This window comes from Chiloscyllium plagiosum, unplaced genomic scaffold (assembly GCF_037043375.1).
Source record: "Chiloscyllium plagiosum isolate Xiang-an unplaced genomic scaffold, Cpla_swu_hap1 HiC_scaffold_44, whole genome shotgun sequence".
Lineage (NCBI taxonomy): Eukaryota > Metazoa > Chordata > Chondrichthyes > Orectolobiformes > Hemiscylliidae > Chiloscyllium > Chiloscyllium plagiosum.
In genome coordinates this window covers 3,602,246-3,663,193 of record NW_028270182.1, presented here as the reverse complement: position 1 = coordinate 3,663,193, position 60,948 = coordinate 3,602,246, and the positions used below count along the sequence as shown (strand labels likewise).

The 60,948-nt window shown below is 46.3% G+C and overlaps 1 protein-coding gene and 1 long non-coding RNA gene across 4 annotated transcripts; one reads left to right on the top strand and one right to left on the bottom strand.

The window, feature by feature from the left end:
* Window positions 1–4,161: 4,161 nt before the first annotated feature.
* Window positions 4,162–33,058, bottom strand: LOC148136861 (uncharacterized). The gene is made up of 3 exons (XR_015754334.1): window positions 32,909–33,058; window positions 31,275–31,336; window positions 4,162–5,276 (listed from the first exon to the last, which is right to left on the bottom strand). It is a non-coding gene; the product is annotated as an uncharacterized LOC148136861 (long non-coding RNA).
* A 1,857-nt stretch (window positions 33,059–34,915) lies between these two features.
* aunip (aurora kinase A and ninein interacting protein) lies at window positions 34,916–42,571 on the top strand. 3 transcript variants are annotated; one of them, XM_043683353.2, is made up of 4 exons: window positions 34,916–35,089; window positions 35,946–36,069; window positions 39,164–39,308; window positions 41,295–42,571. In XM_043683353.2, exons 2-4 carry the CDS (start codon window positions 35,980–35,982, stop codon window positions 42,461–42,463), a joined length of 1,404 nt encoding a protein of 467 aa, XP_043539288.1. In that variant the 5' UTR covers window positions 34,916–35,089; window positions 35,946–35,979; the 3' UTR covers window positions 42,464–42,571. The 3 variants fall into 3 exon arrangements, with proteins under 3 accessions (XP_043539288.1, XP_043539285.1, XP_043539287.1); XM_043683350.2 differs by having other exon boundaries at window positions 35,946–36,084; XM_043683352.2 differs by lacking the exon at window positions 34,916–35,089 and adding an exon at window positions 35,165–35,597 and having other exon boundaries at window positions 35,946–36,084.
* The last annotated feature ends 18,377 nt before the right edge of the window (window positions 42,572–60,948 follow it).

The following is a 60,948-nucleotide window of genomic DNA, read 5'->3' as shown; positions in this document are numbered from 1 at the left end:
GTCTTACTTAGGGATACGAGATTGGAACTGTGCATAATGCTCCGAGTGTGGGTCTTACTGAGGGATATGAGATTGGAAATGTGCATAATGTTCAGAGTGTGGGTCTTACTGAGGGATATGAGATTGGAACTGTGCATAATGTTCAGAGTGTGGGTCTTACTGAGGGATATGAGATTGGAACTGTGCATAATGCTCCGAGTGTGGGTCTTACTGAAAGATACGAGATTGGAACTGTGCATAATGCTCCGAGTGTGGGTCTTACTGAGGGATATGAGATTGGAACTGTGCATAATGTTCAGAGTGTGGGTCTTACTGAGGGATATGAGATTGGAACTGTGCATAATGCTCCGAGTGTGGGTCTTACTGAAAGATATGAGATTGGAACTGTGCATAATGCTCAGAGTGTGGGTCTTACTGAGGGATATGAGATTGGAACTGTGCATAATGCTCAGAGTGTGGGTCTAACTGAGGGATACGAGATTGGAACTGTGCATAATGCTCAGAGTGTGGGTCTAACTGAGGGATACGAGATTGGAACTGTGCATAATGCTCCGAGTGTGGGTCTTACTGAGGGATACGAGATTGGAACTGTGCATAATGCTCAGAGTGTAGGTCTTACTGAGAGATACGAGATTGGAACTGTGCATTATGCTCAGAGTGTGGGTCGTACTGAGGGATACGAGATTGGAACTGTGCATAATGCTCCGAGTGTGGGTCTTACTGAAAGATACGAGATTGGAACTGTGCATAATGCTCAGAGTGTGGGTCTAACTGAGGGATACGAGATTGGAACTGTGCATAATGCTCAGAGTGTGGGTCTTACTGAGGGTTACGAGATTGGAACTGTGCATAATGCTCAGACTGTGGGTCTTACTGAGGGATACGAGATTGGAACTGTGCATAATGTTCAGAGTGTGGGTCTTACTGAGGGATATGAGATTGGAACTGTGCATAATGTTCAGAGTGTGGGTCTTACTGAGGGATACGAGATTGGAACTGTGCATAATGCTCCGAGTGTGGGTCTTACTGAGGGATACGAGATTGGAACTGTGCATAATGCTCCGAGTGTGGGTCTTACTGAGGGATACGAGATTGGAACTGTGCATAATGCTCCGAGTGTGGGTCTTACTGAGGGATACGAGATTGGAACTGTGCATAATGCTCCGAGTGTGGGTCTTACTGAAAGATACGAGATTGGAACTGTGCATAATGCTCAGAGTGTGGGTCTAACTGAGGGATACGAGATTGGAACTGTGCATAATGCTCAGAGTGTGGGTCTTACTGAGGGTTACGAGATTGGAACTGTGCATAATGCTCAGACTGTGGGTCTTACTGAGGGATACGAGATTGGAACTGTGCATAATGTTCAGAGTGTGGGTCTTACTGAGGGATATGAGATTGGAACTGTGCATAATGTTCAGAGTGTGGGTCTTACTGAGGGATACGAGATTGGAACTGTGCATAATGCTCCGAGTGTGGGTCTTACTGAGGGATACGAGATTGGAACTGTGCATAATGCTCCGAGTGTGGGTCTTACTGAGGGATACGAGATTGGAACTGTGCATAATGCTCCGAGTGTGGGTCTTACTGAGGGATACGAGATTGGAACTGTGCATAATGTTCAGAGTGTGGGTCTTACTGAGGGATACGAGATTGGAACTGTGCATAATGTTCAGAGTGTGGGTCTTACTGAGGGATATGAGATTGGAACTGTGCATAATGCTCCGAGTGTGGGTCTTACTGAGGGATACGAGATTGGAACTGTGCATAATGTTCAGAGTGTGGGTCTTACTGGGGGATATGAGATTGGAACTGTGCATAATGCTCAGAGTGTGGGTCTTACTGAGGGATACGAGATTGGAACTGTGCATAATGCTCCGAGTGTGGGTCTTACTGAGGGATACGAGATTGGAACTGTGCATAATGCTCAGAGTGTGGGTCTTACTGAGGGATATGAGATTGGAACTGTGCATAATGCTCAGAGTGTGGGTCTTACTGAGGGATATGAGATTGGAACTGTGCATAATGCTCAGAGTGTGGGTCTTACTGAGAGATACGAGATTGGAACTGTGCATAATGCTCAGAGTGTGGGTCTTACTGAGGGATATGAGATTGGAACTGTGCATAATGCTCAGAGTGTGGGTCGTACTGAGGGATATGAGATTGGAACTGTGCATAATGCTCAGAGTGTGGGTCTTACTGAAAGATACGAGATTGGAACTGTGCATAATGCTCAGAGTGTGGGTCGTACTGAGGGATATGAGATTGGAACTGTGCATAATGCTCAGAGTGTGGGTCTTACTGAAAGATACGAGATTAGAACTGTGCATAATGCTCAGAGTGTGGGTCTTACTGAGGGATATGAGATTGGAACTGTGCATAATGCTCCGAGTGTGGGTCGTACTGAGGGATATGAGATTGGAACTGTGCATAATGCTCAGAGTGTGGGTCTTACTGAGAGATACGAGATTGGAACTGTGCATAATGCTCAGAGTGTGGGTCTTACTGAGAGATACGAGATTGGAACTGTGCATAATGCTCAGAGTGTGGGTCTTACTGAGGGATACGAGATTGGAACTGTGCATAATGTTCAGAGTGTGGGTCTAACTGAGGGATATGAAACTGGAACTGTGCATAATGCTCAGTGTGATCTAACTGTGGGTTTTTGGAGATGGGAATGGTGCACAGTGCTCAGACTGTGAATCTAACTGAGGGACATGGAGACAGTAACAATGCATAATACTCCGAGTATGATTAACTAAGGGATATCGAGACCACAACTGTGCACCGTGCTCCAAGAGTGAGTCTATCTGCAGGATGGAGACTCTGGAACTGTGCGTGTTTTGGTCTCCTTATTATCTGAGGAAGGAGGTTATGACTATTGAGGGATTGCAGCAAAGGGTTGACAAGACTGGAATGGTGGGGCTGATGAATGAAGAGAGACTGGATCAGTTAGGTATGTATTTCCTGGAGTTTAGAAGAGGGGTGAATCTCATAGAAACATATAAAATTTGAAGAGGCCTAAACAGGATAAGGGCAGGAAGGACATGCCTAATAACCAGGTGTCCACAGTCTAAAGATACAGGGAGGTCATTTAGGATTGTGAAGAGGAGAAATGTCTTCACCCAGAGAGTGGGGAGCTTGTTGAATTCTCTGTCACAGAAAGCATTTGAAGCCTAAACTTTGAGTGTTTTCAAGGAGTTAGATATAGCTCTTAAGGCTAAAGGGATCAAAGGCTATGGGGTGAGGAAGGAGGAACAGGGGACTGAGTTGGATGATTGGCTGCTGTTTTGGACCAGGCCAGACCACTCAAAACATTCTTAAACAGGCAGCTTAGACATAACTTTGCAATTTGTTTTGGTAAGTGTACAGTAAAAATTACCTGAAGTAAGTTAGCGAGGTTGACTATCAGGTTTTAAAACAGACAAAAATTTATTCACAAAATTACACAATGAAACACGAAGAACAGAATAAAGAACCCCTACAGAACCCAAACTTGACTTAATTATGCTGCTGCAAATATACACAAGTCTCAATAAACAAAGCCCCTTAAAACACTAAAAAAAATGGAACAGATACTTACAGGTTGAAATCAGAAGGGCAGAGAGAGACAAAGAGAGCCTATTTCCACACTGCTGAACTCCCAACTAGAGAGCTGATCACTCCCCTTTCATTATACAAGTCACTTCTAAAACATGACCATTTTGGCCTGAGGTCTCATCTGTTTACGTATAAACAAAAAGACCTTGCAATACCCTTTAATCTCTGTACCAAACCAGTCTAATCAGAACCAGGAGAGTCTTATCATAGCTCTGAAAAAACAATCAAGGGGACAGTGTCCTTGAGAAAGGAACAGCTTTTAGAAAAAAGGGAACAGCTTTGTGACCCCTTCCCCCTTTAAAACAATGAACCATCAATACCAAAAAATGGCTTCATTTTTAAAACCCTTCAAACCTGGTGAGTACTCTAAACATACACATATAACATACAAACTGTACACATACAAACATGCACAACCACATGCGAATTCAGGCCGTGGCACACCTGCCACTGAGCACCTCTGTATCTCATTCAAGCCTCGATAACACATCGGCAATCATATTTTCGCGACCTGCCACATGCACAATTGTCAAAGTGAATGGCTGCAACAACAAACTCAACCTAAACAGACTGGCATTTTTGTCCTGAAATTTTTCCACAAATGTCAATGGGTTATGATCAGTGTATACGATTGTCTCAGACGCATTGCTGGTAATATGAACACTGTAATGTTGTAATGCCAACACCAAGCTTAAAGTCTCTTTCTCCACCGTTAAATATTTCTGTTGGAGAACATACAACTTTCTGGGAAAATACTCGATGAGTCTTTCTCTTCCCTCGTCATCCTCCTGCTGGAGTACCGCACCAACACCCACATCGCTGGCATCAATAGCCACTTTGAAAGGCTTTGTATAATCCGGGGTGGCTAATACTGGGGCAGTGGTTAACACAGTTTTTAGGCTGTCAAATGCCTTTTGACTGTGCACTGAAACTTCTTGCCTTTTTTTAACAATTCGGTGAGTGGAGCAGCCACACTGCTAAAGTTCAGCACAAACCTTCAGTAAAATCCACTCAATCCCAGGAACTGTGTTTCTGCTTTTCTCGTTGACGGTGTGGGAAGTTCCCCAATTACTTTTGTTTTTGCATTCTGTGGGGCCATTTGACCATGTCCAATAACATGGCCCAGGAAGGTGACTTGGGCTTTGGCAAATTCACTTTTAGCCAGGTTTACCACCAAGCCTGCCTTCCAAAGTCGATCGAACAAGTCCGATAAATACTGTAAATGTTCCTTCCATGAGTGACTACAAATCACCAGGTCATCAATATACACCACACAGTTGGGTAATCTGGCAATGACCTTATTAGTTAGTCTGTGAAATGTGCCTGGAGCGTTTTTCATACCAAATGGCATGACTTTGAATGTATATAGTCCATTTGGTGTTACAAAAGCTAAAATTGCCTTTACTCTCTCTGACAGGGGTACTTGCCAGTGGCCTCTGAGCAAGTCCAACTTATAAATGTAAGCTGCTTGTCCCACTTTTTCAACAATCCTCCTAACGTGCAATTAGATATGCATCAGTCTTTGTAACGGTGTTGACTTTGCGATAGTCCACACATAACCGTTGGGTACCATCTGGCTTTGACACCATGACTGTAGATGAGCTTCAGTCACTGTAACTCACTTCGATTATGCCATCTTGGAGCATGCGCTCTATCTCCTTCTGAACCTGTGCCAACTTTAGAGGGTTATGACTATAAGAATGTTGCTTAATTGGAACAGCATCTCCTATCTCTACATCATGCACAATCAGGTTATTACTTCCCAGTATATTTCCGCATATCTCCCCATGTGATAGCAATAACTCTTTCAGGTCATTTTGATTTCCTTGTGGAAGGTAACTCAATAATTTATCCCAATTTTTGACAACTTCCTCATTGTCCAATTTGATTTGAGGAATGTCCAATTCAGAATCCTCTGAACCTGGTTCTTCCTTCTGTGCTGTAATCATTAACACCTTCTCTTCTTGCTTTCCTTCCCTCTCAAAATACCTTTTGAGCATATTCACATGACACACTCTATGAGAATCCTTCCCATCTGGAGACCTTATCAAGTAGCTCACCTCACTCAATTTCCTCTTGATTTGATAAGGTCCACTCAACCTTGTTTTTCAGGCTCACCTGTCACTGGAAGTAACACCAATACCTTATCCCCAATTGCAAAATTGTGAATTTGTGATTTCTTATCCGCTTCCTGTTTCTTGTATGCTGTAATACTTTTAAATGCTGTCTAGCTAAATCTCCAGGTCTACTTAATCATTCTCTAAAACTTGACACATACTCCAAATGGTGGTCTCTGAATTCTGACTTATTAATTTCTCCTTAATCAATTTTAACGGCCTTCTTACAACATGCCCCAAAATTAATTCAAATGGACTCAATTTGGTCGATTCATTTGGTGTGTCTCTGATCGCAAAAAGTACAAATGGAGCTCTGTAATTCCAACCATCTGGATAATCCTAACCATAAGCCCTCAACATGCTCTTTAATGTATGATGCCATCTCTGTCGTGCTCCCTGTGATTCAGGATAGTATGAAGTAGACTTGAATTGCTTTATTCCCAGGTTATCCATAACCACCTTGAATAGTTTGGATGTGAAGATTGATCCTTGATTTGACTTGAACTCTCTTGGTAGTCCGTATCTAGTCAAAACTTTAGGTGATTCTTCTACAGCCCTTATAGCTGTGATGTTGCGTAATGGGGATTGCCTCTGGAAATCTAGTCAGCACATCCATTATTGTTAATAAATACTTATTGCCACTTTTTATTTGAGGTAGGGGACGTAAGCAATCAATCAAGTATCTGGTAAAAGGTTCCTCGAATGCTGGAATAGGTATTAAATGTGCAGGTTTTATTACTGCCTGTGGTTTTCCATTAGCTGACATGTATGACACGTCTGACAAAATTCAACTACATCCTTGTGTAGTCCAGGCCTGTAAAAATGTTTTTGTACTTTAGCCTGTGTTTTCCTCACCTCTAAATGACCTCCATGTGGTAGCTCATGTGCCGCTCGCAGCACATCCTTTCTGTACCCAACTGGCAAAACAATTTGATGAATCTCTGCCCATTTCTCATCTGCTTAAATGTGTGATGGTCTCCATTTTCTCATTAAGATATCATTTGTTAAGTAACAACACACAGGGATGCATTCACTCTCCTTCCCTGTATATGCTTTTTGACACAATTGTTTTAAGTTCTTATCTTTCTGGTGTAACTCAATCAGCTTAGCAGGGCTAAAGATACTTGCCTGTTTATCTACTTGATCCTGCTCTGCCCCACTTAATCTGATCAAAAAGGTATCAGATAAAGCTATGTCAGCTTCCTTATCTGTGCCGTTTGATCTCTCCTGCTTCAACTTGTGCCTCTGTGATCACACAATTTGGGAAAATTCCTGGATAAGCACCCTTCATTTCTTCAGTTGTCTGCGTCTCCACTGGCTTTTCAACTAGAGTAGGCAGCACACCTACTGGTGAATCAGCTTTATCATTTGCAAGGACAAACTGTATTCCTGGAGCTGAGACTTTGTCCAGTGCACCTACCACAAATTCTTCACTCTTCTCTGGACTCTCTAACCTTCCTTTACATAATTGAGCATTCTTTTCTCACCATGAATTCCTGTTACCAGTACCTTTTCTGGCAATAGTCCCTGAGGAGTACATATCTCCTCATCCTTCAGCATCTCAGACTGAGAGGATCCTGTGTCCTTTCATATTGTAACCTATTTACCTGCTACTCCTGGCCTATGTGATTTGTCCTCGGCTGCTTTGAGAAATGAGAAATGCAATTGCTTCGCTACTTGCCAAGATCTTTGCATCCTCGCTCTCCACTAGAGTCGTACCTGAGGACTGGAGAGAGGCAAATGTAATTCCGCTCTTCAAGAAAGGAAATAGGGAAATCCCTGGCAATTACAGACCAGTAAGTCTCATGTCTGTCGTCTGCAAGGCGTTAGAAAGGATTCTGAGGGATAGGATTTATGACCATCTGGAAGAGCATGGCTTGATTAAATGCAGTCAGCACGGCTTTGTGAGGGGCAGGTCATGCCTCACAAACCATATCGAGTTCTTTGAGGATGTGACTAGAAAAGTTGATGAGGGTCGAGCTGTGGATGTGGTGTATATAGACTTCAGCAAGGCATTTGATAAGGTTCCCCATGGTAAGATCATTCAGAAGGTCAGGAGGAATGGGATACAGGGGAACTTAGCTGTCTGAATACAGAATTGGCTGGCCAACAGAAGACAGCGAGTGGTAGTAGAAGGAAAATATTCTGCCTGGAAGTCAGTGGTGAGTGGTGTTCCACAGGGCTCTGTCCTTGGGCTTCTACTGTTTGTAATTTTTATTAAAGACTTGGATGAGGGGATTGAAGGATGGGTCAGCAAGTTTGCAGACGACACAAAGGTTGGAGGTGTCGTTGACAGTATAGAGGGCTGTTGTAGGCTGCAGCTGGACATTGACAGGATGCAGAGATGGGCTGAGAGGTGGCAGATGGAGTTCAACCTGGATAAATGCGAGGTGATACATTTGGAAGGTCGAATTTGAAAGCTGAGTACAGGATTAAGGATAGGATTCTTGGCAGTGTGGAGGAACAGAGGGATCTTGGTGTGCAGGTACATAGATCCCTTAAAATGGCCACCCAAGTGGACAGGGTTGTTAAGAAAGAATGGTGTTCTGGCTTTCATTAACAGGGGGATTGAGTTTAAGAGTCGTGAGATCTTGTTGCAGCTCTATAAAACTTTGGTTAGACCGCACTTGGAATACTGCGTCCAGTTCTGGTCACCCTATTATAGGAAAGATGTGGATGCTTTGGAGAGGGTTCAGAGGAGGTTTACCAGGATGCTGTCTGGATTGGAGGGCTTATCTTATGAAGAGAGGTTGACTGAGCTCGGACTTTTTTCATTGGAGAAAAGGAGGAGGAGAGGGGACCTAATTGAGGTATACAAGATAATGAGAGGCATAGATAGAGTCGATAGCCAGAGACTATTTCTCAGGGCAGAAATGACTAGCACGAGGGGTCATAGTTTTAAGCTGGTTGGAGGAAAGTATGGAGGGGATGTCAGAGGCGGGTTCTTTACACAGAGAGTTGTGAGAGCATGGAATGCGCTGCCAGCAGCAGTTGTGGAAGCAAGGTCATTGGGGACATTTAAGAGACTGCTGGATATGCATATGGTCACAGAACTTTGAGGGTGCATACATGAGGATCAGTGGTCGGCAAAACATCATGGGCTGAAGGGCCTGTTCTGTGCTGTACTGTTCTATGTTCTAAACTTTACCCTTGCATGTATATTTTGTACGCAGATCTGGCACTTCCTCCTTAACCAACCTCTGATCAACTTGTACACTCTGAGGCAGTTATCTAACTTCCCTTGTGCTTTTTGTTACTAGTCCAACAAAACTCCCAGGAATAAAAGAATGACTAGGGTAGGAATAGGTCCAGTCAAGGATAGTAGTGGGAAGTTGCGTGTGGAGGCTGAAGAGATTCGGGAGACACTGAATGAATACTTTTCGTCAGTATTCAATCAGGAACAGGACATTGTTGTCAATGTGAATACTGAGTCACAATTAAGTAGAATGGATGGCTTTGAGGTATGTAGAGAAGAGGTGTTGGAAATTCTGGAAAGGGTGAAAATAGATAAGTCCCCTGGGCCTGATGGCATTTATCCTAGGATTCTCTGGGAAGCAAGGGAGGAGATTGCAGAGCCATTGGCCTTGATTTTTATGTCCTCGTTGTCTACAGGAGTAGTGCCAGAAGATTGGAGGCTAGCAAATGTGGTTCCCTTGTTCAAGAAGGGGAGTAGGGATAACCCTAGTAACTATAGGCCGGTGAGTCTCACTCCTGTTGTGGGCAAAATCTTAGAGAGAATTGTAAGGGATAGGATTTATGAACATCTGGATAGGAATAATGTGATCAAGGATAGTCAGCATGGTTTTGTGAAGGGCAGGTCGTGCCTCACAAACCTTATTGAATTCTTTGAGAAGGTGACTAAGGAGGTGGACGAGGGGAAAGCGGTAGATGTGGTGTATATGGATTTTAGTAAGACGTTTGATAAGGTTCCCCATGGTAGACTACTGCAAAAAATACGGAGGTATGGCATTGAGGGTGAGTTGGAGGTTTGGATTAGGAGTTGGCTGGCCGGAAGAAGACAGAGGGTAGTAGTTGATGGCAAAGGTTCATCTTGGAGTGCTGTCACTAGCGGTGTTCCGCAAGGATCTGTTTTGGGACCATTGCTGTTTGTCATTTTTATAAATGACCTGGAGGAGGGGTTAGAAGGTTGGGTGAGCAAGTTTGCGGATGATACGAAAGTCGGAAGAGTTGTAGACAGTGAGGAAGGATGTGGCAGGTTACAGCGGGATATAGATAAGCTGCAGAACTGGGCAGAAAGGTGGCAAATGGAGTTCAATGTAGCTAAGTGTGAGGTGATTCACTTTGGTAAGAGTAACAAAAAGATGGGGTACTGGGCTAATGGTCGGATACTTGGTAGTGTGGATGAGCAGAGGGATCTTGGTGTCCATGTACACAGATCTTTGAAAGTTGCCACCCAGGTAAATAGTGCGGTAAAGAAGGCATATGGCGTACTGGCTTTTATTGGTAGAGGAATTGAGTTCCGGAGTACTGAGGTCATGTTGCAGTTGTATAAGACTCTGGTGCGGCCGCATCTGGAGTATTGTGTGCAGTTTTGGTCGCCATACTATAGGAAGTATGACTGCAGATGTGGAGGCACTGGAACGGGTGCAGAGGAGGTTTACCAGGATGTTGCCTGGTATGGTAGAAAGATCGTATGAGGAAAGGCTGAGGCACTTGGGGTTGTTTTCATTGGAGAAAAGAAGGTTTGGGGTGACTTGATAGAGGTGTACAAGATGATTAGGGGTTTAGATAGGGTCGACAGTGAGAATCTTTTTCCACGTATGGAGTCAGCTATTACAAGGGGGCATAGCTTTAAATTAAGGGGGGGGGGTAGGTATAGGACAGATGTTAGGGGTAGGTTCTTTACTCAGCGAGTCGTGAGTTCATGGAATGCCCTGCCAGTAGCAGTGGTGGACTCTCCCTCATTATGGGCATTTAAGCGGGCATTGGATAGGCATATGGAGGATAGTGGGCTAGTGTAGGTTAGGTGGGCTTGGATCGGCGCAACATCGAGGGCCGAAGGGCCTGTACTGCGCTGTATTCTTCTATGTTCTATGTTGTCCGGTTTTCCTGCATCTGGCTTTGTCCTAGCCCACCAACACTGTGACTCTGTGTGGCCCACTTTATTACAATGAAAACACTAGAGCTTTGACCCCCTCAAGGGTTTCTGTTTTACTCTGTGGTAAGTTATCCTTATGACCTTCACTGAGATTCACCTTTCCCTTTCCATGTGAGGATTTCTCTTTGCCCCAATTTCTATCCCTCATGGACTGAAATTGATTCTGGAAGCCAAACCGTGTTTTATGGACCAGCTCATGATCATCAGCCCCTTCAGCTGCCAACCTTGCTGTTTTAACTCTCTGCTCTTCCACATGAGTTTGCACTTCATCAGGCAGTGGCCACTGGCCACTGCATTTGTTTAGCCACCTGTTCAAATGAGATGAAAAAAACGCTTCCACATTCTTCTCATCAAACTTAGACAATGCTTGAACATACTTAGACAGTTTTCATCAGGCTTTCGCCCACCATGGGTTTGCTCATCCCCACGCTCTTCCTTACTAGACTTGCTTTCAGCCTTCGTCTCCATTCTTTTAAACTGACTTTCCTTTTTAAGTGGAGAAAGTGAGGACTGCAGATGCTGGAGATCAGAGCTGAAAATGTGTTGCTGGAAAAGCGCAGCAGGTCAGGCAGCATCCAAGGAGCAGGAGAATTGACGTTTCATTCCTGAAGAAGGGCTCATGCCCAAAACGTTGATTCTCCTGTTCCTTGGATGCTGCCTGACCTGCTGCGCTTTTCCAGCAACACATTTTCAGCTCTTTCCTTTTTAAGTGTCAGTTTCCAAAATTTAAAAGCTCTCTTTTTCTTTCTCTTCTGCTGAAGCCCTTGGTTTTTTTGCTTTCTCTTCTGCTTTTAACCGTAACTCAAACTGTTTCATGTTTGCTGCCCTTTGTTTGAGGCAGGGGACCTACGCAATCAATCAATACTCTTGTGAAAAGTTCCTTGAATGCTGGAAGAGGTATTAAAGGTGCAGGTTTTATTACTGCCTGGGGTTTTCCCATTAGCTGACATGTATGACACATCTGGCAAAACCCCACTACATCTTTGTGTAGTCCAGGCCAGTAAAAATGTCTTTGCATTTTAGCCTGTGTTTTCCTTACCCCTAAATGACCTCCAAGTGGTAGCTCATGTGCCACTCATAGCCCCTCCTTTCTATAACCCACTGGCAAAACAATTTGATGAATCTCTGCCCATTTCTCATCTGTTTGAATGTGTGATGGTCTCCATTTCCTCATTAAGATATCGTTTGTTAAGTGATAACACACAGGGATGCATTCACTCTCCTTCTCTGTATATGCCTTTTGATGCAACTGTTGTAAGTTCTAATTTTTCAGCTGTAACTCAATCAGCTTAGCAGGGCTAAAAGATACTTGTATGTTTACCTGTTTGCTTCTGTTCTGTCACACTTATCTGATCAAAAAAAGTCTCTCGCCTCTCACTCAAGCTGCTTTATTTGCAATTGAATTTTTGCCATCTCTACAGATTCTGATGGTTTCTCCAGCAAGTTTAAATGCTGAGCTACTGCTGTAATTATCTCTCCTTTCCTCACATGAGCAGGCAGGTCCAATCCCAGCTTGTCTGCTAATTCCTGCAGCTAAGTCTTAATCACCTTTTGCAAAACTTCCAAAGTCACCGCATTCACTTCCAGAAAACTTTTGGCGACTGAAAGAGCCATTACTATCCCAACCAAACCAACACCCGAAATAAAGACACTAGCACCTACCACTGCTTAAAATCCTGCAAAGAGCCCCCAATCTGTTATGGACTAAGCCAGACCACTCAAAACATTCTTATGCAGGCAGTTCAGACCATAAATTTGCAATTTGTTTCGGTAAATCTACAGTGAAAATTACCCGGAGTAATTTAGCGAGGTTGACTACTAGGTTTTAAAACAGACAAAAATTTATTCACAAAATTACACAATGAAACACGTAGAACAGAATAAAGAACCCCTACAGAACTCCGTCTACCCAAACTATAGACTTAATTATGCTGTTCCAAATATACACAACAGTCCCACTAAGCAAACTCCCTTAAAGCACAATTTAAGAAAAAAGGAACAGGTGCTTACAGGTTGAAATTAGAAGGGCAGACAGAGAGTCTGTTCACACAGTCCACTGCTGAACTCCCATGTAGTTCTGGGCTGAACTGCTCAGTTAGAGAGCTGACCACTCCCCTTTCATTATACAGGTCACTTCGAAAACATGACCACTTTGGCCTGAAGTCTCATCTGTTTACATATAAACAGAAGGCCTCTCAAAATCCTTTACACTTCTGCACAAAACTAGTCTTATTGGGGCCTGGCCCGTTTATGACCCCTCTGAAAAAAAGTCAAGGACACTGTGTCCTTGAGAAAAGGTACAGCTTTTGGAAAAAAGGGACCAACTTTGTGACACAGTGATCATATTCAATGGCAGATCAGGCTTAAAGGGCCAAATGGCCTGCTGCTGCCCCTATATTCTATCTTCCTGTCTGCCAAGGTGTGTGATTGCCTGTGCGTGCACGTTCATATATTTATTGGTGTTTGTGTCTGTGTTGAGGCGATTGTGTGTCCAGGGGTGTGTCTGTTTGTGTGCATGTCTTGGGGAGTGTCTGTGTGCGTGTCTAGGGGAGTATCTATCTTTGCGCGTGTGTCTAGGGGAGTTTCTGTCTTTGTGCATTTGTCTAGAAGGGTGTCTGTTGTGTGCATGTCTAGAGGTGTGTCGGCGTGCATGTGTCTAGGGGAGTGTCTGTCTATGTGCGTGTGTCGAGGGGAGTGTCTGTCGATGTACATGTGTCTAGGGGTGTGTCTGTGTGCATGTGTCTAGGGGTGTGTCTGTGTGCACGTCTAGAGGTGCGTCTGTGTGCGTGTTTAGGGGAGTGTCTGCCTGCACGTGTCTAGGGGAGTGGCTGTCTGCGTGCATGTGTCTCGGGGAGCGCGTGCCTACATGTGTCTAGGGCAGTAACTTTCTGTGTGCTTGTGTCTATGGGAGTGGCTGTCCGTTCATGTGTCTAGGTGAGTATCTGTTTGTGTGCATATGTTTAGGGGAATTACTGTGTGTGTGTGTGTATGCACGCACATGCAGTATCAGAGAGTGGCTAGCATGTTCAGCGACTTGAGGCCATACAGAAACGCCTCAATATTTTAATTCACATGCATGCTTCCAAATGTCTCCACAACCCTTGCCCCCTCCCTATCTCTTTGTGTTCAAGGCTCAGAGACAGTGCACCCCATGGTTTTTTTTAAATTTCAAAAATATACTTTATTCATAAAATATTTTGATGGTCTGTACAGTTGGTCATGCCATACATATGTAAACATTCCATTTCTTTGCATACAGAGATCAGAATTTATCATTTGTATATACAGGTCTGTATGTTTATCAATCATATATCCATATGTTTAGCTGAGGCGTCAGCGGAGCCCAAATGACTGCGTGGGCCCCCTGTTCTTCTTAGGCAGGCAGATGTTACGCGGTGGTCTTTCCCCACTGTGCCTTGGCGGCAGCTGCCCCAAGCTTCAGTGCGTCCCTCAACACGTAGTCCTGGACCTTGGAATGTGCCAGTCTGCAACACTCAGTCAGGGTCAACTCCTTCAGCTGGAAGCTTAACAGGTTTCGGACCGACCAGAGAGTGTCCTTCACCGAGTTGATGATCCTCCAGGCACAGTTGATGTTCGTCTCGGTGTGCGTCCCGGGGAACAGACCGTAGAGCACGGAGTCCCGCGTCACGGCGCTGCTCGGGACGAACCTCAACAAACACCATTGCATTCCTCTCCAGACTTCTTCTGCATAGGCACATTTCAGAAGGAGGTCCAGCCATGGTGCCTGTTTGCAGAGCCGGAAGGAGTTGGTGTGAGGTTAGCTGAGGCTTTGGGGTGCTGGAACAGTAACTACCATAGAGGCATTGTGGCTCACACACGGGACCCAGACAGTTGGTGCATGGACTGGGGGATTCGGTTATACCCAAGCCCCCTCTGAATGCCATGCCTTAACTGTTACTAACACTCCATTGTAGAATTGTCGCTGCACATCTCCTGGGTGCTGATAATCCAACAGAACCACAGGAATGTTAATATCACGGGCACTGCTTTCAGGGAATAAAGCAAGAATAACTGGGCAAGTAACTGAAAAAATAAACAACCACCATTGGATTCCAGGAGGATGTAGGAAGTGGGTTGAGTAAGATGGAGATCACAGGCTATCACAACCCAGTGTATTTGATTACAGGGAGGATTAGAGACACGGTCACTCAGTATTTAGGGTAAGATACTTAGGAGATAAAAATAGACTCACCATCTGATTCAGCTGTAGCCCAGCTCAGGGAACGTGATCGTTTTATAACAGTGTTACATTTTGATAGTGTCTTTCTTTTCCTCTGCAGATTACCATACATCTAAACACAGAACTTACTGCCCCTGCTCTAATGCTTGTGCTGATCCACAGCTCTTCCACAAATAGCGGTGACAGGATGGCATAAATTAAGAACACTCCTAATGACCCTCCGACAGTGCGGCAGTCCCTCAGCACTGACCCTCTGACAGTGCTGCACGTCCTCAGCACTGACCCTCTGACAGTGCCCACTCCCTCAGCATTGACCCTCCAACAGTGCCCACTCCCTCAGCACTGACCCTCTGATAGTGCGGCAGTCCCTCAGCACTGACCCTCTGACAGTGCTGCATGTCCTCAGCACTGACCCTCTGACAGTGCTGCACGTCCTCAGCACTGACCCTCTGACAGTGCTGCATGTCCTCAGCACTGACCCTCTGACAGTGCGGCAGTCCCTCAGCACTGACCCTCTGACAGTGCTGCATGTCCTCAGCACTGACCCTCTGACAGTGCTGCATGTCCTCAGCACTGACCCTCTGACAGTGCTGCATGTCCTCAGCACTGACCCTCTGACAGTGCTGCATGCCCTCAGCACTGACCCTCTGACAGTGCGGCAGTCCCTCAGCACTTACCACCAACAGTGCAGTGCCCCTTCAACACTGACACTCTGACAGTGCGACGCTTCCTCAGCACTGACCCTCTGACAGTGCGGCGCTCCCTCAGCGCTGACCTTCCGACAGTGCGGTGCTCCTTCAGCACTGACCCTCCGACAGTGCGGTGCTCCCTCAGCACTGACCCGCCGATAATGCAGTGTTCCCTCAGCACTGACCCTCCGACAATGCAGTGCTCCCTCAGCACTGACCCTCTGACACTGCTGCACACCCTCAGCACTGACCCTCCGACTGTGCCCCCTCCCTCAGCATTGACCGCCTGACAGTGCAGCACTCCCTCAGCATTGACTGTCTGACAGTACGGCACTCCCTCAGCACTGACCCTTCGACAATGCAGCACTCCCTCAGCACTGACCATCCGACAGTGCAGCGCTCCCTCAGCGCTGACCCTCCGACAGTGCGGCGCTCCCTCAGCGCTGACCCTCCGACAGTGCAGTGCTCCCTCAGCGCTGATCCTCTGACAGTGCTGCACGCCCTCAGCACTGACCCTCCGACAATGCGGTGCTCCGGAGGCATTCCCTCAGCATTTGATCAGAGCTCAGACCCTGGACCCCTGATTTTGTGGCTTCAGCCTTTAGACTGATATCCACAATCCCTCTGGTTGTCCCAATATTGATGCCTCAACCAACATCGAGTGATGAGAAAGTCCAATCATGACCAGTTCTGGGATCTTGCTGTTTCCAAGTTCTCTGACCAGATGTCTGCACTACTACAGTTGCTGCAGTTCAATTGATGTTTCTTACTGGCTTTTGGTCACTTTGGAAAGTGCAGAGGAACATTACAGAAAGACAAGTTCTTGATTTGACATCCTTTAGGTTAGGAAATCAGCCACCCTTAGCCGTTCTGACCTACATGAGACTCTTGGCCACAAACTACATGGTTGACTCTTACCTGCCCTGTGAAATGGCAGAGAACCACTCAATTCAGGGGCAGTTAGGGATGGATAACTCATGCTTGCTCTGCCCACGTCAATAAATGAAGAACTAAGTAGCTTCCACCATTCTTTCATGGAGTATGTTCCTGATCAGAACAATTTGATGTGTTAAAGAAAACATTGAACAGAGTAGCATCCCCACAGCGTGGAAACAGGCCGTTTGGCCCAATGAGCCCACACCAATACTCCAAAAAGCATCCCACCCACAGCCATCCCCTTACCCTACCCTGGAACCCAGCACTCCCCATGGCTAATATACCTAAACTACATATCCATGAACACTATGGGTAATTTAGCATGGCCAATCCATCCTAACCTGCACATCTTTGAACTGTGGGAGGAAACCAAAGCACCCGGAGGAAACCCACGTAGACACGGGGAGAATGTGCAAACTCCACACAGACAGTTGCTCAGGTGCCTGGTGCTATGAGGCAGCAATGCTAACCACTGAGCTATCATGCTGTCTATCATTCTCCTTCTCCTCTCCTCAATCGGTGTCCCTCTGGTTCCTCATCCTCCTGCCACTAGGAACGGTTTCCCCTTATTTGCTGAATGATTCTGAATCTTCTCTGTTCTAAAGGGAAGACTCCCACATATTCTGAGGATTCAGAAACAGTGGGACCAATTTCAGAATTGTATTCTGGAGTAGTGGTGTTCTGTTGCTGTGGGAAGTTGGATACCAAGATATCAAAGCCTGACTGAGCTGAAAATGTGTTGCTGGAAAAGCACAGCAGGTCAGGCAGCATCCAAGGAACAGGAGAATCGATGTTTCGGGTATGAGCCCTTCTTCAGGAATGAGGAAAGTGTGTCCAGCAGGCTAAGATAAAAGGTAGGGAGGAGGGACTTGGGGGAGGGGCGTTGGAAATGCGATAGGTGGAAGGAGGTCGAGGTGAGGGTGATAGGCCGGAGTGGGGTGGGGGCGGAGAGGTCAGGAAGAAGATTGCAGGTTAGGAAGGCGGTGCTGAGTTCGAGGGATTTGACTGAGACAAGGTGGGGGGAGGGGAAATGAGGAAACTGGAGAAATCTGAGTTCATCCCTTGTGGTTGGAGGGTTCCTAGGCGGAAGATGAGGCGCTCTTCCTCCAACCGTTGTGTTGCTATGGTCTGGCGATGGAGGAGTCCAAGGACCTGCATGTCCTTGGTGGAGTGGGAGGGGGAGTTGAAGTGTTGAGCCACGGGGTGGTTGGGTTGGTTTGTCTATCAAACCTATCAAAACCTGACCCCAGATAATCCAGTGCTGATAGCCTCTTGCTATTCAAGTAAAATAGTACAGAATTACACAATATTTTACAGCACGGAAGCAGGTCATTTGGCCCATCTGCCCTGCATTCTGTCCCACCCATCTCCTCTTCTGCTCACACTATCAGCCTCTCCTTCTGTTCCTTGCTCCATTATGTTTATCCAGAATCTCCCCTGCCATGTATCAGCAGCATCCCCTCAACCACTCCCTGTAGGAGCGTCTCTCGGGACAGGGGGTAAGAGGCTTCTCCTTAATTTCCCATTGGATTTATCAGGCATTGTCTCAGAGTTCTAGCCTCCTCCAGAAGTGCATACATTCTTTTCACAGCACGTGGACCCATCACTGGCTGAGCCAGCATGTAATGTCCATCCCTAACTGGCTGCTGAGGTGGTGGTGGTGGTGGTTGCTAGGTTATTGCATGGACCTCAAGAGTTAAGGAAATGTAGGTGCAGCCACAATGCTATTTGAGGGAATTCCAGGACTTTGACCCAGTGACATTGAAGGAACGGTGGTGTATTTCCAAGTCAGGATGGTGAGTGGCTCCGAAGGGAACTTGAAGGCGCTGGTGTTCCCCTGTATATGCTGCACTTGTCCTTCTAGATGGAAGTGATCATGGGTTTGGAAGGTGATGGCTGAATATCTTTGGTGAATTTGTGTAGTGCACTTTGTAGATGGTACATACTATTGATACTGAGTGTCAGTGGTGTAGGGAGTAGATGTTTGTGGATGTGGTGCCAATCAAGCGGGTGCTGCTTTGTCCTGGATGGTGCTGAGTTTCTTGAGTATTGTTAGAGCTAACCCCATCCAGGGGCAAGTGGGGAGTATTCCCTCACACTCCTGACTTGTGCCTTGTAGATGGTGGACAGGCTTTGGAGAGACAGGAGGTGAGTTACTTTATGCAGGATTCCAGCCTTTGACCTGCTCCTGTAGCTACAGCTTCTGCACAAAATGCTTTTACAATCTTAATGGAAATCAGGTCTGATCGAGGGAGATGAGGCGCACTGATTTTAATCACATACCAGAGGAGAATGAGAACTTTTAAGCCCTGTGTTGTCATTGAGCTAGAACACAGAGTCTCACAGGAGTCAAACATTTAGATGAGCTGCTTTGATTAAATTTGGTAATTTTCAAACATATCAGCAGCTTAGAAATGAAAACAGAAATTAAGCACCTTGTGATCTGACCCATGAGAAAACGCAAGCTGAAAGTAAACTGAAAGAAACACATCCGCTCTCACTCACACACGATTCCTGAATATTGATAGTGGTAACTATAGGAACTGAATCTGCTGTGCAGTTGTGTAGCTGTCAATTCCTGCTTTATCTCAAACTGCACAAGAACACTTTCAGCTTCCATTTTCACTCTGCTATTTTCTGTCTGAAATGTGAGGTTTCTGAGGTGCAGAGAAAACCCCATCAAACACATTCAGGACGGGGATAGCACGGGGTTAGATACAAACTAAAGCTCCCTCTACACTGTCCCCCATCAAATACTCCCAGGACAGGGACAGCACAGAATTAAATACAGAGTAAAGCTTCCTCTACACTGACCCCCGTCAAATGCTCCTAGGACAGGGGCAGCACGGGGTTAGATACAGAGTAAAGCTCCCTCTACATTGTGCCCATCAAACACTGCCAGGACAGGGACAGTATGGGGTTAGATACTGACTAAGGCTCCCTCTGCACTGTCCGCTTCAAGCATGGTAAGGTGTATGTGTTTGTTGTGCACCTCTCTCTGGTCCTGCCCTGAGGACTGAACTTTCTCTGGTCATGAATGGATCAGTTCAGAGGCTGTGTTAAAATGATTACGCTTGAATGATCAAAGAGAGACGAAGGCTGCAGCTGGGGTGAATTATATGGTATGTGGTTTGTGGGGGGGGTGGGGTGGAGAGAGAGAGAGTCTGATTGTTATAACTGAAGTTGTACAATGGCCCTTTCTGCTGAATAGAGCAGAAATGCAGGTCTATTCAGAACAAGGCATTTCAAGATGAGGGTCTCTCTAGCAATCTGTTCAGAAACAGACTCTTCTAGGAGATCTTTCTAAATCAATAAAATCAACACTGTTGGAGTGAAGGGATGGGGAGATGGAGGGGATGAGTGACAGATGGAGGAAGAGAGCAAGAGATGGAGGGGCAGATGGAGTGAAAGGTACAGATGAAGGGAGAAAAAGATGGAAAGAGAGTTGGTGTTGGAGGGAGAGAGAGATGGAGGGGGAATTGAGTTCTGTTAAAAATCTGTTGGTCCATGCAAAGGGGGTGGGCTGCATGCAGAGGCGAACTGTGATAGCATATCTGAGACTAACTGTCCCAGGCCAGGGAAAGGGGCCTCAGTCACAAACGACTTCTCTCAACTGAATCAAGCAGGGTAGTGAGGGCAAGAAAGAGCTTGGCAGGAATCATGTGAATTTCTCCAATATCTACCTGTACCTGATAGTGTTGTCAGATAAAAGCTGACTTCGAGCCACAGGAGATATTAGCGATTTAAAGCGAAGTCAAAAAGGTTGGCTTTAAGGACCGTCTTCAAAGGACGAGAGAGAGAGTGTGAGAGAGAGAGATAGAGAGAAGGAAAGAGAGGGGTAGAGAGAGAGAGAGAAAAAGAGAGGCAGAGAGAAAGAGGGGGTGAGAGTGCAAGAGAGAAAGGGGGGCTAGAGAGAAAGAGAGAGAACGGGAGAGAGACAGATTGATAGAAAGAATGAGAGCAAAAGGAGAGAGAGTGAGAGAAAGAGAGACAGAGATACACAGAGAGATAGAGAAAGTGAAAGATACTGAGATAGAGTGAGAGAGGAGAGGGAGAGAGAAAGCGAGTGAGATACAGATAGAGATAGAGAAAGGAAGCTTGAGAGTAAGAGAGGAGAGAGAGGGAGGAGGAGAGGTTTAGGGAGGGAATTCCAGTGCTCAGGGCTCAGGCAGCTGAAGGCATGGCTGCCACTAGTGATGTGATGGGAATCCGAGGATTGTCAAGAGGTTGGAATTCGAGGAGATCTCGGAGAGTTGTAGACTGGAGAGATAAGGACGAGACCATAAAAAGACTCGAAACAAAGGACACCGAGTTTTAAAAGTGAGGTCCTGCCAGACTGGACTTATTGGGAAACCAAGGGTTAATTCCCTTGTTGCCTTTGGGGACAGACTTATTCAGAGTCTTTGTACCGTCACACAAAGCATGACCATGCCTCCCTGCCTCACCCTACCAGGACTTTATCACATACAACACGTGAAGGTCACACTCAATAATTCATCACATCAGACAATGGGAGGGAATTAAACTGCTGACAGCATACCCAAATCTATTTGAGCGTCTCATTGTGACAAAAACACTCCCATTGGAAAATGTGACCAGACACTACCAATCATTGTAAACTGTTGGAGAAACTTGTTCCGACACCAAAATATCAGTTTGTCCATTTCTTACGGGCTCCTCCAAAACATATGATACAGGGAGAGGTCACAGACACGTCATGGCTAATTGTAATTTTGGTTGTGGATGTTGGGTAGTGCCCCACCTCTGTGTCCACAGCTCACAACTATACAACTATAGCGCTCCACTATCAGAGGGTCAGCGCCAAGACAGCGCCGCACTGTCGGAGGGTCAGCAGTGAAAAAGCGCCACACTGTTGGGAGAGTCAGCACTGAGAGAGAGTGCCGCATTTTCGGGGGGGGGATCAGTGCTGAGGGACCACTGCACTATCAGAGGACACTGTCAGGGGTCAGTGCTGTCAGGGAGAAAGAGAGCTCTGTCGGGGAGGGTCAGAGCTGAGGGCGTGCTGCACTGTCGGAGGGTCAGCACTGAAAGAGCACCGCGCTGTCGGAGGGTCAGTGCTGAGGGAGTGCCGCACTGTTCGGAGGGTCAGTGCTGAAGAAGAGCCGCACAGTTGGAGGGTCAGTGCTGAGGGAGTGCCACAGTGTCGGAGGGTCAGTGCTAAAGGAGTGGGCACTGTCGGAGGGTCAGTGCTGAGGGAGCGCCGCACTGTCGGAGGGTCAGTGCTGAGGGAGCGCCGTACTGTCGGAGGGTCAGTGCTGAGGGAGGGCTGCACTGTCGGAGGGTCAGTGCTGAGGGAGCGCCGTACTGTCGGAGGGTCAGTACTGAGGGAGCGTCGCACTGTCGGAGGGTCAGTACTGAGGGAGCGTCGCACTGTCATAGGCTCAGTGCTGAGGGAGCGTCGCACTGTCGAAGGGTCAGTGCTGAGGGAGCACCACACTGTCGGAGGGTCAGTGCTGAGGGAGTGGGCACTGTCGGAGGGTCAGCGCTGAGGGAGCGCTGCACTGTCGGAGGGTCAGTGCTGAGGGAGTGGGCACTGTCAGAGGGTCAGTGCTGAGGCCGAGCCGCACTGTCAGAGGTTCAGCGCTGAGGTAGTACCGTACTGTCGGAGGGTCAGCACTGAGGGAGTGCCATGTTGTTGGAGATGATTTTTTAAAGATGAGAATTCAAACTGACGCACTGTCTGCACTGATATGTGGACACAAGATGTTGTAGAGCGATTCCTCAAAGAGCTGGGCAAGTTCCCCCTTCTACTTTTTGACCAATATTTATCCATCAACAGGAAAAAGGTAGAACCTGGGTAAGCTTAGGCAAAGTTACTGCCACATCTTGTACATTACAGCAGTGTGTTACTACACTTCAAAAGGAGAGCTTCATCTGGAAGAACCTAGGTCATTCTTTCGGAACTTTGAGCATCCAGAGCATCGAGTGAAAGAAAATTAAATAAAGCAAGCACAGTTATGTAAGAGGCATTCTGAAATCCTAAAAAAAGCCTTTTCACGGGACCAGGGTGGGCAAGAACTGACAAGTTGGGACTTAATGAAACGTGTGAGGTCACACAACCATATTTCCAACAATAGCTCTTATTCACAAGCACTGAAATCAAGGCAGCAGATTATAAGAGGTGACCTGTTTAATTAAACTGCTCGTTCCTACAGAACCTGTGTGCCAACTCTTCATCCGCAAAAGCGTCTCCTTCCTTTTGTCCGAGTCCTGGTCCTCTGCTCTCAGCCAAGTAACATGGCTTCCTAGGCTTGTAGGGTACAATAAAAATTCGTTTACCAGATACAGCCCAGGGAGAGGGATCGTTGTCTTCCAGGCCAGTAGCTAGCAGCTTCAGCTCTGAGACGCCCCCACTTCAGGAGGGACCCCCCTTTTGTACCGGGACAATTCAGGAGAGATTTGCTTGACTGATTCCTGGGATGACGGCCTTTCCTACAGCAGATCAGTTGAACAGGTTGGGCCTCACTAGAGTTTGAAAGAATTGAGGATGTGGTGGTGTGTCAGCAACATGACTGGTCCAGCACCCTGAAGTCCTGGGTCATTTGGGTTTGAATCTCACCATGGCTGATGGTGAAATTTAAATCCAATTAAATCTGGAGTTGAAAGCTAATTTAATGGTGACTGTGACCATGTTGGTTGCTGTAAAATCTCATCTGGTTCATTATGTCCTTCTGGAGAGGGGAAATCTGCCATTTTTATCCAGTCTGACCTACATGGGTCGCTAGACCAGCATTATGGTTGACACCCTGTGGAATGGGCAGGCAAGACACACATTTCAAGGGGCAACTAGGGATAGGCAACAAATGCTGGACTCGCCAATGATGCCCAAGAAAGAATGCGAGGTGATCTTTTTCAAACAAATATAAGACCCTGATGAGATTTGACAGGTGGACTCTGAGAGGATGTTTGCTCTCAGGATGGACACCGAGGAAGAGGGAGCACATCTTGAAAATTAGGGATGTCCCTTTTAAGAGATGGGAAACAGAAACTGCTGGAAAAGCTCAGCAGATCTGTCTGCATCTTGGAGAGAAAACAGAGATGACATTTTGGGTCCAGCCAGCATTCTTCACAACTGGGTCACTGGACCCAAAATGGAGAAAATGAGGACTGCTGTTGCTGAAGATCAGAGTCAAAGAGTGTGGTGCTGGGAAAGCAGAGCAGGTCAGGCAGCATCTCAGGAGCAGGAGGATCAAATTTCGAGCATAAGGAATCCTGATGAAGAGCTTATGCTTGAAATGTTGACCCTCCTGCTCCTCGGATGCTGCCTGATCGGCTGTGCTTTTCCAGCACCACCCCATCTTTGACACTGGATTCAAAATCTTAACTTTGCTTTCTCTCTCAGCAGATGCTGCCTGACCTGCTGGGTTTCCCCAGCAATTTCTGCTTTTGTTTCTGATTTCCAGCATCCACAGCTCTTTTGGTTCCCATTTAAGAAATGATTTAGGAAATGACAAAGAATTTGGGGGGAGGCGATAGCCTCATGGCAATTTTGCAAACCTATTAATCTGAGGACCCAGGTTCGAATCCCACGATGACAGATGTTGGAATTCGAATTCAATAAAACTAAATCTGGAATCTAGAGTCTAATGTCAACCAAAATAACCATTGTTCACTGATGAACTGTAGGCAAAGTAACTGCAGTCCTTACCTGTTCTGGCCTACAGGTAGCTCCAGACCCAGAGAAATATGGTTGACTCTTAAACTGTCCTCTGGACAATTAGAAATGGGCAACAAACGCTGGCCTAGCCAGTGTCACCCTTATCTGGTGAATATGATACGATATATTAAAAAAAATTTGGAGGATTGTTACGTTTTGGAATTCTCTCCCTCAGGGAGGAGGAGGTTGGGTCACTGAATATATCAAGGCTGAGTTAGATGTTTGATTGGTGAGGGATTTGAGGTTATGGGGGGGGGGGGGGGGAGGGGGTCAGAAAGTGGAGTTGAGACTGGATCAAGTCTGTCATCAGCAATAGGCAACAGCAACTCCGCCACCACAATCCTCAACACAGGCACCCTGCAAGGCTGCTTACTCAGCCCCTTACCGCACTCCCTCTGCACTTATGACTACGAGGCCAAATTTTGTCCTAACTCCATCTACAGATTTGCTGATTGATTGCACCACTGTAGGCCAGCACTCATGATGAGACTGAATACAGGAATGACACACAGTGCTTAGTGGTGTGATGCAAACTTAACAATCTTTCCCTCAATGTCAGCAAAACAAAGGAGCTGATCATTGACTTCAGGAAGTGGAGTGAAGGGCACACCCCTGTCTGCATCAATGGTGCCGAGCTGAAGATGGTCGAGAGCATCAAACTCCTGGGATTGATGATCACCAACAATCTGTACTGGTCCGCTCATGTCGACACGACGGTCAAGAAAGCACAACAATGCCTGTTCTTCATCAGGACGCTAAGGAAATTCAGCATGTTCACAAGGACCAATTTTTATAGATGCCCCATAGAAAGCATTCTATCTGGATGCATCATGGCTTGGTATGGCGACTGCTCTGCACAAGACCGTATGAAACTACAGAGAGTTGTGAACACAGCCCAGTTCATCACGCAGCCAACCTTCCATCTATTGACAAACTTCTCATTGTCTCGGGAAGGCAGCCAACATCATCAAAGATCCCTCCCACCCCAGTTATAATCTCTTCCAACCTCTTCTACTGGGCAGAAGATACAAAAGTTTAAACACATGTACCAACAGGTTCAAGAACAGCTTCCTCTCCGCTGTTATTAGATTTCTGAATGGATCGCTCAAATTTTAAATTTAACATTGACCTTGCACTTTATGCACCTTCTCTGTAGCTGTATCACTGCATTCCTCACTCTGTTCTATTACCTCAATGCACTTTGTATGGCATGCTCTGCGTGTTCTGCACATAAACCAAAACTTTTCACTGTACCTAGGTACGTGTGACAATAATAAATCAAATTAAATCATGATCTTTTTGAACAGAGGAACCGGCTTGAGGGGTCAAGTGGCCAACACCTGCTCCTTACACATACACGGTTTTACATAAGGAGACCAACTCCAGTCTACCCATGTCACTGAAGACCTTCACCTTGGTACTGCCAAATCTCTTTAGCACCGTCTCCTGCACTTTCTCACTCTTTCTAAAGGTTGCAGAACAGCAGAACACAATCTCAGGATAAGGACTGATCAATCTGGATTGAGAAGAGGAGGAATTTCTTTGCTGAGAGGGTGGTGAATCCTGAGAATTCCCCACCCCAGAGGCTTGTGGTGAGTTAATCACTAAGAGTGTCGAAGACCAAGACAAGCAGATCGTCACACGTTCTTTGCATCAAGGAAAGCGCGAGAAAATGGCCCAGAGTTAGATGAACAGCCATAATCTAGAAATGTTCAAAAAAGACTTGCAAGGACGTTGCCGGGACTGGAGGGTTTGAGCTACAGGGAGAGGCTGAATAGGCTGGGCTGTTTTCCCTGGAACATCGGAGGCTGAGGGGTGACCTTTATAGAGGTTTACAAAACCATGAGGGGCATGGGTTCAGTGAACAGCCAAGGTCTTTTCCCTGGGGTGAAAGAGTTCAAAACTAGGGGGCGGAGATTTAAGGTGAGAGGGGAAAGATGTAAAAGGAACCTAAGGGGCAACATTTTCAAGCAGAGGGTGTTGCATGTATGGAATGAGATGCCATAGGAAGTGGTGAAGGTGGGTACAATTGCATCATTTAAAAGGCATCTGGATGGGTATATGAACAGGAAGGGATTAGAGGGATATGCTAGATTAATTTAGGATACCTGGTCGACATGGACAAGTTGGGTTGAAGGGTCTGTTTCCGTGCTGTGCAACCCTATGACTCCATGGCAGAGCAGTCTCATGTCATAGAACTGTTATGGTGCAGAAGGTAGCCATTTGGCCCATTCTGTCTGTGCCGGTTCTATGATCTAGTACCAATCTCCTGCCTTTTACCCATATCACTGCACACCATTGCTATCCAAATAACCATGCAGTGTCCTTTCACATGGCTGTATTGAACTCAATCGAGGGCCTGATCTATTTATCTAGAATTGGACAGTAGAACTAGGGCTGTGGCTGAATGTTTAGTGCAGCTGTCATGCTTCTGGTATTCAATGGCTGTCTTTATAAATTTCCAAAAATCTATCAAAGGCGGCATTTCGAGCCCTAGTTTTCTTTTAAACTGTTTAGAAATAGCAAGGGCAAAAGAACAGGGACAAAATAAATGGTCGGCCAGAAATACAAATTCTGAATTTCTAAACTGCCAAGTCCTGCAGGATACTTCTGAAAGCTGTGACAACGATGTTAGAAGCCAGAAGGACAAGGCAGATGTCAATGAGCCTCTGAAATCCTGCAAGGATTAAATTAATTCGGCTCCATTGATGAAAATGAAATATTAGCAAGCACGACAAATCTTTAGCAAGACCAGTGACAGCGGAGGCAGCAGACTCGAGGGGAACATGTTCTGGACATTAAATACCAGCCTCCCTCACTCCCTCCCTTCCACAGTGTTGGTTTTCAGCTTAATAACCCAATCCTGCCAACAATGCCGGTTGTGCATTCCTCTCGTGTATTTCACCACCTCGGACTTTGCACAGCACCTTACAGGTAATGACACGGTAACTGTGTTTGAACTCTGATCCCTGTTGTATCACGGCACTCACTTGGCAGCCAACATGGGCACAGCAAGATCCCACAAACCACAAGGTGATACTGACCACTTCAACTGCTTTCATACTGTTGGTTCAGGAGAAATGAACAATCCCAAGACACTGAGGGGATCTCCCAAAACCTTTCTGTGAAATTTTGGCTGCAGAATCTGTTACACCCACTTGAGAGCGCAGACAGGGTTTCAGTTTCATGCTTCACCTACAAGATCAATGTCCCACAGTGCAGCGCTCCCTCAGGGCTGAGTGTCTGACAGTGCCCACTCCCCAGCACTGACCCTCCGACAGTGTGGCACTCCCTCAGCACTGACCCTCTGACAGTGCCCACTCCCCCAGCACTGACCCTCTGACAGTGCAGCATTCCCTCAACGCTAACCCTCTGATAGCACAGTGCTCCCTCAGCACTGACCGTCCGACAGTGCCCACTCCCCAGCACTGACCCTCTGACAGTGCCCACCCCCCCAGCACTGACCCTCTGACAGTGCAGCACTCCCTCAGTGCTAACCCTCTGATAGCGCGGCGCTCCCTCAGCACTGACCGTCCAATAATGTGCACTCCCCCAGCACTGACCATCTGACAGTGCAGCGCTCCCTCAGCGCTGACCGTCCGACAGTGTGACGCTCCCTCAGCACTAACCCTCCGCAAGTGTGGCGCTCCCTCAGCAGTGACCCTCCGACAGTACAACGTTCCCTCAGTGCTAACCCTCTGATAGCACAGTGTTCCCTCAGCACTGACCGTCCGACAATGCCCACTATCCCAGCACTGACCCTCTGAGAGTGCCCACTCCCCCAGCGCCGACCTCCGACAGCGCAGCGCTCCCTCAGCTCCACAATGGGGTTCGATCCCAGTGCCTTCTGATTCTGGCTTGGCACCTGGCAATAACGACACTCATTATTTTAAATCTGTTCTGCACAAGAGTAGGCTGCACAAGGTAGTCCCATTATTGTTACATTGTTGAAGTGCTGTGCTCCCTGAATGATTGAGGTAAGGAATTGTGAAGGTACATTTCCTCCTGTCCTTGATGTAACCTTCCCACTCTATTCTGCTGGGTGCTGTGGGACAGTACAGTTGCTCTAGAGACAGGATAGCTGATCCCTGTAATCCGCTCAGTTTAAAGCCGGTCCCTGATTAATTCTCATACCCTCCACCAGCAAGGGTCAAACACTCCATCTGCTTCAGGAACAGGTGACTGTCTGTGTGGAGTTTGCACATTCTCCCCGTGTCTGTGTGGGTTTCCTCCAGGTGCTCCGGTTCCCTCCCACAGTCTAAAAAATGTGCAGGTTAAGTGAATTGGCCATGCTAAATTGCCCCGTAGTGTTAGGTGAAGGGGGAAATGTAGGGGAATGGGTCTGGCTGGGTTGCGCTTTGGCGGGTCGGTGTGGACTTGTTGGGCCGAAGAGCCTGCTTCCACACTGTAAGTAATCTAGTATGATATCAAATAGCCGAACATAAGTACGGGATAATGCTCCCGTGGATGTTTAAAATTAACATTAATATGAAATCCTATTCATAAATAAAAATGTCCATAAGTTGGATGTTTGTATACTGGGGAATGCCTGTAGTGGTCATAAGACATAGGAACAGAAAGAGGCCATTCAGCCCATTGAGTCTACTCTACCTTTCAATGAGATCTTCGCTAATCTGATCATTCTCAAATCTATTTTATTAGCTTTCTCCATAACCACCACTTCCATTACTGATTAAAAATATATCTAATAAAAATTGGTACTTTTCAGTTTTTGAAAGTTTTGACTACTCACCTGTCTGGCTCCACCCAATCTCACCTCGAACAAACTGGCAATCCTCCAACACTCTCACAAACACACCTGCCCCACTGTCTGGCTCAGTGGGTGTTAGCAAACACAAGGCTGTGTTTACAGCTTGTGAGCTCATCTGATAGGTCAGACTGCAAGGGTAAAGTGTCATCCAAATGCTGAAAGTCACTCTAACCCCTTTGACTGCATGAAAAGGCTTCTTGGGTGCAGGTTCCACAGTTTCAGGGTGCCCTATACCATTTTACAGCCAGTGAGAAGCTTCACTGGAGTGGAGTCACTGTTGTAATGGGGTGGGGAATGAGAGAATGACACTGTTTAGAGCACAGCAAGCACCCATAAACAGCACTGTGGGAATAAGCCACAGCAGTGGAGGGTAAGGGATATATTTTATCCCATGCTATCAGTGTGCCTTGACCCTGACAATGCAGTGTTCCCGCAGCACTGACTCTCCAACAGCACGTGCTCCCTCAGCTCTGACCCTCGGACAGTGCCCACTCCCTCAGCACTGACCCTCTGACAGTGCGGCACTCCCTCAGCTCTGACCCTCTGACAGTGCCCACTCCCTCAGCTCTGACCCTCTGACAGTGCCCACTCCCTCAGCACTGACCCTCTGACAGTGCGGCGCTCCCTAGCACTGACCCTCTGACAGTGCCCAACCCCTCAGCATTAACCCTCCGACAGTGCCCAACCCCTGAGCATTAACCCTCCGACAGTGCCCAACCCCTCAGCGTTGACCCTCCGACAGTGCCCACTCCCTCGGCGCTGACCTCCGACAGTGCCCACTCGCTCGGCACTGACCCTCCGTCAGTGCCCTCTCCCTCGGCACTGACCCTCCGTCAGTGCCCTCTCCCTCAGCACTGACCCTCCGTCAGTGCCCTCTCCCTCAGCACTGACCCTCTGACAGTGCCCACTCCCTCAGCACTGACCCTCCGACAGTGCCTATTCCCTCAGCACTGACCCTCTAACAGTGCCCATTCCCTCAGCACTGACCCTCCAACAGTGCCCACTCCCTCAGCACTGACCCTCCAACAGTGCCCACTCCCTCAGCACTGACCCTCCAACAGTGCCCACTCCCTCAGCACTGACCCTCCGACAGTGTCCTCTCCCTCAGCACTGACCCTCCGTCAGTGCCCTCTCCCTCAGCACTGACCCTCCGATGGTGCCCTCTCCCTCAGCACTGACCCTCCGACGGTGCCCTCTCCCTCAGCACTGACCCTCCGTCAGTGCCCTCTCCCTCAGCACTGACCCTCCGACACTGCCCTCTCCCTCAGCACTGACCTCAAAGATTGAACTGTAGGGTGTGTGCGGGTCTAACGCCTCCTAAAGTGACTATGTCAATTTTGGTTCCATAATCCCTCCTGCAAGGATTTTGGGGCACATGGTCATGGAGGCACTATGGGCAGCACGGTGGCACAGTGGTTAGTACTGCTGCCTCACAGTGCCAGAGACCCAAGTTCAATTCCCACCTCAGGCGACTGTCTGTGTGGAGTTTGCACATTCTCCCCGTGTCTGCGTGGGTTTCCTCCGGGTGCTCCGGTTTCCTCCCTCAGTCCAAAAATGTGCAGGTTAGGTGAATTGGCCATGCTAAATTGCCTGTAGTGTTAGGTGAAGGGGTAAATGTAGAGGAATGGGTCTGGGTGGGTTGCGCTTCGGCGGGTCGGTGTGGACTTGTTGGGCTGAAGGGCCTGTTTCCGCATGGTAAGTAATCTAATCTAATCCAAACAATGGTTGTTTATTGCCTGTATGTTTCAGAAGCAAGTGTCCACGGTCTGCATGGTGAATAAGTGTGGTAGAGAATAACATCTCAATTAAGCAGTTCAATAGATCACTTGCCAGACTCTCTGCCATGAGGCTTTTCATGTACGTTCCAAGTGCCCTACTGAATAGTCTAACACAAACTGTCCACTCTAATTACCGATAGTGCTGTGCTCTCACCCAGAGCTGACTGCCCATCACCTTGCAGTGGCAGAGTTCAGAGATTGTTTTGGGCGTAACAGTTAATGGAAAACATGCTTGTTTTCCCACCAACATCGCACGGCTTAGCGCAGCAGATGGCTACAACTGAAAAAAAAGTGCTGTCTCCGTTCCTGTCCTGGAACTTTGCTGCCACCTGATGTTAATGTTTGCGACTACATCAGGATGGAAAACAATGTGTGCTGCTCTTACCTCCCCAAAAGCCCCATTGCCTAGTTGACAGTGAAGCCATAGCAGACCATAGCTGTTTCATCCTAGAGAGAGAGATAGATAGATAGAGAGAGAGGGATACAATATATGCATACATATATATAGAGAGACGGAGAGAGAGATGACTGGTGGTGGCTTAACCTGAGGGCTACCATGCCTCAGGAGATGGGAGGGGTTGAGGAGGAGAGTCCTTTAGGGTAACTTCAGCCAGTGCAGGGAATTGAGCCCATTCTGCTGGTGTCACTCTGCAAAGCAAACCAGACATCCAGCCAACTGAGCTAACTGATGGTACGGCCCTCAATATTCCAGCTCTCCTTGCCTAGGGAGCAGTAACAGCATGGGAAGGCGTAGAGAGGGGTTGTGCGGTAATTGTCACCCCAACTTGGAATTATTCTGAGGCCAAAACCTGGGATATGGCAGGAGAAGATGGAGGTGAGCTGCCTTCTTGAACTGCTACAATCTGTGAGCTACAGGTTGACTCACAATGCCCTTAGGGAGGGAATTCCAGGATTATGACCCAGCAAATCTGAAGGAACAGTGGTATATTTCCAAGTCAGGTTCAGAGGGGAACTTGCAGGGGGTGGTGTTCCCATGTATCTGCTGTCCATGTCCTTTTAGATGGAAATGGTCAATGGTTTGGATGGTGCAGTTTAAGGATCTTTGGTGAATTTCTGCTGTGCATCTTTGAGATAGTGCACACTGCTGAGACTGAGCATCGGCCGGAGACACAGTGGCATCACATCCACAAATATCCAATCAAGTTGGCTGCTTTGTCTTGGATGGTGTTGAGCTTCTTGAGTGCTGTTGGAGCTATACCCATCCAGGCAAGTGGGGAGTATTCCATCACACTCCTGATTTGTGTCTTGTAGATGGTGGGACAGGCTTTGGGGAGTCAGGAGGTGAGTTACTCACTGCGGGATTCCCAGCCTCTGACCTGTTCTAGTAGCTGCTGAGTTTATGCAGTGAGTCCAGTTCAGTTTTTGTCAATAGTAATGTCCAGGATGTTGATAATGAGGGATTCAGTGATGGTAATGCCATTGATCTCAAGGGGCAATGGTGAGATTTTTCTCTTACTGGAGACAGTCATTGCCTGACATTTGTGTGGCATGAATGCTACTTGCCATTTTTCAGCCCAAGCTTGGACATTATCTTGGTCTTGATGCATTTGGACATGGACCTCTTCAATATCTGAGGAATCACTAATGGTGCTGAACATGTTTGCCAACGATTACACAATTCCCATTTCTGAACTTATGGTGGAGGGAAGGTCATTGATGCACAGCTGAGGATGTTGGGTCTAGGACACTACTCTGAGGAACTCCTGCAGAGATGTCCTGAAGTTGAGATTCCCAACTCCCAACAACCACATGCGTCTTCCGATGTGCCACACATGATTCCAACAATGGAGAGTTTCCCTCTGATTCCACATTTGCTAGAGACCCTTTAAGACACACTCTGTTAAACATGGCCTTGATTTCCTTAATTATACTTCCGAAAGGTCTGGCTCTGATCTTTGTGGACCTTGCCCCCACTCCCAGACCAAGCAGTGGAAATAGTTTCTCTCAATCAACTCTACCTATTCTTAGTATCTTGAAATCTTTAAATCAACCACTCACCTTCTAAATTCCGGGAACAGAACCGTAATGTTGAAGTGTTGGGGGCTAATGGACTCTCTCCAAACGTCTCAATGCTCGAAATGGGGTCCCACTGGTTTCCCACATTTCCATCTACCTCACTTTGCTCCCCAACCCTCCTACTGCAATATCCCTCCCTCATTTGCTCCATTCAACTCTGCCAGAACCCCACATTCCTACTTCACCCTCTGAGACCATCTCCGGCTCAGGTCACCCTCCTTCCACCCTAATTACCTCCACTCCATTTCCCTCCCTCCACCCCACTCTATTCCATTTACTCCACTCCACCCTCCTTCCACTCCATTTCCCTCCACGCACACCATTTCCCCCACTCCAGCATCCCCTCCACCCCATTTCCCCACTCCCCTCTCCCTCCAACCCCGTTTCCCCTACTCCCCTCTCCCTCCATAAAGTTTCCCCCACTCCCCCCATCCCATTTCCCCCACTCCCCTCTCCCTCCAACCCGATTTCCCCTACTCCCCTCACCCCGTTTCCCCCACTCCCCCCATCCCATTTACCCCACTCCTCTCTCCCTCCATCCCTGTTTCCCCTACTCCCCTCTCCCTCCACCCTGTTTCCCCTACTCCCCTCACCCCATTTCCCCCACTGCCCTCTCTCATCATCCCATTTCCCCCACTCTCCCTCCCTCCACCCCATTTCGCCCACTCCCCTCCACCCCATTTCCCCCCACTCCCCTCCACCCCATTTCCCCCCACTCCCCTCCACCCCATTTCCCCCCACTCCCCTCCACCCCATTTCCCCCCACTCCCCTCCACCCCATTTCCCCCCACTCCCCTCCACCCCATTTCCCCCACTCCCCTCTCCCTCCACCCCATTTCCCCCACTCCCCTCCACCCCATTTCCCCCCCTCCCCTCTCCCTCCACCCCATTTCCTCCCCTCCACCCCATTTCCCCCCCTCCCCTCCCCTCCACCCCATTTCCCCCCCTCCCCTCCACCCCATTTCCCCCCCTCCCCTCCACCCCATTTCCCCCCCTCCCCTCCACCCCATTTCCCCCCCTCCCCTCCACCCCATTTCCCCCCACTCCCCTCCACCCCATTTCCCCCCCTCCCCTCCACCCCATTTCCCCCCCTCCCCTCCACCCCATTTCCCCCCCTCCCCTCCACCCCATTTCCCCCCACTCCCCTCCACCCCATTTCCCCCACTGCCCTCTCTCATCATCCCATTTCCCCCACTCTCCCTCCCTCCACCCCATTTCCCCCCACTCCCCTCCACCCCATTTCCCCCCACTCCCCTCCACCCCATTTCCCCCACTCCCCTCCACCCCATTTCCCCCACTCCCCACCACCCCATTTCCCCCACTCCCCACCACCCCATTTCCCCCACTCCCCACCACCCCATTTCCCCCACTCCCCTCTCCCTCCACCCCATTTCCCCCACTCCCCTCCACCCCATTTCCCCCCCTCCCCTCTCCCTCCACCCCATTTCCCCCCCTCCCCTCCCCTCCACCCCATTTCCCCCCCTCCCCTCCACCCCATTTCCCCCCCTCCCCTCCACCCCATTTCCCCCCCTCCCCTCCACCCCATTTCCCCCCCTCCCCTCCACCCCATTTCCCCCACTCCCCTCCACCCCATTTCCCCCACTCCCCTCCACCCCATTTCCCCCACTCCCCTCCACCCCATTTCCCCCACTCCCCTCCACCCCATTTCCCCCACTCCCCTCTCCCTCCATCCCATTTCCCCCTCTCCCTCCATCCCATTTCCCCCTCTCCCTCCATCCCATTTCCCCCACTCCACCTGCCCCATTACTCTCTCTCTCCATCCCACTCCACCATTCCCACTACCACAATTCCCCTCTCCCTGAGGTGAGGAGGCGCGCACGCAGGCTTTCCCTGGGCCGAAGGGGCGCGCACGCAGGCTTTCCCTGGGCCGAGGGGGCGCGCGCGCAGGCTTTCCCGAGCCGGGGGTGTGCGCACGCAGCCATTCCCAGTGGCAGGTGGGAGTGCGCGCGCAGGGCGGGAAAGCCGAGCGCGAGATTGTCGGACGGTTTCTAACTTTTTTTATTCGAGAAAACCAAACTCAAACCCGCTTCAGGAGACTCCCCCCCTCCTCGGGGGAACTCTGCGGAGCGACTTTTACCTCAGAATTTCCAGCTTGGGATCGAGCCGTGTTAGATAATAACGTGTTTATATTTTTAATTTCAGGTGATTTTTGTTTCCCCCAAATCCAAACCCCCTTCCGCCAGCATGAATCTGAATTGTTTTGTTTGAGCAGTCGACACAATCGTCTCAGCGGCGCGGGGGCAAAGCCATTCGGCCCTTCTGCCCTGTACTAGCCCCACCCATCTATCCAATGCGCACCACCACCACATTTTTAGAGTAATCGGGTGCTTTGGGGGCGGTTTCCCCCTTTCGATCCGCGCCCCGTCGCCCTCAATAGTTGCACCGTCTTTGCTGGACTGATCAACCAAGGAAAATAACCATCACGGGGTTCCACTCTCCTCTTCAAACGTCTCCTTCCCTGCTTGGACAAGGGGCTTGGAAACCGAGCCTTAGCTCCTACGTTCTATCAACGTTGCTAATTATGGAAACAAAAAAAAAATGCTGTGTACCCCCGCAACCCTTGCAATGCTACTGACTGTGGGATCTTGCTGTGCTCAAATTGGCCACTGCCTCATGTAGGCTGCATTCACAAATGGGATGACCCAAAGAGGTGTTGAATTGCAAGTCTTTTTTTTGGATTTCACTCCACGTCTCCTCCAACACCTCAGCACCCCTCCATCCCCCAAAAAGTAACCCCCCCCCCCAATTCCCACCCCATCTCCTGCCTTTGACTCCCTACATTGCCCACCCCCATCCATGCGCTGTTTTACCCCCCTCAACCCTGGACTCCAATAAAGCCCCCTTTATCCTGCCTGTTTAATGTGTGCGATGTTGGGGGATAATGGTGCCCGTAGTTGAACGGGTGCGATGTTGGTGATCTGCTTCCCAGAAACAGAGACCAAAATGATTATTGTGTATTGCATGGTATAATGTGTCTTATTTGTGAATTTTGTTTCAGCCTGCCTTCCGTCAACAGACATTCTTGATCACCCATGAAACGCAAAAAGAAGTCTGGAAACCCAAAGGTCGAGGAATGTGACATTTGGTTGGACACAAGGGAGCTAAAGAGGAAGAAAGTGGAGGTTTGTATTTTTGGGGTTGGCATCATCTTCAAAATCTCATAACAAATCATGTTTTTCTCCCCGTTTATCAATGATTATCTCCACACATGGAGGATTTGGAGCAGGTGCAGAAACGTTTACCAGGAAGCTGCCAGGATTAGAAGGTGTGGGCTATAAGGAGACGCTAGAAAAACTCTGGTTGTTTTCTCTGGAGACTGAGGGGAAAGAAGTCAATAAATCATGTGATGCATAGAGTTGATGGTCAGCATCTTTTTCCAAGAGTTGAAATAGCTAATACTAGGGGCCATGTGTTTAAGGCAAGATGGGGAAAGTTCAAAGAAGGATGTGAGGGGCAAGTGTTTTTACACAATGTGGTAGGAGTCTGTTTGGTGCTGGCAGGAGTGGTGGAAGAGGGCAGGACCAAGGGCAGAGTGAAGGGATTAGTTTAATCTGGCGTCATAAATGGCCGTTCCTGTCATGTACTGTTCTGTGTTGTGCAATTTCAAATTGATGTCTGAGAATCGCTCCAGTAAAGTATCTTAGAACATTTAACAATGTTAAAGACACTATATGACTGCATGTTGTCACCAATCAGTAGGGTGCCTGTAATGTGTAACTGATCTTCTAATTATTCAGCAACTCATTCTCTATAAAATTGACTGAGGAGGTACTTGCTCTGCACCTAGCAACGCCATAAATTATCCCCGTTTCAGAGTCAAGGCATGAGCTGCTTATTCATAGCTATATAAGTTGGATGAGTGATCTTGTTCTATTTTAGTTTACTTATTTCTAGTTTCTGTACATTCAGGAAGACGCTACAGACAGAACACAGGAAATATTCCTGACTGGTCAGCTCAAAGTCGAAGCTTCTCCATTCCAGTCATAGCAAACTACATTGCGGAAGAACACTATTTGGTTATCCGTGCTTGAGTAGTCTCTTTTGAGAAATCAGAAACAGAAATTGCTGGAGAAACTCAACAGGTCTGACAACATCTGTGGAGAGAGAGAAACAGTTAACGTTTCGCGTCCAGTCATAGAGATTTATAGCATGGAAACAGACTCTTTGGTCCAACCCGTCCATGCCGACCAGATACCCCAACCCAATCTAGTCTTACCTGCCAGTACCTGGCCCAAAGCCCTCCAAACTTTTCCTATTCATATATCCATCCAAATGCCTTTTAAATGTTGCAATTGTACCAGCCACCACCACTCCCTCTGGCAACTCATTCCATACAAGTACCACCCTCTGCGTGAAAAAGTTGCCCCTTAGGTCTCTTTTATATCTTTCTTCAGAACACAGTTGTGAAGAAGGGTGAGTAGACTCGAAATGTTAACTCTAATGTTTCTCCAGCTATTTCTGTTTTTAATTTCAGATTTCCAGCATCTGCAGTGTTTTATTTTATCTTTTTAAGGGAGCAGTTGTGTTTAGTATCACACCCCCTGCGTTTTGTCCATAATCTTGGGAAGTTCTTCATCCACAAATGCATACTTTTTAGAAATATTTATGGAATGATCTTCCAAATCCGACAACTCCTTTTTGTGAAACAATTTCTCCTTACCTCTCACTAGATCCTCATAGAAAGAGACCATTCAGCCCATCGAGTTTGCATTGACCCTCCAAAGAGCATCCCACCCACACCCAGCCCGCCACGCAACCCTGCATCTATCATCTGCACATCTTTCGACTCTGGGAGGAAACTGGAGCACCCGGCAGAAACCCATATAGACACGAGGAGAATGTGCAAATTCCAAATTTTCTTCTCATGCTTTTGAATGTGTTATCACCTAAGAAAATATCTTTTTCTTTCTCTATCAGAGCATCTCATCATCATCTTGCTTTCACCTCCCAACCGTTGCTCCAAGGAGAATAATCTGAATTTTTCCAACCTTTCCTCTTAACTGAAGTCTCTTGTCCCTGTGTTAAGGTACACATTTGAGAAGGCTCAGGGAATCCCTCTCACGGTTTTTCCCCGAGATTGTACTCTTTGGAAGTCTGGAATAAAAAAACTCTTACAGTTTAGTTTAATTTTAATTATCCCCTTCATTAATAGCATCTCTGTTACAACATAACACTGATACCTATAAGTCAAGCTTACTGGATTCTATTAACCCAGGTGAGTAGGAATCACTGTTCTTTCAAGAGTACTGGCCGGCTACTACATTATACTATTACAGACTATTTTTATACACAAGTTTACAAAGGCGGTACTGTCACAAACACAAAAGTTAATGAAAGCACTGCATGTTTTGAACTAGATAGATAATAGCGAAGGACAATAATTCGGGAGAGAAGGTAATTGATACCGAGTTTTATTCCGAGGTCAGAATTAAACATTATTTATTAATTTCAAAAAGGAACAGCCGTGAATGTTATCACTCGGTGTCCTGTTTGTATAGATTCACTGATGTTAAGGCAAATATTCTTAATAATCTTACCCTCTCTGCCTGTCTATTTTCTAGTGTGCAGTAAATGTGTTCTATAATTCAATTACATTTTAGTCTAAATGGTTAAGGGCATGATTTGGAGATGTCAGTGTTGGATTGGGTTGTGGAGAACCACAACTACCTGATGAAGGAGCAGCACTCAGAAAGCTAGTGCTTCCAAATAAACCTGTTGGACTATAACCTGGTGTTGTGTGATTTTTAACTTTGTTTAAGGACAAGTTTTAAGGCTATAAACTTTCTCACCTGATAGCTTTTTTTTTTAAGATCTTTACCTTTTTTGCTGGTCAGCCAGTTGGTGCTAAGATAGGAGCAGAAGGGATTCTCTTCATGCAGATGGTGATGAACCTGTGGAATTCTCTACCACAGAGGACTGTGGAGGCCCAGTCATTGAGTGCATTTGAGGCAGAAGTTAATAGATTAAGGAATTTAGGGATAATGTGGAAAAATGGCATTGAGATAGAAGATTAGCCATGATCTAGTTGAATGGCAGAGCTGGATTGAGGGGCCAAATGGCCTACTACTCAAATTTCCTGTGAAATCTGGTGACATGAATTAGCCACAATACTCTACCTGAGGCCTACGCAGTGATATATGTAAATGATATTATTTTTTCAGTTTGCGCTGGTGACAAGTTATTCCTAACTTGTTTTATTTTTAAATTTCTTTTCAGTCCCATTCCATTTCAAAGCTGCTGAATCCGCTGTCCAGAAGGAATCACACTGCCGAGGTTGCTCTAAATTTCACTCAGACAAGGGCTCCTCAGCAGTGCATAAAACAGACAACAGTCTCTTCCTTCTTCTTTCCAAAGGCTAAAGGTATGAAAACCTACTTTGCTATGTGTCATTGAGATAGCTGTGGGGACTAACATAAATTTGAATCAAATTCAACAATGCTGAGTTTGTGGAGTCTGAGCAGTCCCTCATGGACCCTATAGTATATACTGTGAGAAAGTTATCCAGTAGAGATTGTGGTACAAGAGACTAAGGGGTTCAACAGAATCTAAGTAGGTCTGGCAGCATCTTTAGAAAGAAAACAAAAGTTATTGTTTCAAGGTCAAAATGACTCTTTTGAGATCTTGTTAGATCAGCCTCATCATTAGAATGATACAGCACAGAATGAAGACATTCGTCCCATTGTGCCCATTCTGGCTCTTTGAAAGAATTGTCCAATTAATCCCATGTCACCTGCATCAAAAGTTGTTTTCTCCTTCAAGTATTTATCCAATTCCTTTTTGAAAGCTCCTATAAAATCTGCTTCCACTGGCCATTTGGGCACTGTGTTCTAGATCACAATGACTCATTGAGTAAAATAACTTCTCTTAATCTTCCTTTGTCAATCAGTATCACTCTAGTTCCCAACACTGGAAAGGTTCTCCTTAATTATTCTATCAAAACCCCTCAATTGTGAATTGAATATTGCCTTAATCTTCTGCTCCAGGCAGAACAATCCCCATTGAATCAATGATGTTTGTGTTTGATTTTTATTTTAAGGTACACACTGTTATGTTCTTTTATGATTTGTTTTAAAAGGTGGCAATAGGGTGGAAGTGCTTACTTCACAAATAATAATATGTAACCACTCCACCTTGGCAACTAGCAAATGTCAAAATGACTTCTCAGAACCATCTGAGTCATTCCTAGTTACCAGATTCTCTTTCTGCTTTGCAAGTGTAGGAAATGATGGGATGTTTGGAAGTGAAGTATTAAGTGCCTGTTTGAACCAGCAAATAAGCTTTGTTTTTCTAAAAATATGCGCTGTTCATAAAATGTGTAAAAGTACATTTTATACCCAAGTCAACTTTATATAAAGTGCAAAGCAGGTCAGTTTGTCTCAGCACAGTATGTGGCAACACACTTACGATTACAGCTTCTGTTCACCTACAGCAAGCATACAGCATGAGGGAGCTTTACACAGTTACCAACTCCATGATGTACTATGATGGAAGGGCCTCAAACAAGTGACCTTTCTCCATTGAATCTCTGCAGCGGCACCCCAAGCTTCTAATGCATCCCTTAGCACCTAGTCTGGCCTGAATTAGCAGAAAACAATTAAAATAAATTACAGTAACCAAAATTATGCTGCAGAAACTCTGGGCAGAAAGCAGAACTAATATTTTTAATTCAGTGACTCTTCATCAGAACATCAGATCAGTTCTGATGACGAGTCACCAGACTCTGCTTTTTTTCCCCCACAAATGCTGCAGGTGTGCTGAGTTCATCTAGCTCTTTCTGTTTTTGTTTCACACCTCCAGCATCCACAATTCTTTTAATAATTAGTTGATTTCCTGTGGTGTTCCTTTGTAGTCAGCTTGGGATCTGCACACAGTTTAAAAAAAAAACTCAATACTGGTTGGTTTTCTGGTGGGAGGTCAGGTAGAAGCTATCTGCAGTGTTCCTCATCAAGGTAAGCCTATGGCTGCATTTGCAAAATGAGAACCGTTATGTGTAAGTCGGACCAAGTTCTGTGCAGGATTCCAGGGTTAATGTAATTAGAATTTTAAAAGGAAATTCTAGTGGCTTGTGAGAATACAGGTGGAGATGAATAGTATTGACACGTTGAAAGGGAAGCTGGATTAGCAAATCATGGAGAATATATTGATAGGCTTAAATTTAGATGGGGATGAGATGAGGCTCATGAATTACCAGCACAGAGCAGAGGAAGTGAATACCTTGTTCCTGTATTGTAAATTCACTGTAGCTATATTTTATAAATTCAGTGATTGGACAGTGAGGAGTGACAATTGTAATGATCAATAATACTGATAAATATCCCAGTTTCTCTTTATCATTTATTCTTCACAGGTAAACTTGCAGACCCCACACGCATATCAATCCTGAGTGCTGTGGGTGCTGCCTCCCCAAATTCTGTCACTGAAAAGGAAACATACACAGATCAGCCTGAGCTGATCACTGACAATGATTTCTGCAGAGACAACTTTGGCTACTCCACTCCTGTGGGCCACGAGGAGAGGTTGCCGTCAATCTTAAGAGCTGTCCACTGCAGCTCAGAGGAGAGAGTGCCTCTTTGTGGAACTACACATGGCAACACTACCCACATTCTAAATAAGCAGGCTCACCAGATGTTCAAGGAAAGAGAACATTCCTGTCTTAAGGGTGGTGCCAACATCAATATTGTTGAGTATGAGCTACCATCTGCACATGGTACTGCAGGAGTAACATGTGCATCTGTTGCCACTCCGAGTGAGCCTCCTGATGATTTTACTCAGCTGGATTTCACTCAAGACTCACAAGGAAATAGAGTTATCTCGCACAGGAAGGTAACCAGATCACCAGCCATGAATTACACATCATATAAGGGAATGCCTGTTCCCGATGGGAAGTCCACTGACTTACCTGCCGCTGCGTCAGAAATCCTGAGCATGCAGAGTTTCGAAACAGGGTTACTTGGCAAGCTTACTTCCACACAACAAAATGTGAACAGACAAAAGTTATCGAAAAGGCAAGAAGTGGCACACTTGCCTAAGAAATTAAATTCAGATTGTTTCAGAGATGTATTTTCAGAGAACAAAGAAAATGTCTTTGGGCCCATGTTGAACTTTAATCTAGCATCTTTGGAAAGACCTTCGCTATCACCAGGAGCCAACTCATTTCTGCACCATTGGAATGTACCCCAAGGTACTGAGGTTTTTCAACAGCCCAAAACAGCATGCAGTGATCAGAGTGTGCTGTCACTCCTGTTCAGCCAAGACTCCCAGGGAAACAGAGTTATCTCTCACCGGCGCACAGACAGCAGGCATGGAGTGGTCATTACCAACAATCGGAACCTTCCATTGGGCGTCAATGGCGGCATATGCTATAATGTTCCTCTGAAAGAGAAACTGCATCATTCAGGCCTCTGGTGTGAATCATCCAGCATAGCACAGTTGAAATATGATGACACAGTCTGTCCACAAGCAGATTTGCTGTTTACACAAGATTCTGAAGGCTATGCAGTGATCAAACATTGTTAAAGATGGATGTATTGACTGCTATTTTATTTCTTTGATTGTCGGCTTTCTCCCTTGTGTTCTGTAGGCAAGTTAAAGATGTTATAAAGAATAAAGATTTTTCTAGTGCAATCAAAACTTGTACTCAATGTGCAGCATTTAAATTGTGCACAAATTCAATCAAACATGCAACAAAGCACCTGAGAATTTCACTTCCTGCCTGCCTCCTTACACAGATATTCTATTTTCAAACTGAGGATTCATGTGACAAATACCAGGTCCATACAGTGTGCAAAAGTTTCTTATCTCTCATCCTAGAGGCTCCCAGGGTCAACACTGAGGGAGTGCTGTACAGTTAGAAGTGTTGACTTTTGAATGAGTTGTTAAACTGGGGGCCCAGTAAATGCAAAAGATATCAAAGTGCTGTTTCAATGAAGAGCATTGAGTTCTCCCCCATTGTCCTGTTCAGTATTTATCTTTAAAACAACATTACTAAAGGTAGGGTATCTAGTCAAGATCATGCTGTTGACTGTGGTAGCTTGGATGCATAACATTTGACTGGAGTGTTTCATACATTATAACTGACTTCAAAAGCACTGCATTGCCTATGAAATACTTTGGGACATTCTGAATAGTATAAATGCAGGTCTTTTCTCAAAGGATAGCTGGCATGGGAAATAGATAGTACCTCATTGGTGCATTACATATGAACAACAGTGAACTGGGAAAGATCCTGGCCCATCCATAACACCATAAGAGCAGCATTTGGTTATTTGATCCATTGAGTCTTCTCTGGCATTCAATCATGGTTGATATGTTTCTCAACCTCATTCTCCTGCCTTGATCCCCATACTAATAAAAAAAAACTATCTCTGTCTGAAAGACATTCAATGACTTGGTCTCCATAGTCCTCTGTGACAATTAATTCCACAGATTCACTGCTCTCTGGCTGAAGAAATTCCTCCTCCTCGCACTTCTGAAGGGTCATCCCTTCACTTAGGCTGTGCCTGCAGGTTTTAGTCTTTCTTATTCATGGAAGCAAATTCTCCACATCCACTCTATGTAGGCCTCTCAGGATTCTGTAAGTTGTAATGAGATTTCTTCCTCATCTTTCTCAACTCTTATCAAGTACAAGCGCAGAGTCCTTAACTGCTGCTCAAATAACAAGCCCTTCATCACCAGGATCTGGAATGCCTTGTCTGAGAGTGTAGTCAAGGTGGGTTCAGCTGAGGCTTTCATTAATGAATTGGATATTATTTGTAAACAAAAAACACTAGGGCTGTGGCACTTTGGTGAATAGCTCTATCAGAGAGAGAGCACAGATGTGGCAGGCTGAATGACCTCATGTTCTGTAGCTATGTTTAGAGTCATAAAATCAAAGAGATGTATAGCATGGAAACAGACCTTTTGGTCCAACTCATTCATGCCGACCAGATCTTCTAAACTAATCTAGTTCCATTTCAGCACTTGGCCGATATCCCTCTAAACCCTTCTTATCCATAAACCCATCCAGATGCCTTTTAAATATTGTAGTTGCACCAGCCTTCACCACTTCCTCTGGCAGCTCATATCATACATGCACCACCCTCTCTGTGAAAATTTGCCTATTAGGTATTTTTAAAATTTTTCCCTTCTCACCCTAAACCTATGCCCTCTAATTCTGTCCCCCCCACCTGAGGGAAAAGACGTTGTCTATTTACCCTATCCATGCCCCTCATGATTTTTTATAAACCTCTATAAGGTCAACCCTCAGCCTCTGACACTCCAGGCAAAGCAGCCTTAGCCTATTCAGCCTCTCCCTGTATTTCAAGCACTCCAACTCCAGCAACATCCTTGTAAGTTTTTTTCTGAACCCTTTCAAGTTTTACAACATCCTTCTGATAGGAGGGAGACCATTTCTTTGATCGCAATAAATGCACCGCACACTTCTATAATCTCCTTAATAAGCCCAGGGCAATATTGTGGAATGGATGGTGGATCTTAAAACCAAAGGTGTCAGATCCCCTACCACTGACATTGCTCACGTTGAGCTGTAGGGGAGAAGAGTCACATATTTCAAATCTCCGAGGAGCAACAGTGGGTATGTCAGTGTGATTCACTGTGAGCTCAGTATATGTCCCCATGAATAACAAAAGTGAAAGCAAGTCACAGCGAGGAATCAAGGCAGTGCATCATATTTATGTGAGTAGGTTATGCCTCGCTGTGTGAGATGCCAAATTGAAATTTATAAAGATTGACCTGCAACTTATGGAGTTAAGGGAGGAGGCAAATGAAGTAAATATTTCTTCAATTATCTGTCATGGAATTTTACTGCACCAAAGGAAATCATTTGGCCTACTGTGCCAGTTCCTACCACTTGAAAATGTTATCCAATTAGATTCACCAGATTCCACCTATTCTTCTTCCACAGCTCTGCAAATTTGAGTATCTCATTCACTCTTGAAGGTTCTTATTTAATGTACTTGCCATTTGAAACAGCATATTCCAGATCACAATAATTCATGGTGTTAAAAAAATTCTTGTCTATTTCCTCAAGCCCCAGGTTCTCTTTCCATTCAGTCCATTATGGAATTTGGGAGAAACTGATGAGAATAAGGAACTCACTACCATAGGGTGCGATATAGGGAAATTATATATATGTATTTGATGGATAGCATAAAGACATGTGAGGGAAAAAGCAGTAAATGAAAAGGGGATGGGACAAAGCTCATGTGAAGCAGGAACAGCCATAGAGCAGATGAGCCACATGGCCTAACTTACTGCTGGCATTACAAGTACGCATTTATCTTAGTGATTTGAAATGTTTTCTGGAATATAGTTCCATCAATGCTATCAGACTGAATGCTTATAAATCTTGTATAATCTCATTCTTTATGTGGGAAGGGGTTTAGTGAGCTGATCAACCATATGGAATTACAAATGTGCACAATTTCATGATCATTGCTTGTCTGTGCAACAAGCAGACTTTTACTGAAGTAATGAAGAAGAAAGTCTGTCACTGTTTCCCTTCCCATTCCCATTCTCGGCTAGTTATTGGCACTTTCTGTAGTGAGATTTGGTAATATTTATCCATGACTCTGTTGTAGTAAACTCATCTATGATGTGATTTTGTACTGTTCGAATGCTACCACCAGGTAGCCTTAGTGAGCTATCGATTGTAGATGTTCTCTTCAGTGGTAATTATACTTTGACAGCATTTACTGCAACAACTTGCATTGTATAACTCTTTTATCTGTGAAAGCCGTTGCTTCCCAAAAGCATTACCAGGCAAACGTTGACTATGAGCCACATAAAGGTGATTGGAGGACAGATGACGAAAAGTTTGGCCAAAGTGAACAACTTAAAAGAGAAAGGTGTGGAGAGATTTAGGGAGCTAATTCCAGAGGCCAGGGCTAGGACTGCTGAAGACACAACCTCCAGTCACAGGGCATTATAAATCCGAGTTGAACAAGAGACTATATTTGGATGATTGCAGAGACCTTGGAGAGTTGTGGGTATAAAAGCCATCTATGTCCCTACCTGTTCGGAATGCGCCAGGCTAGCATAGTAATGGTAACGTCACTGAACTTGTAATTCAAACACCTGAGGCTATTTTGTTCATTGTTTTATTCAGTCATGGGATGAGGGTGTCACTGGGTGAGCCAGCATTCAATGACGATCCCTAGTTGCCTCGAGGGCAGTTAAGAATCAACCACATCGCTGTGGGTCTGGAGTCACATGTAGGGCAGACAGTGTCCTCCCCTAAAGGACATGAGTGAACCAGGTAGGTTTTTCCAACTATCAACAATGGATTCTTAAATTCCAGATTTTTATTGAATTCAAATTCCACTATCTGCCGTGGCAGGATTTGAACTCAGGTCCCCAGAACATGGCTTCAGTCTCTGAATTAATAGTCCAACTATAATACCACTAGGCATTGTTCTGGGAATGCACAGTAGTTGGCAGAACTTAAATTCAATGAATAAAATATCTGGACTGAAAGCTAGTCTCAGCAATGTTGATCACAAAATTATCATTGATTGTTGGAAAACCCATTGGTTCACTAATGTCCGTGAAGGAAGGTAATCTGCTGCCCTTTCCTAGTCAATCCTACATGTGACTCTAGAACCACAGCAAAGTGAGTGAACCAAGGGCAATTAGGGATGGCCAATAAATGCTAGCCTTGCTGGTGATGCTCACATGTCACCAATGATTAAATTACAAAAAGAGACAAACAGAACACAAGACAGCCTTACAGAAATTGTGTACTGCAACAGATGGGCTATGTATGGCAAAGGAATATCAGAGAGAACATTGGCTGTAAAACTGCATGAGGCTACAGAGAGGTAAAGGGGTGGTGAAGCCACAGCAGAACTTGAACATTAAAGTAAGCATTTCAAAATGGAGGCACTGAGGCCAGACTGGGAGTCAATTCAGGTAAACACAGCCAGAGCAGGTAGATCTTGCACAGTTCTACACCCGGGACTGTGTAAACGAAGGTGCACCAAGTAGACCAGCCTGGATCAACTTTTAAAATGTAGACTGTCATAGGAGGACAATGTTTGGCCTAGAATCATTAAGCATCATGAGAAAATACGTCAGGTGGATAGGCTTGTATTGTAAATATACTTGGGTGACATAAAGAACAAAACCACATCTGATCTTGGAGATGTTATTGACCTGAAAATAAATTTTGCTGTTGAAAGGAGATTAACTAGATGTGGTCCAAACATTTAAGACACAGGAGCTTTGGCAGTGGTAACTAATTATCAATTTAAAATAAGTTCCGGGTCTTGGGGACTTTTGATCAACTGTTGCTGAGCCTGGCATAAACAGACACAACTCATAGAATCCAGCACAGAGGAACCCACTTTGGGAGAGCTATCCCAATTAGTTGCATTCCTGTTCTCTTTCATCTTTGTTCTGTAATTGTTGTTCCCTTTAACAATTCAGTTCTCTTCTGAAAGTTGCCACTGAATGTGTTTCCACCACTCTTTCAGGCAGTGCACTCAAGATCGCCATACCTAGATGTGTAAAAAGAAACTTTTCTCACATTGCCTGTGTTTTTTTGTCATGTCACACACTTAACAATCTCATGAGAAAGTCCCTGGTACTTAAATCTTGAATGCGTTCCAAGTAAAGGATTGTGTTTTATCATATCTCTGACCTGATTTAACAAGGAATGTAGAATCTCTACAATGCAGAAAGAGGCCATTTGACCCAATGATTGCACTGACCCTCCAAAGGGTATACCACACAGACCCAACTCCTGTAGTCCAGCATGTGGTGTTTTCTTTCACCTAATCTGCACATCTTTGGACTGTAGGAGGAAACTGGAGAATCAGAGGAAACCCACACAGACATGGGAAGAGTGTGCAAACTCCACACAGACAGTCCCCCAAGGGTGGAATCAAATCCAGTTCCCTGGCACTGTGAGGCAGCAGGGCTAACCACTGTGCCATCTGATCACCCCAACTTTACAGCATTTCCAAGTCCTTGAATTTATAGAATCATAGTCGTAGAGATGTACAGCATGGACGCAATATGATGTGTATTACATTATCCTGCAATACCCCCACGTTGACCAATAGAAATATATGACAGTAATCTTCCAGATAACGATAAGGTTCCCATATAGATTAGATTAGAGTGGAAACAGGCCCTTCGGCCCAACAAGTCCACACCGCCCCGCCGAAGCTCAACCCACCCCTACCCCTACATTTACCCCTTACCTAACACTACAGGCAATTTAGCATGGCTAATTCACCTGACCTGCACATCTTTGGACTGTGGGAGGAAACCGGAGCACCCAGAGGAAACCCACGCAGACACGGGGAGAACGTGCAAACTCCACACAGTCAGTCGCCTGAGGCGGGAATTGAACCCGGGTCTCTGGCGCTGTGAGGCAGCAGTGCTAACCACTGTGCCACTGTGCCGCCCATTTTTTAAATGTAAGGACTGTGATGCAACTATCAATTAAGCAACAGAACAGGAAATACATATCAGAATATTTGCTTGTTCATTAGTATACATGTAAGTTTTTTAGTATCTTAATAATTCTGCCTTTAAAAAGGGCAACTTTAATTGCCTCAGTGTTCATACCGAAGTTACTGTATCCTATGTGAGACCAGGAACAGCATGATAGTAAATAAAACCATCTCATATAAAGATATGAACACACTGCATTTTTAAAACCAATTTCTATCTGATTTCAATATCTGCAACATTTGCTTTCTCATCTCCCACAGGCTTGGTAAAACCCGAGATAGTGTTTTTGTAATCATTCAGGATGGTAACTTAAATGAGCTGGTTGAACAAAGTCTCTTATCAACTGAAGACTCACCAGGTCATGCAATCATTTCCTAAATCTATCAAGTTAAATGGTCCTAGTTAGAAATGTAGAAATAACTAAGTACAAATGCTTCCTTAAAGCTTGTATTAAACTCACTCCTGCATTTTATAGAAAAAAGTTAATTTAATAAAAATTTTATGTCACAGAGAAAAGAACCATTCAAGCCACCTTGTTCTTTGAAAGAAATCCTGTATCCAATTATTCCTGCACTCCATGGTTTTCTCCACAGCTGTGCAAAGATAAGTTCTCTTCAAGTGCCTGGAATTTAAAATTTCCATGGAATCTGATTTGACCACCCTAAAATCTCAGGATGTATCAACATATTTATGCGCTAGACTAGCTGAGGAACTTGCTAGACCATTGGTGCTTAACCATATAGTTGACAAATAGAGTCACATGTATATCACACCAGCTGGTGGGATTTAGGGAAGCTAAAGAACTTTGGTTGAGTTTTTACCATCAGACAACAATTCCTTAGCAGCAGCCTAGAATGATAATGGCTCAGAAGGAGCCCCCCCCACTCCCCCACCTCTAAGTAAGTCCTATTCCCTGTTCTATGCCAAAGCCTTTGGAGTAAGTCTTGGATTTACAACTGTTAAACCCATGGAGAGGAATCCTTTTGTATGTCACATGATGATCCTTTCATTATAAATCAGTACATAATCTCATTATCAGTCAAGTCAGAGTGACTTGGATACTAAAAATACCCCAGAGCAGTACAAACTGTGACATTCTCACTCATCTACTTCCAAGATTTGGGGATGGCCTTCACTGGCAAAGCTGTCTTCAGTCACAGCCTCAGTTTGTTTTGTTTCAGTGGTAAAGTCACTCACCCCAGTAAACTGCAAGTGGCAGTTGATAAGAAGCTTTCTTCTCCGGTCAAGGCAAGGGCTTGGGAAATGAACAGTAATAGATTGCTTAGTAGCTCCAAAGAGTTGTGGTGAGTATCATAGTTATGAAGGAATTTCCCTAAAACAGTCCCAATGTGTTTTCAAAATCCCACCCATCATCTAATTTTACACTGGTAGGGAATTTCCAGACAAAATCACAAATATGATTGCCATTAACAGTTGAATAAAGAGTTTGGGAGGAATTTCTTTACTCACAGGAAAATAAGTGAGATCATGGAACTTGCTTTGATAGGGAGTGGTTGAAGCAGAGAGCTACCCCGACAGTTTGAGGGGAAAGAGTGATCTTAAGACCATTAGAAATAAGAGTGGAAGTAAGGCCATTCGGCCCATCGAGTCAACTCTGCCATTCAGTGATTGCTGATGGGCATTTCAACACTACTTATCTGCACTCTCCTAGTATCCCTTAATTCCTTGCGAGATCAAGAATTTATCAATCTCTGCCTTGAAGACATTTAATGTCCCGGCCTCCACTGCGCACCGTGGCAACGAATTCCACAGGTCCACCACTCTCTGGCTGAAGAAATGTTTACTCATTTCCGTTCTAAATTGACCCCCTCTAATTTTAAAGCTGTGCCCACTAGTCCTAGTATCCCCGCCTGACGGAAATAATTTCTCAGTATCCACCCTTTTTAAGCCATGCATTATCTAGAAAGTTTCTATTAGATCTCCCCTCAACCTTCTAAACTCTAATGAATACAATCCCAGGATCGTCAGCCGTTCATCGTATGTTAGGCCTACTATTCCAGGGATCACCCGTGTGAATTTCCCCTGGACACGCTCCAGTGCCAGTATGCCCTTTCTGGAGTGTGAGATAGAAGAAAATAGAGGAAAGTTAAAGTGAGAAGAGGTGATTAAAGAAATAGAAAGCTGATTGAGAGTGCTACGATTCCCAGCTGATGTTATTGCTTGACAAGTCAGATCCCAAAATGAAATCTGGCTTGATAGGTCATATTTTTGTTTTGGTTTGTACGAGGTGGCCCTACATTGAAATGTTGCAAATTTAGTTTAACAAGAAAACAAATTTATTATGTATAATAAAAATCAAAATAGAGTAAACCAAAATATTTACATATAACACAAATTGAAAGATTTTGAAACATGGTCAAATATAATCCCATTAGGACTAACAGCAGTCCTTTTGAGTACTCACACAAGAGAGAATTCCCCTCTTGAGGCTTCATTTAACTGTGGCTTCAATTCTTCGTCTTCATAATCTGGTAGTCTCTTCCTTGGAACTGATCTTAGAATTTCTCAGCTTCAAATAATCTCTAGTGGATTTTAACAAAACACATCTGGTCTGGATCTTTCAAACTAAACTCCTTACACTGAGTTAACCTTAAACTCCCCTTTCTTCAAGAGCAACTGTCCTATGCTTCCTGTTTCAGACAAGACTTTTGCAAAACCTGAAATGAAAAGAACTTTCTTGAAGCTATGGGTGTTCTCCTGCACATTGTTTGTATACAGTCACCTAATGCCCTCTTGAATACCTAATTTGAACCTGCTGATACAATAATTCCACAGTGTTTTCCAGACTCGAACGACTCACTGTGTGTAAAGGTTTTTCTCATATCTCATGCATCCGTTTGCAAACCACCTTAAATCTGTGCTCCCTTGTCCTTGACCTTAATGTGAACTGAAGTGGTTTCTGCCTGTCTGCTCTGTCCAGCTCCTCATGGTTTTGAAAACCTGGATCAAATCTCCTTTTAGTGTTCTCCTCTCCAAGGAGTAAAGTCCTGACTTCTCCAATCTGTCTTTGTCACTGAAGTTTTTCATTCCTGTGATCATTTTCTGCAGTGCATTCACATCATTCCTAAAGTATGGTGTCCAGAACTGTATAGAATACTTCAGCTGAAGTCTAATTAGTATCATATTCAAGTCCAGAAAGACCTCCTTGCTGCTATACTCTACACCATTACTAAGAGAGTCCAGGATACTGTCTGCTATATTAACTGCTCTCCCTTCAAGTCTTGCCACGTTTAATGCATCTGTACATGACATGGGTTAGGCCACTTTTGGAATATTGTGTGCAATTCTGGTCTCCCTCCTATCGGAAGAATGTTGTGAAACTTGAAAGGGTTCAGAAAAGATTTACAAGGATGTTGCAGAGTTTAAGCTATAGGGAGAGGCTGAAAAGGCGAGGACTGTTTTCCTGGAGTGTCAGAGGCTGAGGAGTGACCTTGTAGAAGTTTATAGAATCACGACGGGCATCGATAGGATAAATAGACAAGGTCTTTTCACTGAGGTACGGGAATCCAGAATTAGAGGGCATAGGTTTAAGGCGAGTGAGAAAGATTTAAAAGGGACCTAAGGGGTGACATTTTCACACAGAGGGTGGTGCGTGTATGGAATGAGCTGCCAAAGGAAGTGGTGGAGGCTGGTACAATTACAACATTGAAAAGGCATCTGGATGGATATATGATTAGGAAGGGTTTAGAGGGATATGGGCCAAATGCTGGCAAATGGGACTGGATGGTCGAGTTGGTTAAGTTGAACCGAAGGATCTGTTTCTGTGCTGTACATCTCAATGACTCTATGACTTACTTTCTACTTTCGATTATTCTTTGCTTCCTGTTATGCGCATGGCCCTCAGAAGCCATGCAGAGCCAGTACAAAAATTAGAAAAAATGCTGCTCAGGGATTACTGAACTATTGGAGGGTCAGTGCTGAGGGAGTGCCGCACTTTTGGAAAGTAATTACTGAGGGCGTGCCACGCTGTTGGTGGGTCAGTGCTGAGGGAACGCTGCACGGTTGGATGGTCAGTACTAAGGGAGCGCCACACTGTTGGAGGGTCAGTGCTGAGGGAGTGTTGTACGACAGATGTATCAGCGCTGAGGGAACGCCGCACCGTTGGAGGTTCAATACTGGGGAGTACTACACTGTTGGAGGGTCAGTGCTGAGCAAGTGTCGCTCTGTGAAAGGGTGAATGCTAATGGAACACTGCATTGTTCGATGGTCAGTTCTGAGGGAGTGCCGCACTTTCAGAGGGTCAGTTCTGATGGAGTGCTGCATTGTTGGACAATCAGTGCTGAGGGAGCACTGTGCTGTTGGAGGGTAAGTGCTGAGGGAACACTGCACTGTTGGAGGGTCAGTACTAAGGGAGTGCCACACTGTTGGAGGGTCATTGCTGAGGGAGTGCTGTACTACATGTGTATCAGTGCTGAGGGAACACTGCACTGTCAGGGGGCAGTACTGGGGGAGCACTACACTGTCGGAGGGTCAGTGCTGAGCGAGTGACATAGTGTCAGAGGGTCAGTGCTGAGCGAGTGCCACTCTGTCAAAGGGTGAATGCTAATGGAACATTGCACTGTTGAAATGTCAGTGCTGAGGGAGTGCTGCATTGTTGGAGGTCAGTGCTGACAGAGTGCCACATTTTCAGAGGGTCAGTTCTGAGGGAGCACTGCTCTGTTGGAGAGGCAGTGCTGAGGGAGCATTGCACTGTCAAGAGGGTCAGTGTTGAGCGAGTGTCGCATTGTTACAGGGTCAATGCTGAGGGAGCGGGCACTGTCAAGAGGGTTAGTGCCAAGGGAGTGCTGCACTTTTCGAGAGTCAGTGCTGAGGGAGTGCTGCACTGTCGGAGGGTCAATGCTGAGGAAGTGCCGCACTTTTGGAAGGTCAGTGCGGAGGGAGTGCTGCACTGTTGGAGGGTCAGTGCTGAGGGAGCACCGACTGTTGGAGGGTCAGTACTCAGGGACTGCCACACTGCCGGAGGGTCAGTACTGAGGGAGCTCCACACTATGGGAGGGTCAGTGCTGAGGGAGTGCAGAACTGATGGATGGTTAGTGCTGTGCTGTTGGAGGGTTCCTACTTAGAAATTCTGCACTTTCAGAAGCTAAATAACAAGGGAGCTCTGCCCTGTGAGAGATGCATTCTTTCAGGGAAAAAAAAATTATACCGAAGCCTATCTGTCCTTTCAAGAGCGTGGAATAGAGGAGTAGGGGACCCCTCTCTTTTGTCCTGTGTTCTCAACCAACATCACTAAAAATGGATAATCCAGTTATTTTCATTTTGTCGTTTGTGGGAATTTGCTATATGATAATTAGATGCCATATTTCCTCATTACACATTCATTGCACTTCAAACATCCACTGTAAAGCAATTTAGGATTTAGTGAGGCTGTGTAACAGAAGTGTGTAATTTGATGAAGTGTTATACCTGTCACACTAACGTAGGCATCCTCAGGCAGCAGAACTGGCATCTCATTCCAGTCTCTTCAGTCACTTAAATAAGAATCTGGTTTCAATGCATCTGACAAATAAACTTAGACACAAATATAGACTGGATTCTAGAGGAAGCCTTTGATTAGAGAACTGTCAGGAGAGGATAGTAATTCACAAAAAAATGGTCATTCTCAAATATTTGGTGACAAATCTTGGATTTATAGACTTTTCACTCTTTTTCAGAATATAATCCACATAGAAACTCAGTGAGTAGGCTGACCTCTGGAAATCATATGGTACTGCTCATTTCAGAGTGCTTCACAGATGGTCTTTACTCTTCAACAGATAATAATGAATGACATTTACAGAAAGAGATGGAAAGTAGTTTCAATTTTAGTACCTAGTGAACAGACATATTTGCATAAGGTACTTACCAGTAAGAACAGCTCTGCTCTAAACGTGTCATACTGCTATATAACTTCATCCTGATAAGCAAAGATTCATTTTCATCTTACCCCATTTCCTTCCCTTTCATGGCAGACACCTGCGCAGTTTGAATTGGAGAGGGTGACTTGTCAGGTGATGAGCTTGATCATGGCCTTCTTTGCTTTTCATTTGCATTTCCACAAATGTGCTAGTGATTCTCTGGCAACCCTTCCCCCAGTGGCCAGTTTCTGTGAGGGTTACAATCAAGTCTAACCCTCCCCTTGCACCCACACACTAGTTGCTCAGCATTGGTAACCTTTTCATGGAGGTCAGTTTGTAACTAATTCACAGGTTGTGAGCCTCGCTGGTTGGTCTAGCATTTATGGCTCACTCCTAGATGCCCCTTGGGAAGATGCTGGTGCATCATCTTGAACCGCCAACACCTATGTGATGGAGGTGCTCCAACAGTGCTGACTGTGAGGAATTTCTAGTATCTTGACCTAGCAATGGTGAAGAGTCAAATATAATTGTCCAGTTCAGGAGCGTTTCTATGCTCCTGCTGCCCTTCGCCCAGATTGGTAGAAGTCACGGGTTTTGAGAGGACTGTGCTTTCTATACAAAAAATGAGGAAGAAATGCTGTGAATATATGCTGAGCTGAGAAGGTCTCTGGTGGATTCCCATTTACTGTACATGCAGCAATCAGGCAAAAAAAAAATGAAACCACAAAAAACATTTTGAATCTTTGCACTGAAATGTGTAAAGGTGCTATTTCCCGTATCTGCAGTAATTCAGTACTTGTGGAATTGCTCAGAGTTGCTTTCGACCCACTACCACCCCCTGATTCTTTTGTCTGAAACAGTGTTTTCCTTTGTTAGAAATTCTCAGCTTGCTAAGCTGAGAAATGGACCCTCAGTCCCAAGGACAAACATGATGCCGGTAGAGTAAGACACTCCAGCCGGAGCTACTCGGCTCTGCCCATTCTTTTCCTTTTTTCTCTCTTTTCCCCCCATTTCTGCAGTTATTTTTCACCTAATGACTTAGACATACCTGGAGAAATATGGAGGAGCTGGCGAATCCTGGAGCAGAGGATGGGGGGGGTGAAACAGTCCCAGAGTGGAGGCAGGTGCGGGAAATTGAGTCCCGGGGGGAGGCTGGAGCCCGGACGCAGTCCCGGAGCAGAGGCCAGTGAGGGAAAGCAGTCCTGGAGCAGAGGCTGGTTCAGGGGAAGCAGTCCTGGAGCAGAGGCTGGTGCAGGGGAAGCAGTCCTGGAGCAGAGGCTGGTGCAGGGGAAGCAGTCCTGGAGCAGAGGCTGGTTCAGGGGAAGCAGTCCTGGAGCAGAGGCTGGTGCAGGGGAAGCAGTCCTGGAGCAGAGGCTGGCTCGGGGAAGCAGTCCTGAAGCAGAGACTGGCGTGGGGAAGCAGTTCTGGAGCAGAGGCTGGCACGGGGAAGCAGTCCTGGAGCAGAGGCTGGCTCGGGGAAGCAGTCCTTGAGCAGAGGCTGGTGCAGGGGAAGCAGTCCTGGAGCAGAGGCTGGCACGGGGAAGCAGTCCTGGAGCAGAGGCTGGTGCGGGGGAAGCAGTCCTGGAGCAGAGGCTGGTGCAGGGGAAGCAGTCCTGGAGCAGAGGCTGGCACGGGAAAGCAGTCCTGGAGCAGAGGCTGGTGCAGGGGACGCAGTCCTGGAGCAGAGGCTGCCATGGGGAAGCAGTCCTGGAGCAGAGGCTGGTGCAGGGGAAGCGGTCCTGGAGCAGAGGCTGGTGCAGGGAATCAGTCCTGGAGCAGAGGCTGGTGCGGGGGAAGCAGTCCTGGAGCAGAGGCTGGTGCAGGGGAAGCAGTCCTGGAGCAGAGGCTGGCACGGGAAAGCAGTTCTGGAGCAGAGGCTGGCACGGGGAAGCAGTCCTGGAGCAGAGGCTGGCTCGGGGAAGCAGTCCTTGAGCAGAGGCTGGTGCAGGGGAAGCAGTCCTGGAGCAGAGGCTGGCACGGGGAAGCAGTCCTGGAGCAGAGGCTGGTGCAGGGGAAGCGGTCCTGGAGCAGAGGCTGGTGCGGGGGAAGCAGTCCTGGAGCAGAGGCTGGCTCGGGGAAGCAGTCCTGGAGCAGAGGCTGGTGCAGGGGAAGCGGTCCTGGAGCAGAGGCTGGTGCAGGGAATCAGTCCTGGAGCAGAGGCTGCCGTGGGGAAGCAATCCTGGAGCAGAGGCTGGTGCAGGGGAAGTAGTTCTGGAGCAGAGGCTGGCATGGGGAAGCAGTCCTGGAGCAGAGGCTGCCGTGGGGAAGCAGTCCTGGAGCAGAGGCTGGCATGGGGAAGCAGTCCTGGAGCAGAGGCTGGCATGGGGAAGCAGTCCTGGAGCAGAGGCTGCCGTGGGGAAGCAGTCCTGGAGCAGAGGCTGCCGTGGGGAAGCAGTCCTGGAGTAGAGACTGATGCAGGGTGCAGTCCTGGAGCAGAGGCTGGTGCAGGGAGCAGTTCTGGAGCAGGGGCTGGTGCAGGGAGCAGTTCTGGAGCAGGGGTGGGTGCAGGGAGCAGTTCTGGAGCAGAGGCTGGTGCATGGAGCAGTCCTGGAGCAGAGGCTGGTGCAGGGTGCAGTCCTGGAGCAGAGGCTGGTGCAGGGAGCAGTTCTGGAGCAGGGGCTGGTGCAGGGAGCAGTTCTGGAGCAGGGGCGGGTGCAGGGAGCAGTTCTGGAGCAGAGGCTGGTGCATGGAGCAGTTCTGGAGCAGAGGCTGGTGCAGGGAGCTGTTCTGGAACAGGGGCTGGTACATGGAGCAGAGGCTGGCATGGGGAAGCAGTCCTGGAGCAGAGGCTGGGGTGGGGAAGCAGTCCTGGAGCAGAGGCTACCGTGGGGAAGCAGTCCTGGAGCAGAGGCTGGGGTGGGGAAGCAGTCCTGGAGCAGAGGCTGGGTTGGGGAAGAAGTCCTGGAGCAGAGGCTGGTGCAGGGGAAGCAGTCCTGGAGCAGAGGCTGATGCAGGGGAAGCAGTTCAGGAGCAGAGGCTGGTGTGGGGAAGCAAATCCCAGAGTGGAGGCTGGCGCGGAGCAGCTGCCCTGGAGCAGAGGCCAGTGTGGGGAGTAAGTCTCAGAAATAGACAATAGACTATAGGTGCAGGAGTAGGCCATTCAGCCCTTCGAGCCTGCACCGCCATTCAATATAATCATGGCTGATCATTCCTAATCAGTATTCTGTTCCTGCCTTATCTCCATAACCCTTGATTCCACTATCTTTGAGAGCTCTATCCAACTCTTTCTTAAATTAATCCAGAGACTGGGCCTCCACTGCCCTCTGGGGCAGAGCATTCCACACAGCCACCACTCTCTGGGTGAAGAAGTTTCTCCTGAGCTCTGTCCTAAATGGTCTACCCCGTATTTTTAAGCTGTGTTCTCTGGTTCGGCACTCACCCATCAGCGGAAACATGTTTCCTACTGCCAGAGTGTCCAATCCTTTCATAATTTTATACGTCTCAATCAGATCCCCTCTCAATCTTCGAAACTCAAGGGTATACAAGCCCAGTCGCTTCAGTCTTTCAGTGTAAGGTAATCCTGCCATTCCAGGAATTGACCTCGTGAACCTACGCTGCACTCCCTCAATAGCCAGAATGTCTTTTCTCAAATTTGGAGACCAGAACTACACACAGTACTCCAGGTGTGGTCTCACCAGGGCCCTGTACAGCTGCAGAAGCACCTCTTTGCTTCTATACTGAATTCCTCTTGTTATGAAGGCCAGCATGCTATTAGCCTTCTTCACTACCTGCTGTACCTGCATGCTTGCCTTCATTGACTGGTGTACAAGAACACCCAGATCTCTCTGTACTGCCCCTTTACATAAATAGATTCCATTGAGGTAGTAGTCTGCCTTCCTGTTCTTGCTACCAAAGTGGATAACCATACATTTATCCACATTAAACTGCATCTGCCATGCATCTGCCCACTCACCTAACTTGTCCAGGTCACCCTGTAATCTCCTAACATCCTCATCACTTTTCACCCTGCCACCCAGCTTTGTATCATCAGCAAATTTGCTAATGTTATTGCTGATACCATCTTCTATATCATTAACATATATTGTAAAAAGCTGTGGTCCCAGCACGGATCCCTGCGGTACCCCACTGGTCACTGCCTGCCTTTCCGAAATGGAGCCGTTTATCACTACCCTTTGTTTCCTATTAGCCAACCAATTTTCAATCCAATACTTACCTTGGAGCAGCTGAGAGCTGGTGCACAGCAGACTGGAGCTTTAATAGGGTGGGGACAGTTAGTGTTATGGTCAGACCATGTGTGGAAGTCCCTGCACTGAGCTACTGCAGTGTAATGTTTATTTGTAATTTGGTTATCTGACGAAGGGTTTTTGCCTGAAACATCTATTTTCCTTCTTCTTGGATGCTGCCTAACCTGCTGTGCTTTTCCAGCACCACACTCTCGACTCTAATCTCCAGCATCTGCAGTCCTCACTTTCGCCTGTCTGATGATCATGTCTGTCCTTTTAACTATGTCTTATTTCTAACTTATTCTATAAATCACTGTCAAGTAATGAAACTACTTTTCTTTTTTATTCTTCGTTTTGTACCGAAGATTTATGCCTAGGTATAGTATCTCAAGCAATCTCTGTTTTTGTTTGATTCAGATAGAGGGTTCGATGAACTGCGGTGATTTTGTTTTAGCAAGGGTTTGACCGTAACATGGGACATAATAATTTCCGAAGCACATTGACATGGGAGGAGGCTGCATGGAGCCCATTTTCTCTGAGGCTTCCAAAATGGTGGCAGGTTGCTTAGTTGGGTGCAGTCACTTAAATTTGACATTCAGGATTTTGAGAAGATTTAAACTGATGGTGGCATCTGTGGTGAAGATATATTATTTGAAGTGTTAATTCAGAATACCAATGACTGGGGCATATATCTATATGTTGGACCTTTTGGAAACAGCTCAAAAGTCCTGGCTGCAGCAGGAAAAAGGTTTGCACTTGCAAAGTATACAAACTGTTTGACTGGAGTCACTGAGGCGACAACACTTTCTGAGAAAGCTCTAGGACCCTGTCTGTGAATGTAATGAAGCCATTGGTTTCAAACTTAAGTCAGTGAGCTAACTTACCTGAAGCAGCAGACTTTGCCCATCCCTTGTCTTTCTCTGAAACCCATTTCATCAAAGTTTGTGAATTGAAAACCCACTGGAAAGCTTCATCAACCCGAGTGGAGGGTTCCTTAGGGAAAATTCAGAATCTGTCACACTGTCTGCAAAATCAGCTCGCCAGAAACACGCCCCAATGCCAACAGCATGTGTCTAATGTAATTCTGAATATAGCCAACATTTGGACAATCTGTGATGTTCTTTACTTAATTTAACTTTAATTTGGCCAAAGTACTTTCAGGATGATACTCTGCAAAGTTTATGTCTATCCTGCACTTGGAGGTTGTGGGTGCATATGTATCAGTTTTCAAGAACAGTACCTGCATTTATTTGCACACTTTAAGTTTTTTGTTAATAATCTTTACACCTTTGCTCAAGTGAGTTTTGTTTCAAATTAGCTAGTTATTACTTTGTTACTAAAAGAACTTGGCAGACTTGTTTCTGATAGTGAGCCAAATACAGATGGATATGTAATTGGCAATATCACCTACCAGTTGAGGAGTGGGACAAAGAGAGGAACCATTTCACTTCTCTCAACTCAGCTGCAACACGTCATTATAAGAACATTAACTCTTCACAGTAAATCCAGTGCTTGTGAGGCACTTTCAGACATTTCTGAGATGTGGTGAAGTCTCTTGTGCAACTTGCAAAATAGCCCTCAGTGTAGTTGGAAAAACACGCTGGGGTTTCAAAAGGGAAATGTACCTTTTCTTAGCAATTGTCTCTGCATAGTTTTGATATTTGGTCAAGTTGCACTTTTAACAAAAGCCCAATCTGCAGATGCAATCTGCACAACACAGGTAGCTGGGAAGGAAGAGCCAGGCCTTTCATAAATTCACAGTAAGTAAGAACTTATTTGATTCAGATTACTCATTGTTCTCTGCTCTCTGCCCACAGAACAATCTTGTTCTGATTCATCATGTTGAGATGCTGCACTCTGCATCAGTTGCCACTCTTGAGTGCACCAGATTAAAAAAAACAATTTGAAATATTTGTGTCTCCAAATTCACAACCACAGATTGTCACAAAATGCTTCACAGTCAGTGATGCAACCCATTTTGACATGTAGTCACTGGTATGCTGTAGCACAGCAAGCTCCCACAAACAGCAATGTGATCATTATCAGATCATTTGATTCAGTGATTTTGATTCAATGATAAACACGGCCCAGGACACCAAGGCGAATTTCTCTGCTCTTCATCAAAATAGTTGCAGTGGGATATTTTATATCTCTTGAGAGAGCAGATGGGTTCTTTCGTTTAATGTTTTATCCAAAAGACATCATATCAGACAATGCTGCATTCCCTCAGTACTGCCACTCTGGCAGTGCAATACTCCCTCAGTCCTGACCCTGTAACTGTAGGCACAACCTCAGTACCATCTTTCTGACAGTTTGATATTCCTCTGGTGTTGATGCTGCATTGGTGAAACACATCTTTAGTATGGACCCTCCAATAATGTGGCACTTGCCTAGTACTTCCTGTCTAACAGTGCAGTGCTCCCTTAGTATTCACACTTCAACAGCATGGTAATCCCCAAGCACTGACTCGCCAATAGTTTGGGAAGATTGTGGCAAGATG

What these genes read in the sequence shown, in the direction of transcription:
- aunip (XM_043683350.2), top strand. Translation starts at nt 35,980, where the DNA reads ATGAAACGCAAAAAGAAGTCTGGAAACCCAAAGGTCGAGGAATGTGAC. An exon ending in TGGAGGTTTGTATTTTTGGG is followed by an intron (nt 36,085 to 39,163) that starts GTTGGCATCATC and finishes ATTTCTTTTCAG; the next exon opens with TCCCATTCCATTTCAAAGCT. An exon ending in CTTCTTTCCAAAGGCTAAAG is followed by an intron (nt 39,309 to 41,294) that starts GTATGAAAACCT and finishes TATTCTTCACAG; the next exon opens with GTAAACTTGCAGACCCCACA.